The following is a 70,023-nucleotide window of genomic DNA, read 5'->3' on the forward strand; positions in this document are numbered from 1 at the left end:
AAATAAATAAAAAACAACTATGTTTGTCAGGTGGCATGGATGTAAACTGTTGTTTTTTTTTCCTTCCATAAATATAACTTTACATTAATGTGAAGCGGAAATAAACACAAATTTGAAACAATCAGGTATCCATGGTACTCATCTAAATTTCAAAGCATTGACAACAAATTTAATATTCTATAGTCCCAAATGATCACCAGACATTTAACCAACTAATTAATAAAGCATTTGAGGATCACATGATTGAAAACCTAAATCTCAAACTTTATATATCGATGTGCACGGAAGACAACTAACTTGGCAACAAACAATATTAATGCAAATCTATAGATAAAGAAAGAAATCCAAAACGTTTGAACACAATTGTAGAACAAAGCACATTGCATTGTGATATTGAATTGAACCCCTACTAACAATCTAATACTGTGAACTTATTTAAGTTCAAAAATAATATAAGATGTTAAACCTGAATTAACATTATTATCAAATAGGGAACGTTTGATAAAAGCAGCAAAGCAATGATTCAAAGGGGAAGACTCAAAAAGAAACCACATATTACAAAGAACAAACATCACTTACCAAAAGCGGAACAAAACGTCAAACACGTGTGCAGGCAGTAAACTGTAGAGTTAAGGAGATAATAAGAATTTTCCCACACTGCAAACAGACAAATTAAAAACATAAACACTTAGCAAATCATGTTTAATAAGCTGAAAAGGAGAAAAAAAGACTAATTTTCTTAGATGTCATAGTTAGAAACTACATTTTTAATGCAGAAACCAAACCCATCCATTAGGAATGGACAGCTAGCCTGTGCTAATTAAAAAGCTCAACAAAAAACAAAACCAAAGAGTTACCCATCAATGCAGAAGTAAAGGATTGACATAAAGAATAAAACAGTGAATCATAAAAAGCAAGACCGCAAGTCACAATTCTAGAAGAGGAAAACAGAATGCTCACAACTCAAGCAACAGTATCAATATTGTTCTACTAAATTATATGTTATATGATGAGCATTATTTTGATTGAGATATCTCACATGTCAAAAAGTGAAGAAGTTCCAACGAAGGTGACAACCGCATTATATAAAGAAGAAACCTAGACCTAGTTGAACATGTATAATTTGTGAAAAATCAGAGGTTGTATAAGGAAGATTTTGAAATATGCATTTGAAAATAGATACCATCTAATTATGTTGCTTCACAAACAATGCTACCGATGAACTTATCTTTCTCCCTTATGCTGGATTCGAATGATATAAACTAAGAAAACCCCATATTAAAAATCAATAGCCAAATACTAAACATACCATCTAATTCACCAATTGCATCCTCTGCATCTGTACCGTGATCCAAGTGAACAAAAGCATAACCCAGTGGTCTCCGAGCAACCCACACGTTGCGAAATTAACAATACAAAAAGATTAATAACCATCCTCCATAAAAATAACACCACTTTATGAATATGTGGGTAAATGACTACAAACATTACAAAAGTTGTTGTTCTCTTTGCCGATAAACTGCGGGATTCATCAACATCCGTCAAACTCCCACTTTAATTTTACAAAAGCAACACAGAAAAAATAAAAAAACAGAAAACAAAGTTTGACAAAGGGGCACAGGGACAGCAAAGTTGCAACAAATCGAGGAAAAATGTTGAATGAAACCATTGGATAACATCTTCTCACGCACCCAAAAAAAACCCACAAACTCAAAACCACAAAAATCCAGTCTAAAACATCGAATCATATACTCAGATGCACAAAAGATAAACTAACAAATTCAAAATGAAATAAAAATAATTAACAATAAGCAAGCACACTATCCTTCGAATTAAAAGCACATAATTTCAAAACTCGTCACCTTAAACACAGATGTCTTCGCAGGGTGTAAATAAAAACCTTATATTGATTTCGTATTTTCCGAGCAACCACAGGCAGCAAAATCTCACAAAACACCGACTGAAAGCAACAACACGAAAATTTGAGGGAAACAAAACGGGTGAAAGCGATAGTGAAGCAAAGTTGAAAATGAGAGGAAACAAAACGGAACAAAACAAAACCCAAACAAAGTACCATGCGATGACCAACACGTGGGCCTGACAAAACTGTGTTGCAGCTGTAGCAAATACAAACACAACCACAAAAAAAAAAAAGTGAAATGCAGTCCAATTCCGTCAAAGACAACCAACAAAGAGCACTGGTGTAATTTTATTGTGCAAAAAGCTAACAACATCAAAGCACCACGCGATGATCAACACGTGGGCTTGACAAAACTGTGCTGCAACTGCAGCAAAAACAAACATAGCCCATTAAAAAATAAATGAAATAAAGGCCAAACAAAGCATAAGCAGCAGATAGGACCAAATGAGGGCAAAGCTGTAAATTCACTGTTCTAAGCAGGGAAAAAAGCCTCAGACTGAGCAGCAACGAAGGGCAATTACGTCAAAACACTGTTATAGAACAGTACCACCCGGTTTGGGTTTTAGTATATATAAATTTTGAAGTGCAATAAATTAGAAAGGGATCCTCTCTGGATCCCTTCCACCAAGTCCACCCATCAAGGTTATTGAAATTTAATCAAACGGCTATAAATAGGAAGCTCCTTTAAATGTTATTATAATTTAGCCGTTGAATCAAATTTCAATGATTCGGATATGTGGACTTGGTGGAAGGGATCTGGAAGAGAGGATCCCTTTCCTAAGAAATTGTTAAATGTTGAAGTTTGAAGTTTGCTCACTGGTTAAATTTTAGGACGATTTACTAAACAAATGAAAATTGTAGAACACTACTAAAAAAAGTTTAAAAATGCAAAAGAAAAAAATTATTAGGTTGAAGGCAAACATCGCCTAAATCTAACTGTCTAACATATCTTCAGTTTGGTTCGATTTCTTCATTTTTTTTGTTAAACCTAAATCAAACGATTCTATTGTAATTGATACATCCTCAATTTTAGGGTGAAAATGATTCAACTGTACAACATTTCTTCAGTTTGGTTCTATTTCTTCAATTATTTGTTAAAACTAAACCAAACGATTCTATCGTAGTTGACATGTTCTCAATTTTAGGATGAAACCGATTCAATCCCGATCCGGAGTTTGGACAATGCAATCGACCAACAACTCCACTAATTATTCCTCTTTTTTTAATTGCATTTCCCAGGTGCCATATGCTTTTATTTAATTTCTTTAATGAGGGTCATTTTCTATAAAAGAAAATTCATAATTTGGATTTGAATTACGAGATTACTTGTAGGTAGGGATGGGTAAATACTCATTGGTTATAGGTAACCTTGGTTATAGGTAACCGCGGTTATCCGTTTATTTAAATTTGACGGTTACGGTTATGGGTAATCATTTAGATAAATAAACAGTTATGCGTATAACCATTTACCTATGAAATTTAAATGGACGGTTATGGGTATTACCTGCGGTTATAAACGGGTACCCATTTAACCGTTTATTTTAATATTTGTAAAACTAAAATTAAAAAAATAATAAAAAAATTAGTTTCTAACTAGGTTTAGTATCCTAAGATATAATTGGTTATAAAATGCCATATAGTATGTATGTGTGTGTGTGTATATATATGCCTCACTTGAGAGAAAAATATAGTTGATAGAACGGGCTAATATTTAATATATATGATTGAATGTGCCAAAGCATTAGAGTGTTCGACAGTTTTGTTTTGGAGTCTTTTGGAGCTTTAACCAATTCAACATAATGATTACCTTCAGCATTTAGAAACATGTTATTATCAGATGATGCGTACCTATATATATTATCATAGTTGTTAGAGATTGAAGTGAAATGAGAGCTATGTATTATTCTGTTTATTTTCTTCACTAGTATCAGATAAGAGAAATGAATGTAAAGAGTGACAAATGAGGAAAACATGATTATTACTTTCTGCTTTTCATCTTTTTGTATTACCCATACGATACAAACATACGTCTCTTTTAATGCATGTAAAAGGCTTACACACCAAAACAATAAAAACCAAACTTCTACTATTTAAGCAATATTATTTTGACTTATATTCTTCCACTTTCCACCTTTAGCCATATGTGGGCATTCAAACCAATTTCACAACAAAAATCATTACTTGAGTATTTATAGTCTCAACAACTACTAATGTTAGTGAGAAACAATTCAATAATTAATTACAAAAAAACAAAAAGGCATAACTTTGTATTACTTGTAAGGCAAGTAACCCTATTATTTTTCTTAAAAAAGGCACAAGGTAAGGAGAAATATCATCACAATAATTACCAAGCCTATATTTTCTCTTTATGCAACTGCACCCCTCTCTCTCTCCTTCAGTTAAATTTAGGCCACAACACATTGTTAAACACGCTCTTGACACTTAGGTAAGGAACTAAATGCTTGTTTACTACAAAGTTGTTCACAATATTCATCAAGCAATCCAAGTAATCTATAAAACATGGTTTCAATTTCAATATTTTTTTCAGCAATGATTGCATAAAACATTTATCATGAAGCATGAACTCTAATTTTACGTTTTTTTTTTCTTTTCAAATTATAGATTCAGCTTAATTTCGAGCCACCAAGTCATTCCTGCTCCAAAACTCTAAGGTCCAAAACAAAACCATTTTGCATCACCTTTCTTACAAACCTAGGTTGCCTGCAGTCGACTCGCAACTCAATTGGGCATGTGCACCAAACCGTCCCACTTGTTTTTTTTTTTTTGGGGCCTTATTTTATTTTTGGCTTGCATGAAATAACAAGCCCATGGGTTGGGCCTTGTTTTCCACTTTTCCTTCTTCGCCCAATAATTGGATATATAATCTGTTAATCCATTTACTTCTCATTTGTTGACTAGCCACCCAACAACCACTCTTTTGGGCATATAAGCCACGACAGCCTCATAATTTGGGTCATCACTCATTCTTTTCACACATAGGTCCCGAAGTTATTCCTGTTCACTACATATGTATATTGTATTTGTTTGTAGATATCATGAACATAAAGTTCGTACTTAAACTCGAACTTGAAATTTTGAAAATAAGTGTCATAGAAATTCGAAGTTTCATAAAACAATACACCCGTAAAAATCTGGAGTTCTTGTAGGTGATTTGTTAGGATTACATGTAGATGATGCTTTTAAAAACAACTGTAAAATTTAGTTTGTGCAAATTACTTTATTGTCCATAATTTTATTTTGTGATACAAGATAAAAATGTTTTTTCACCCTCTTATAGTTGACAAAAAGAGTTTCATTAATATGTGGTTTAAATTAACTTATTGCTTACAAATATGTTATGTGTAAATAAACTAACTTGCAATAGGTCCAATTTAATGGAAAGAGATCCCCTTCGGATTCCTTCCATCAAATCCACCCAATCAATCAATACAGGCCCTTGAAATTTGATCCAACGGCTACAAACAGGGGGGGCCCTTTAAAAGTTGTAATAACTTTAACTGTTGGACTAAATATCAAGGATCCGAATTAGGTGATTGGGTATTTAGTAGAAGAGATCCGGAAATGATCCATTTCCCAATTTTATGCCCTAACAATTAGATTAGTCCAATTTTTAGTTATTTTTTCATTTAGGTCCATGACTAGGACTCCATGTGTTAGCACTTTTTGTTGTTAATTTGATACATTGTATTGTGATTACTATTTTACTCTACTATAGCTATTCAATGGAAAAAAAAAAAAAAAAAAAAAAAAGAAGAAATGAAACGATCGATACTTAACTAGCGACTATATTGAATGTTAATCGCTAAAAAGCTAGTGACTGATTCCACTAAAAGTCGCTATATTCATACCGATCCATCCTTTTTCGATTTTTTTTTCCCGTGTGTTTGTTTGTTTTTGTTTTTTTGTTTTTTTTTTTTTAATATTTTGTTCATGTTTCCTTTATTTCTCTTACCATAACAACAAACTATCATCTTCGTGTTTTTCAAAATATATTTTTTATCTGCAAAATATATTATAATTCATTTTTAAACACTTGTAATCAATGATTTAAAACCCAAATTTAAGGATATTTTTCTATTTTCTCACTTTAAGAATCAATAAAAAATAGTTTTCGGACCTAATAATCGGTAGAATCACATCCAAAGGTTTTACAATATTTTCCTTAACTCCAACGCAAAATATTTCTTAAAGCTAAAAATTTCAAATTTTTTTGTTTCTCAAAAAAACTGTGTGCTATAACTTAAAGTTAGAGTCATCCGATTCGCACCACATATTTTCTAAAATTAATTTAGGACATTTCCAAAATTGTGAACACCTATAAATCTCTTTTTTTTTTGGGGGAGGGGGGGCAGCTCGCTATTAGTTATATTATTTTTCTATTTTTTTTTAACTCAGGTAGCCTGTTAGTCGGCATAAACCCAGATTTCAGCTGATCTTTTACAATCTAAACTACCTATCATATAAGTACTTTTACAGTCTAAAGTACATGTCATATAAGTACTTGTACAAGTTAAAGTACCTATCATATTACAATATTAGTCGGCATAAACTTAGATTTCAACTGATCGTTTATAATCTAAACTACCTATTATATAAGTACTTTTACAGTCTGAACTACCTGCCATACAAGTACTTGTACAAGCTAAACTACCTATCGTATTGTAACTACCTATCATGGTGGAATATGTAATTTTACATGATTCTAACAGTAAGGTGTAGTCCTCCATCTTGGTAATGTTAAAAGCCCCCGAAGCTAACACAATCAATGTCAAAAGCCTCTTGAGCAATTACTTACACAAGACAATAAATGTATAATGCTCGCGAATCATGTAGACTAGAATCCTCTAACAAATACTATAAAAAATGAAGCTTACTGTAAAATTTAGTTTGTGCAAATTACTTTATTGTCCATAATTTTATTTTGTGATACAAGACAAAAATGTTTTTTCACCCTCTTATAGTTGACAAAAAGAGTTTCATTAATATGTGGTTTAAATTAACTTATTCCTTACAAATATGTTATGTGTAAATAAACTAACTTTAAATAGGTCCAATTTTATGGAAAGAGATCCCCTGCGGATTCCTTCCATCAAATCCACCCAATCAATCAATCCAGGCCCTTGAAATTTGATCCAACGGCTACAAACAGGGGGCCCCTTTAAAAGTTGTAATAACTTTAACTGTTGGACTAAATATCAAGGATCCGAATTAGGTGATTGGGTATTTAGTAGAAGAGATCCGGAAATGATCAATTTCCCAATTCTATGCCCTAACAATTAGATTAGTCCAATTTTTAGTTATTTTTTTATTTAGGTCCATGACTAGGACTCCATGTGTTAGCACTTTTTGTTGTTAATTTGATACTTTGTATTGTGATTACTATTTTACTCTACTTTAGCTATTCAATGTGAAAAAAAAAAAAAAAAAAGAAGAAATGAAACGATCGGTACTTTTATAGCTACTACGTTTGAAGATAATCGCTAGAAAGATAGTGACTAATTCCTTCAAAAGTCGCTATCTGTCTACCGATCCATCCTTTTTCAATTTTTTTTTTCCAGTGTGTTTGTTTGTTTTTGTTTTGTTTTTTTTTTTTAATATTTTGTTAATGTTTCTTTTATTTCTCTTACCATAACAACAAACTATCATCTTCGTGTTTTTCAAAATATAATTTTTATCTGCAAAATATATTATAATTCATTTTTAAACACTTGTAATCAATGATTTAAAACCCAAATTTAAGGATATTTTTCTATTTTCTCACTTTAAGAATCAATAAAAAATAGTTTTAAGACCTAATAATCGGTAGAATCACATCCAAAGATTTTACAATATTTTCCTTAACTCCAACGCAAAATATTTCTTAAAGCTAAAAATTTCAAATTTTTTTGTTTCACAAAATAACTGTGTGCTATAACTTAAAGTTAGAGTCATTCGATTCGCACCACATATTTTCTAAAATTAATTTAGGACATTTCCAAAATTGTGAACACCTATAAATCTCTTTTTTTTTTTGGGGGGGGGGAGGAAGGGGGGCAGCTCGCCATTAGTTATATTATTTTTCTTTTTTTTTTTAACTCAGGTACCCTATTCGTCGGCATAAACCCAGATTTCAGCTGATCTTTTACAATCTAAACTACCTATCATATAAGTACTTTTACAGTCTAAAGTACATGTCATATAAGTACTTGTACAAGTTAAAGTACCTATCATATTACAATATTAGTCGGCATAAACTTAGATTTCAACTGATCGTTTATAATCTAAACTACCTATTATATAAGTACTTTTACAGTCTGAACTACCTGCCATACAAGTACTTGTACAAGCTAAACTACCTATCGTATTGTAACTACCTATCATGGTGGAATATGTAATTTTACATGATTCTAACAGTAAGGTGTAGTCCTCCATCTTGGTAATGTTAAAAGCCCCCGAAGCTAACACAATCAATGTCAAAAGCCTCTTGAGCAATTACTTACACAAGACAATAAATGTATAATGCTCGCGAATCATGTAGACTAGAATCCTCTAACAAATACTATAAAAAATGAAGCTTACTGTAAAATTTAGTTTGTGCAAATTACTTTATTGTCCATAATTTTATTTTGTGATACAAGACAAAAATGTTTTTTCACCCTCTTATAGTTGACAAAAAGAGTTTCATTAATATGTGGTTTAAATTAACTTATTCCTTACAAATATGTTATGTGTAAATAAACTAACTTTAAATAGGTCCAATTTTATGGAAAGAGATCCCCTGCGGATTCCTTCCATCAAATCCACCCAATCAATCAATCCAGGCCCTTGAAATTTGATCCAACGGCTACAAACAGGGGGCCCCTTTAAAAGTTGTAATAACTTTAACTGTTGGACTAAATATCAAGGATCCGAATTAGGTGATTGGGTATTTAGTAGAAGAGATCCGGAAATGATCCATTTCCCAATTCTATGCCCTAACAATTAGATTAGTCCAATTTTTAGTTATTTTTTTATTTAGGTCCATGACTAGAACTCCATGTGTTAGCACTTTTTGTTGTTAATTTGATATTTTGTATTGTGATTACTATTTTACTCTACTATAGCTATTCAATGTGAAAAAGAAAAAAAAAAAGAAGAAATGAAACGATCGGTACTTTTATAGCTACTACGTTTGAAGATAATCGATAGAAAGATAGTGACTAATTCCTTTACAAGTCGCTATCTGTCTACCGATCCATCCTTTTTCAATTTTTTTTTTCCAGTGTGTTTGTTTGTTTTTGTTTTGTTTTTTTTTTTAATATTTTGTTAATGTTTCTTTTATTTCTCTTACCATAACAACAAACTATCATCTTCGTGTTTTTCAAAATATAATTTTTATCTGCAAAATATATTATAATTCATTTTTAAACACTTGTAATCAATGATTTAAAACCCAAATTTAAGGATATTTTTCTATTTTCTCACTTTAAGAATCAATAAAAAATAGGTTTAAGACCTAATAATTGGTAGAATCACATCCAAAGATTTTACAATATTTTCCTTAACTCCAACGCAAAATATTTCTTAAAGCTAAAAATTTCAAATTTTTTTGTTTCACAAAATAACTGTGTGCTATAACTTAAAGTTAGAGTCATTCGATTCGCACCACATATTTTCTAAAATTAATTTAGGACATTTCCAAAATTGTGAACACCTATAAATCTCTTTTTTTTTTTTTGGGGGATGGGGGGGGGGGCAGCTCGCCATTAGTTATATTATTTTTTTTTTTTTTTTTTAACTCAGGTACCCTATTCGTCGGCATAAACCCAGATTTCAGCTGATCTTTTACAATCTAAACTACCTATCATATAAGTACTTTTACAGTTTAAAGTACATGTCATATAAGTACTTGTACAAGTTAAAGTACCTATCATATTATAATATTAGTCGGCATAAACTTAGATTTCAACTGATCGTTTATAATCTAAACTACCTATTATATAAGTACTTTTACAGTCTAAACTACCTGCCATACAAGTACTTGTACAAGCTAAACTACCTATCATGGTGGAATATGTAATTTTACATGATTCTAACAGTAAGGTGTAGTCCTCCATCTTGGTAATGTTAAAAGCCCCCGAAGCTAACACAATCAATGTCAAAAGCCTCTTAAGCAATTACTTACATAAGACAATCAATGTATAATGTTCACGAATCATGTAGACTAGAATCCTGTAACAAATACTATAAAAAATGAAGCTTACTGTAAAATTTAGTTTGTGCAAATTACTTTATTGTCCATAATTTTATTTTGTGATACAAGACAAAAATGTTTTTTCCCCCTCTTATAGTTGACAAAAAGAATTTCATTAATATGTGGTTTAAATTAACTTATTCCTTACAAATATGTCATGTGTAAATAAACTAACTTTAAATAGGTCCAATTTTATGGAAATAGATCCCCTTCGGATTCCTTCCATCAAATCCACCAAATCAATCAATCCAGACCCTTGAAATTTGATCCAACGGCTACAAACAGGGGGCCCCTTTAAAAGTTGTAATAACTTTAACTGTTGGACTACATTTCAAGGATCCGAATTAGTTGATTGGGTATTTAGTAGAAGAGATCAGGAAATGATCAATTTCCTAATTTTATGCCCTAACAATTAGATTAGTCCAATTTTTAGTTATTTTTTTATTTAGGTCCATGACTAGGACTCCATGTGTTAGCACTTTTTGTTGTTAATTTGATACTTTGTATTGTGATTACTATTTTACTCTACTATAGCTATTCAATGGGAAAAAAAAAAAATGAAACTAAACGATCGGTACTATGCTAGCTACTATGTTTGAGGATAATCGCTAAAAAGCTAGTGACTAATGCAGTCCAAAGTCGCTATCTTCATACCGATCCATCCTTTTTCAATTTTGTTTCCAGTGTGTTTGTTTGTTTTTGTTTTTGTTTTTGTTTTTTTTTTTAATATTTTGTTAATGTTTCTTTTATTTCTCTTACCATAACAATAAACTATTATCTTCGTGTTTTTCAAAATATATTTTTTATCTGCAAAATATATTATAATTCATTTTGAAACACTTGTAATCAATGATTTAAAACCAAAATTTAAGGATATTTTTCTATTTTCTCACTTTAAGAATCAATAAAAAATAGTTTTAGGACCTAATAATCGGTAGAATCACATCCAAAGGTTTTACAATATTTTCCTTCACTCCAACGCAAAATATTTCTTAAAGCTAAAAATTTCAAATTTTTTTGTTTCACAAAAAAACTGTGTGCTATAACTTAAAGTTAGAGTCATCCGATTCGCACCACATATTTTCTAAAATTAATTTAGGACATTTCCAAAATTGTGAACACCTATAAATCTCTTTTTTTTGGGGGGAGGGGGGGCAGCTCGCTATTAGTTATATTATTTTTCTATTTTTTTTTTAACTCTGGTACCCTATTAGTCGGAATAAATCCAGATTTCAGCTGATCTTTTACAATCTAAACTACCTATCATATAAGTACTTTTACAGTCTAAAGTACATGTCATATAAGTACTTGTACAAGTTAAAGTACCTATCATATTATAATATTAGTCGGCATAAACTTAGATTTCAACTGATCGTTTATAATCTAAACTACCTATTATATAAGTACTTTTACAGTCTGAACTACCTGCCATATAAGTACTTGTACAAGCTAAACTACCTATCTTATTGTAACTACCTATCATGGTGGAATATGTAATTTTACATGATTCTAACAGTAAGGTGTAGTTCTCCATCTTGGTAATGTTAAAAGCCCTCGAAGCTAACACAATCAATGTCAAAAGCCTCTTGAGCAATTACTTACACAAGACAATCAATGTATAATGCTCGCAAATCATGTAGACTAGAATCCTGTAACAAATACTATAAAAAATGAAGCTTACTGTAAAATTTAGTTTGTGCAAATTACTTTATTGTCCATAATTTTATTTTGTGATACAAGACAAAAATGTTTTTTCCCCCTCTTATAGTTGACAAAAAGAGTTTCATTAATATGTGGTTTAAATTAACTTATTCCTTAAAAATATGTTATGTGTAAATAAACTAACTTTAAATAGGTCCAATTTTATGGAAAGAGATCCCCTTCGGATTCCTTCCATCAAATCCACTCAATCAATCAATCCAGGCCATTGAAATTTGATCCAACGGCTACAAACAGGGGGCCCCTTTAAAAGTTGTAATAACTTTAACTATTGGACTAAATATCAAGGATCCGAATTAGGTGATTGGGTATTTAGTAGAAGAGATCCGGAAATGATCCATTTCCCAATTTTATGCCCTAACAATTAGATTAGTCCAATTTTTAGTTATTTTTTTATTTAGGTCCATGACTAGGACTCCATGTGTTAGCACTTTTTGTTGTTAATTTGATACTTTGTATTGTGATTAATATTTTACTCTACTATAGCTATTCAATGGAAAAAAAAATAAAAATGAAATGAAACGATCGGTACTTTGCTAGCTACTATCTTTGAGGATAATCGCTATTCCAATAAAAGTCGCTATCTTCATACCGATTCATCCTTTTTCAATTTTTTTTTCCCAGTGTGTTTGTTTGTTTTTGTTTTTGTTTTTGTTTTTGTTTTTAATATTTTGTTAATGTTTCTTTTATTTCTCTTACCATAACAACAAACTATCATCTTCGTGTTTTTCAAAATATATTTTTTATCTGCAAAATATATTATAATTCATTTTTAAACACTTGTAATCAATGATTTAAAACCAAAATTTAAGGATATTTTTCTATTTTCTCACTTTAAGAATCAATAACAAATAGTTTTAGGACATAATAATCGGTAGAATCACATCCAAAGGTTTTACAATATTTTCCTTCACTCCAACGCAAAATATTTCTTAAAGCTAAAAATTTCAAATTTTTTTGTTTCACAAAAAAACTGTGTGCTATAACTTAAAGTTAGAGTCATCCGATTCGCACCACATATTTTCTAAAATTAATTTAGGACATTTCCAAAATTGCGAACACCTATAAATCTCTTTTTTTTTTTGGGGGAGGGGGGGGGCAGCTCGCTATTAGTTATATTATTTTTCTATTTTTTTTTTAACTCAGGTACCCTATTAGTCGGCATAAACCCAGATTTCAGTTGATCTTTTATAATCTAAACTACCTATCATATAAATACTTTTACAGTCTAAAGTACATGTCATATAAGTACTTGTACAAGTTAAAGTACCTATCATATTATAATATTAGTCGGCATAAACTTAGATTTCAACTGATCGTTTATAATCTAAACTACCTATTATATAAGTACTTTTACAGTCTGAACTACCTGCCATATAAGTACTTGTACAAGCTAAACTACCTATCGTATTGTAACTACCTATCATGGTGGAATAAGTAATTTTACATGATTCTAACAGTAAGGTGTAGTCCTCCATCCTGGTAACGTTAAAAGCCCCCGAAGCTAACACAATCAATGTCAAAAGCCTCTTGAGCAATTACTTACATAAGACAATCAATGTATAATGCTCGCGAATCATGTAGACTACAATCCTGTAACAAATACTATAAAAAATGAAGCTTACTGTAAAATTTAGTTTGTGCAAATTACTTTATTGTCCATAATTTTATTTTGTGATACAAGACAAAAATGTTTTTTCCCCCTCTTATAGTTGACAAAAAGAATTTCATTAATATGTGGTTTAAATTAACTTATTCCTTACAAAGATGTCATGTGTAAATAAACTAACTTTAAATAGGTCCAATTTTATGGAAAGAGATCCCCTTCGGATTCCTTCCATCAAATCTACCAAATCAATCAATTCAGACCCTTGAAATTTGATCCAACGGCTACAAACAGGGGGCCCCTTTAAAAGTTGTAATAACTTTAACTGTTGGACTACATTTCAAGGATCCGAATTAGTTGATTGGGTATTTAGTAGAAGAGATCCGGAAATGATCCATTTCCTAATTTTATGCCCTAACAATTAGATTAGTCCAATTTTTAGTTATTTTTTTATTTAGGTCCATGACTAGGACTCCATGTGTTAGCACTTTTTGTTGTTAATTTGATACTTTGTATTGTGATTACTATTTTACTCTACTATAGCTATTCAATGGGAAAAAAAAAAAAAAAAAAAAAAAAGAAGAAATGAAACGATCGGTACTTTGATAGCGACTAATTGTAAAAAAAATTGCTAGAAAGATAGTGACTAATTCCTTAAAAAGTCGCTAGCTTCATACCGATCCATCCTTTTTCAATTTTTTTTTTCCAGTGTGTTTGTTTGTTTTTGTTTTTTTTTTTATTTTTATTTTTTAATATTTTGTTAATGTTTCTTTTATTTCTCTTACCATAACAACAAACTATCATCTTCGTGTTTTTCAAAATATATTTTTTATCTGCAAAATATATTATAATTCATTTTTAAACACTTGTAATCAATGATTTAAAACCCAAATTTAAGGATATTTTTCTATTTTCTCACTTTAAGAATCAATAAAAAATAGTTTTAGGACCTAATAATCGGTAGAATCACATCCAAAGGTTTTACAATATTTTCCTTAACTCCAACGCAAAATATTTCTTAAAGCTAAAAATTTCAAATTTTTTTGTTTCACAAAAAAACTGTGTGCTATAACTTAAAGTTAGAGTCATTCGATTCGCACCACATATTTTCTAAAATTAATTTAGGACATTTCCAAAATTGTGAACACCTATAAATCTCTTTTTTTTTGGGGGAGCGGGGGCGTCTCGCTATTAGTTATATTATTTTTCTATTTTTTTTAACTCATGTACCATATTAGTCGGCATAAACCCAGATTTCAGCTGATCTTTTACAATCTAAACTACCTATCATATAAGTACTTTTACAGTCTAAAGTACATGTCATATAAGTACTTGTACAAGTTAAAGTACCTATCATATTATAATATTAGTCGGCATAAACTTAGATTTCAACTGATCGTTTATAATCTAAACTACCTATTATATAAGTACTTTTACAGTCTGAACTACCTGCCATATAAGTACTTGTACAAGCTAAACTACCTATCGTATTGTAACTACCTATCATGGTGGAATAAGTAATTTTACATGATTCTAACAGTAAGGTGTAATCCTCCATCCTGGTAATGTTAAAAGCCCCCGAAGCTAACACAATTAATGTCAAAAGCCTCTTGAGCAATTACTTACATAAGACAATCAATGTATAATGCTCGCGAATCATGTAGACTACAATTCTGTAACAAATACTATAAAAAATGAAGCTTACTTTAAAATTTAGTTTGTGCAAATTACTTTATTGTCCATAATTTTATTTTGTGATACAAGATAAAAATGTTTTTTCCCCCTCTTATAGTTGACAAAAAGAGTTTCATTAATATGTGGTTTAAATTAACTTATTCCTTACAAAAATGTTATGTGTAAATAAACTAACTTTAAATAGGTCCAATTTTATGGAAAGAGATCCCCTCCGGATTCCTTCCATCAAATCCACCCAATCAATCAATACAGGCCCTTGAAATTTGATCCAACGACTACAAACAGGGGGCCCCTTTAAAAGTTGTAATAACTTTAACTGTTGGACTAAATATCAAGGATCCGAATTAGGTGATTGGGTATTTAGTAGAAGAGATCCGGAAATGATCCATTTCCCAATTTTATGCCCTAACAATTAGATTAGTCCAATTTTTAGTTATTTTTTTATTTAGGTCCATGACTAGGACTCCATGTGTTAGCACTTTTTGTTGTTAATTTGATACTTTGTATTGTGATTACTATTTTACTCTACTATAGCTATTCAATGGAAAAAAAAAAAAAAAATTGAAATGAAACGATCGGTACTATGGTAGCTACTATGTTTGAGGATAATCGCTAGAAAGCTAGTGACTATTTCCAAAAACAGTCGCTATGTATATACCGATCCATCATTTTTCAATTTTTTTTTCCAGTGTGTTTGTTTGTTTTTGTTTTTTTATGTTTTTATTTATTTTTTTAATATTTTGTTAATGTTTCTTTTATTTCTCTTACCATAACAACAAACTATCATCTTCGTGTTTTTCAAAATATATTTTTTATCTGCAAAATATATTATAATTCATTTTTAAACACTTGTAATCAATGATTTAAAACCCAATTTAAGGATATTTTTCTATTTTCTCACTTTAAGAATCAATAAAAATAGTTTTATGACCTAATAATCGGTAGAATCACATCCAAAGGTTTTACAATATTTTCTTTAACTCCAACGCAAAATATTTCTTAAAGCTAAAAATTTCAAATTTTTTTGTTTCACAAAAAAACTGTGTGCTATAACTTAAAGTTAGAGTCATCCGATTCACAACACATATTTTCTAAAATTAATTTAGGACATTTCCAAAATTGTGAACACCTATAAATCTCTTTTTTTTTGGGGGGAGGGGGGGGCAGCTCGCTATTAGTTTTATTATTTTTCTATTTTTTTTTTTTAACTCAGGTACCCTATTAGTCGGCATAAACCCAGATTTCAGCTAATCTTTTACAATCTAAACTACCTATCATATAAGTACTTTTACAGTCTAAAGTACATGTCATATAAGTACTTGTACAAGTTCAAGTACCTATCATATTATAATATTAGTTGGCATAAACTTAGATTTCAACTGATCATTTATAATCTAAACTACCTATTATATAAGTACTTTTACAGTTTGAACTACCTGCCATACAAGTACTTGTACAAGCTAAACTACCTATCGTATTGTAACTACCTATCATGGTGGAATAAGTAATTTTACATGATTCTAACAGTAAGGTGTAGTCCTCCATCTTGGTAATGTTAAAAGCCCCCGAAGCTAACACAATCAATGTCAAAAGCCTCTGGAGCAATTACTTACATAAGACAATCAATGTATAATGCTCGCAAATCATGTAGACTACAATCCTGTAACAAATACTATAAAAAATGAAGCTTACTGTAAAATTTAGTTTGTGCAAATTACTTTATTGTCCATAATTTTATTTTGTGATACAAGATAAAAATATTTTTTCCCCTTCTTATAGTTGACAAAAAGAGTTTCATTAATATGTGGTTTAAATTAACTTATTCTTTACAAATATTTTATGTGTAAATAAACTAACTTTAAATAGGTCCAATTTTATGGAAAGAGATCCCATCCGGATTCCTTCCATCAAATCCACCCAATCAATCAATCCAGACCCTTGAAATTTGATCCAACGACTACAAACAGGGGGCCCCTTGTAATAACTTTAACTGTTGGACTAAATTTCAAGGATCCGAATTAGGTGATTGGGTATTTAGTAGAAGAGATCCGGAAATGATCCATTTCCAAATTTTATGCCCTAACAATTAGATTAGTCCAATTTTTAGTTATTTTTTTATTTAGGTCCATGACTTGGACTCCATGTGTTAGCACTTTTTGTTGTTAATTTGATACTTTGTATTGTGATTACTATTTTACTCTACTATAGCTATTCAATGGGAAAAAAAAAAAAAAAAAAGAAATGAAACGATCGGTATTTTGCTAGCGACTATCTTTGGGAATAATCGCTAGAAAGATAGTGACTAGTTCCATTAAAAGTCGCTCTCGTCATACCGATCTATCCTTTTTCAATTTTTTTTTCCAGTGCGTTTGTTTGTTTTTGTTTTGTTTTTTTGTTTTTTTTTTTTTTTTAATATTTTGTTAATGTTTCTTTTATTTCTCTTACCATAACAACAAACTATCATCTTCGTGTTTTTCAAAATATATTTTTTATCTGCAAAATATATTATAATTCATTTTTAAACACTTGTAATCAATGATTTAAAACCCAAATTTAAGGATATTTTTCTATTTTCTCACTTTAAGAATCAATAAAAAATAGTTTTATGACCTAATAATCGGTAGAATCATATCCAAAGGTTTTACAATATTTTCCTTAACTCCAACGCAAAATATTTCTTAAAGCTAAAAATTTCAAAATTTTTTGTTTCACAAAAAAACTGTGTGCTATAACTTAAAGTTAGAGTCATTCGATTCGCACCACATATTTTCTAAAATTAATTTAGGACATTTCCAAAATTGTGAACACCTATAAATCTCTTTTTTTTTTGGGGGAGCGGGGGCGTCTCGCTATTAGTTATATTATTTTTCTATTTTTTTTTAACTCATGTACCCTATTAGTCGGCATAAACCCAGATTTCAGCTGATCTTTTACAATCTAAACTACCTATCATATAAGTACTTTTACAGTCTAAAGTACATGTCATATAAGTACTTGTACAAGTTAAAGTACCTATCATATTATAATATTAGTCGGCATAAACTTAGATTTCAACTGATCTTTTATAATCTAAACTACCTATTATATAAGTACTTTTATAGTCTGAACTACCTGCCATATAAGTACTTGTACAAGCTAAACTACCTATCGTATTGTAACTACCTATCATGGTGGAATAAGTAATTTTACATGATTTTAACAGTACGGTGTAGTCCTCCATCTTGGTAATGTTAAAAGCCCCCGAAGCTAACACAATCAATGTCGAAAGCCTCTTGAGCAATTACTTACATAAGACAATCAATGTATAATGCTCGCGAATCATGTAGACTAGAATCCTGTAACAAATACTATAAAAAATGAAGCTGATTGTTGTAAACGACTCAACGAAAACATGTAAAATTACATATAGTCCTCATAGCTTCATGCGAATTCAAATTCAAATTTGGATACTAATATGCATGAATCGCGAGGAAAATTCAAAACAAGAGCCGGATAGAGTTTTTGATGAAACGATGAGATTTGATGAGTAACTTTTATTTTTATTTTTAATACAACGATATATTTTACACTAAAAAAGATGAGAATTTTTTATGAAATGATGAGATTTGATGTGTAACTTAAAGTTCCATGTTAATTCTGGAAGAGTCATGATAAAACATTCAACGACAATCGGTGCAATTTTGTTTTCAAACTTTAATTGCTTTACTTATTAGACCCTACCTATGACTGTGCAATAAATTAGATCCATATCAAAACATGCGGATCAGGATCCTCTTCTAAGCAAAGGGTGAGGATCCTCTTGACCAAGCCCATCGGACGGTTGAAATTTTATCCAATGGCTACAAACAGGGGGCTCCTCTAAAAGTTATAATAATTGTAGCCGTTGAATAAAATTTCAACGGCCTGATGGGCTTGGTCAGGAGATCCTCACTAGGGATGGGTAACCGCAGTTATCCGCCCATTTAAATTTGACGGTTATGGTTATGGGTAACTGTTTAGATAAATAAATGATAAATAAATGGTTATGAGTATAACCATTTACCCGTGAAATTTAAATGAGGGATTATGGGTATTACCTGCGGTTATAAACGGGTACCTATTTAACCGTTTATTTTTAATACATGTAAAACTAAAAAAAAAAAAAAATTAGTTTCTAACTAGGTTTAGTATCCCGAGACATATTTGGTTATAAAGGGCCATATAATATACATATATATATATATATTTATGCTTCATTTAAGAGAAAAATATAGTTGATAATGTTTAATATATGTGATTGAATGTGCTTAAGTATTAGTGTTCGACAGTTTTGTTTTGGAGTCTTTTGAAGTTTTGACTAATTCAAGATAATGATTATCTTGAACATTTAAAAATATGTTATTATTAGATGATGTGTACCTCTCTCTCTCTCTCTCTCTCTCTCTCTCTCTCTCTCTCTCTATTTAATTGGCCTCGAGTTTTCAATAAATATTTGACCCCAAAATTAGAAATCGATTAAATGGCGTGGATCGATGAACATATGTTTCTAGATAAAAATCCAAATATTTATCAAATTAGCCTTTTAGCAGACTGATGCGTATTTACATACATATATACATATATATATATATGTATACAAAAATATTAATTAATCTATAACTATGCATGATTCTTGTAATAAATTGACGGTCAAATAATTGGGAGACATCGTATAAATTCATAAATAATATTGCCGTTAATATAAAAATACATGTTAACTGTACTTATAATGGTGTTTAATAGTTAGAAAAAAGTAAATTATGACAAATTTGTTTTTAATTTTCAAGTTGTTAAAAAAATAGGTAGACATGTAAAAATAAAAAAGTAAACGGGTACGCGGTTATAGGTAAATGGGTATGCAGTTACCTGCCCACCATAACCGTTGCCCATCCCTACTTGTCGGAGCAGAAAAGGCCCCACCAAGCTTTTCGAACAAATAATATTATCTACATCTCATAATGAACCGGTAATAATGTGTTTCAAACTCATTTTTAACGAGAAACAAACTGACCGTATTATTAAGTGACGCCACTAAGTTATATTTTAATAAAAAAAATTCAGAGAGACCAGAAATCAAACAATAATCAACTTACCTGCCCACTCTCATGGGGTAGGTTGGCCGAAACCAACAATAATAAAGCCACTAATTATACATCAAAAGGAAAGGAACCGTTTTAGGTGTCGACTGTCGACATATGTTTTACAGACATTCATGGTCCAACCAACAAGTAACAATAACAAAAGACATTGTCTTTACATATATAAGGTCCGATTTCTGTTGAAACGAAAAACCGAAAGAAAGATGACATGTACGGAGTGTCAATTAGCCCCTCCAATTGTCCTTCCGCTGCCTTATCTCCCGAAGAGCTTCAACGGCAGTTTTGCAACCGACCCTTTCCTGTAAAACAAGTAAATATTTCTTCATAAGGAAGCATTGTATGGCACAACTTGGCGATAAAATGCGTGCTGTTGGACAACACTTCGGGTTCAGTTACAAACTGTGATATCAGTTTCCATAAGATTTCATCTGTTATTTTATTCCAATTGCGAACCATGAAATGGTAGGAGAATAAGCAAACCTGAAGCTCTGGTAGATCGGCACGGATAAAAGGGTTTGTCTCCATCTCTTCCTCGATGGTTGAAGGAACTGTGGGAAGGCCTGCTTCACGCTGCTGCTGTGCCCATGATAGCTTCTGCTTTATCTTCGCATTGTCCGGTTCAACCGTTTGAGCAAATTGCAAGTTCTTCACAGTGTACTGGAAAAATACAAAACATATCATTAAGTTTCTGATCCGAATACAACTTCTAATAGTATTGACTATGTCACTATAACCAGAGTCTTCTTTTACCTCGTGGCCACAGTAAACTCGGGTTGGCTTTGGCAATGAAGCCAAAGTTACGCATAGTGACTGATGCATCTGCTCTGCGGTTCCTTCGAAAAATTTCCCGCAACCAGCAATGAACTACACACAGGACAGTCAGAACATGTCTAATGGTAAAGGCAAGGGCTAAAGATAAAATCTAGCCGCCCGCCCCCCACACAAAACTGACACCATTCATGAAATCTAGCTTTTAAAACTATTTGGAAATCCATGACAGATGAGATATTGACTTCATTATGCAAGGCAATAACTCATATATTTTGCACAGTGCATTCAGATAATAACTTAGACTAAGGAACTCAAGTATGCAAACTTACCAGTGTGTCTCCAGTAAAAACAGCTGGGTCCTCTCCCTCTTTGCTAGTCACATAATAACTTATGTGACCTTTAGTGTGGCTGGTGAAAGCAAGACCGAAATTATAAACATCGAAAAGGTTTTGGCACATACATTGAAAAGGTTAAATTATCCACTAAATAAACCATCAAGCTTAATGGGCAAATGTAGAATTACAATTTGCTAAGATAGCATGGAAGCAACAAATCAATTGATCAGCTGGTTCTACGACTCAAATATATTTTTAGATTGCTTCTTATTCTCTATCACAACTATATGCACCCATGCTTCGATCCCAAACAAATGCAGAACTTGAAAAAAATCGTGTACCCGTAAGGCACTGATACGCTGTTGCTACTTTCAAAGCACAGAGTCCAAAAATAGGAAAGGAATTAGTGCAGAGACTAATACATTGTCATCACATGGCAGATTTATGAAAATTAGATACTGATGAACGAAATATCTATATCTATAGGAAGGCGTATACCAAGGTGTGTGAAGACACAATATATGAACATCAGCCCCGAGCGAAATCTTATCACCATTTTCCACCTTATTGGTGCAGCCCTTCACATTATCAATAGAACCGCCATACACCTTAATCACCGGCACCAACAGCTTTATCTTTTCATTCCCACCAGCGTGGTCCCTATCACATACGTTCAGTATCAGCACAACAGCAAACACAATTAAACCATATCATTTACCCGGCTGCATTTTTGCTCACCACCATCAAGTTGTGGTAACGTTCACCACCATATTTATCACCGTTAGATGAGTTTAAATTTTGAGATTCATGTCTATCAATTGCACATATCTCAAAAATTAAACTCATCTAACAGTGATAAACATGATGTTGAGCTTCACCATCACTTGGAGAACTTTTTTAGTGTGCTGGTAACACGGCCCAATACAACAAGTGTCATAACACTAGTAGTTGAATTTTTTTTCCAGGCATCATGACGTGTACCCGGCCGTGTTTCCACACACTGAAAATTCTCTCCACTTGAGGGGTGGTGAGCAAAAATATTCAATCATCCACCCAACTAAGATATATATCCCCAAAATCCATTTCTGGAAAGTATTAAATACCCAAAACAAATATGGTATGAATATGAGGGATTGAATGGTAAACTGGATGATGAAGTCTAAACAAACCAGTGGTGGTGAGTGGTGAGGACGAGCTTGATATCGACGCCGTGTTCTTGGGCTGCTTTCAGAACCTTCTCAGGCTCAACTGGATCCACAACCGCCGCTTCTTTTGTACTCTCGTCAATAATTCTAATCACAAAGAACAATTGATTTTAGAACCGAGCAATAATTAAGCATAATTAATCGATAAAACCCTAATTAGGAAAATCAGAAATTGAGATGAAAAGGGGGGAATCGGGCTTACAGGTATGAGTAGTTGTCCTCCAAGCAAGCTACGTGATGGATTTTCATCGTCCCTTTTTTGGAGATTTTCTGGAATCCTCCGGGTCTGTGGTCAACGGTTCAGGCAGGAGCTAGCAGCTAAAGAAATGAAAAAAAAAAAGAAAAAAAAAGAAATACACAAGAAGTCAGCAGGGAGGGCCACGTCGGTACTAACTTACACGTGTCGCTAGGCTATGTAAGTCATGCGGCGAGAAGTGTAAGCTAATACCAACTACTAGGGCCGGATCCTTTTTCTAGGGATCATGTGATCTCATCTTATCATCGTATATTTTACGGTTAGTTTTTGTTAGGTATTATTCATATTTAATTTCTGACCGCACGGTGTGCGATGAATGAGTGAGATCACTGGATCCCTAAAATCCCTCGGATCCTTTTCCAACTACTAGTAGGTCTGGCAAACGGATGTGTTTGTCATGTTCATTTCTTTTTTGTATCATATCCGTATCTTAATGAATCGAGTCGTGTTAAATTGGTTATCGTAATAGGTTCTTTATAGTTGATTTTATAACGACAATATTCCTTAAAGGTCGTATCATTTTGTATCGAATTAGCAGATAAGAAATTGTCATTTCTATTGTCTACCTTTGATAAACGATGTGTTATCGAGTTCTTAACAGTGATCAGATAACGATTCAACATGTTTATAGATTTTTAACAAGTTATCCGAACAAATTGATCTAAAATCCTTTATTTTGTATCGAGTTAACGGATCATATAAGAAATTATCGGGCAGACAGGCGGACCAACCAGGGGGCTGAAGAATGAAATACATAACAGGCAGCAAGCAGGCAATCCGACGCACAACAGTTCAGAGCCCGGTTGACCCGAATTAAAAATATTTTGGGCCTCTAATTGGGCCTTTGTGATGAAAACACTTGGGCCGGAGTAGGGTTTTCGCGGGGAGCGGAGTATAAAATACCCGCGATAAGGTTTGTGAGGTGAGTTCCTCCCTGAAGCGTAAACAGGAGGAGGAGAATCGAAGAGCTCGCCATGGGGAGGAGTGAGTCCTTCTTTCTTGCTTTTATCTTATTTTTCCTATTATTATTTCTTCCTTCTTCGCACATCGATGTATTATACATGTATCTATCGAATTTTGTATGTTAAGATCCAATCGAGTTTACCATTTTGTTAGTGCTGGATGGATTTTGATGTCGATCTAACCTTATGTGCTTGTAATCGAACCGATTTTGGTAATTTTTCTCTGAATTTTGTGTTCTTAATCTGGAAGTTTATGTTTCTAAACGATTTTTACGTGGATTTCAGTTTTTTAACACAGAAATGGGATTATTTTGTACGTGATTAATTTGTTAATACTGAGATTATCTGTTATTAAGATGCTGTGATTTCGGTTTAGTATGATTAATTTCTGTGTAAACTTTGCAATTTCTTTGTTGCGTGAGAAGATCGTATGTTTGTTTAATTGGATTTGTATAAATGCGATTCGTTTAGATTGGATATTTGTAAAGTCTTTTGTGCGGTAATCATGTTTTGGTGATAATGTGGTTCTGGTTGGTAATGTTGTAGGGCCTGCGAGGTGCTATAGGCAGATTAAGAACAAGCCATACCCGAAATCGCGTTTCTGTCGCGGTGTCCCTGATCCCAAGATCAGAATTTATGATGTTGGAATGAAGAAGAGGGGTGTTGATGAGTTCCCCTTCTGTGTCCATCTTGTGAGTTGGGAGAAGGAGAATGTCTCGAGTGAGGCGCTTGAGGCAGCTCGCATCGCTTGCAACAAGTACATGACAAAGTATGCTGGGAAAGATACTTTCCATTTGAGAGTGAGGGTGCATCCGTTCCATGTTCTGCGCATCAACAAGATGCTTTCATGCGCTGGAGCTGATAGGCTCCAGACTGGAATGAGAGGTGCGTTTGGCAAGCCACTGGGAACATGTGCTCGAGTTGCTATCGGGCAAGTCCTCTTGTCTGTTCGCTGCAGGGATAGCAACAGTCAACATGCACAGGAGGCCCTCCGCCGCGCAAAGTTCAAGTTTCCTGGTCGCCAGAAGATTATTGTCAGCAGGAAGTGGTATGCTTTTGTTATTTTGCCTTTTTATGTTTCTGCCTTGCATGGTCAAGCCTTGATGCAATTTGATTTTTTCGAGATGGTATGCTTCTTACGGAATTTGGTATCAATGTGCCATAGGCTTTAAATTTTATTGGAAATAAGTAGATTTCTAGGTGGAACCTTAAAGTAATTATCTACCAGAACTCAGAGTTGCAATTAGTTGTTAGGGACATTGTTCACGAAAGAATCTTTCAGTTTTTATTGCTGATGCTTCTTGATATCCTTTCTCTCAGGGGTTTCACTAAGTTTAGCCGTGCTGATTATGTGAATTACAAGAAGGAAGGCCGAATCCAGCCAGATGGTGTTAACGCTAAGGTAACACACGATTTTTCATTATATTGTACATTCTATTATTTGTTATGCAAGTTATCAAGAATGGAAAGGTTGGATGCCGATTTCTGTGTTGTCATCTTACTTTAGTGTCCGAAAGGTTTACATGTATGAGCAGCCCTTCGTACCTAATGATTCTTAATATTTGATTGTGCAGCTTCTTGGATGCCATGGTCCTCTGGCCAATCGTCAACCCGGAAAAGCATTCCTCACTCAACCTTCCTCATCGACTGCTTGAAATATGATATTGTTTTTGTCGTAGCATCTATGTAGAACTCATGCTGAGTATTTCTTTTGGGGTTCGTCTGGTTCGAATCAAACGAATATGGTATTTGGTATTTGCGATTTGTGAACGCCGGTTAGACTTATCTAAAGATGCAGTATCATTTCACTGAATGTTTGGTTTATCATTTTGTTGTGCATTCTTTGGAGGTATTTTGCCACTCGTTGCATCCTGACCACTGTCGGTCTACTCTTCTGTGAACGATTTCGACTCCCGACCACCGTCGGACTGGCAACACGGTTGCTCGAGTTAACCTTGTATCAAGGGCTTGATTTTTTGGTACAAACAGTGTGCAATTTATCATGACTTGGGATCCAAGATTCATCTCCTCGTGCATTGATTCTCCTAAACAGTTCTAGTTACTTATGCCTTATTTTTTAAAGGAAGTTTTAACGAAATACTTCCTGTATTGTTTATTTTTAACGAAAAATCATATTTTTACCTTTTTCCTGGTATTATTTATTACATCTTTATTTGTTTTTTTTCATTAAAATTAAAGTTTTTTTGAACTTTTCGTTAGATTTCATTTTTGTAAAAGGAAGAATCATAATTTGATCCCGATTTGATTGAGCACGTAGATTGATTAGTATATAATTAGCAAGTAGTGAAGTCACATATACACTTAATTTCTGACCTTTTTGATTCATTGTTGACGAGCATGTCTGTTCTATGGAAATTGACAATAGTACAATTATCTAGCTCAAAATAGTTAGAAAAATTACAGTACCACAATGTATTTAATAAAGCATATAAATAAACGAATCGAAATCCTCTTCAAATCTTGTAGTTCGAAATTAAGAAACTGAATGAGTCGGACTACTCATCTCAAATTTTACGATCATCGTTAATTCACCTCACTGATCCACCTTATAAAAATTAAGAGTCGAAATTTCTCTCCCTTTCTTGATTACGCAGTCTGTCGGTTTTGGACGAGATTCGTAGGGTATCTGAATTCAAAATAAATGGGGTGAGAACTGTAGCCAAGTCCCGTATGTCGCAGCTTCTCACACTAATGCTAAGACTTTGACCAAACTCCCAATTGAGCTAAGGTCCATTTGCAGGGTTTTTCATTTTCCATTGGAAACAACGGTTACCTACCAGAATCCATGGCGGCTTCCCAAAAATGACCGCGCGCTTACGAGTCTTCACGCAAGAGTGCAAAGAAAATTACCAATTTTTAATGGTGGGAAATGCGGGCAGGGGAAAAAAGCCGTTGAATTTGGTAAATCGAAATCCGACTGGAGTCTCTGCATTTTGGTGAAGCTGAATCCGAATCCCTAATCGAATCCCCAAATCACACGCACACCCAAAATTCAAATGTCAAAACCCTCGTCTGGGATCATCCAAGGCCTGCTTAGATTCCACCGCAATCAAATCTCAAAACCCTCGTCTCCGTCTCCGCCTCCGTTCTCCACCGCCAGGAGGAGCTACCACTCCACCAATGGGCCTCCTCCCCAATTCCCCTCTCACCCAAAACCAGTTCCCGGCGGCGGTGGCGGAGGCTACTCCGGGCCGGGACTCGGTTACGGCCTGGGCATGAGGTTCTTCTCCGTCAAGCCATCGAATTTCAGCAAAATCGATGCAAAGAAGGTGTTTGATAAGCCGCTCTCCGCGGTGTCATCGGCTTTCTCGCGGTATCAGGGGGCCATTGGGTTGCAGATTGAGGCGTTCTGGAAGAGGAACAATCTGGTGCTGTTGGGAATTGGCGCAGTGTTGGTGTGTGCTCTGCTGTGGCGGCTCATGTTTGGGATTGCTAGCACCTTCATTGGACTCTCTGAAGGCATGGCCAAGTATGGCTTCCTCGCCCTTTCTACCGCCATTGTCGCATTCGCTGTAAGTTCCTCTGAATCCCTAGCTGATCTTGTAATGACATAGAAGTAGCTGAGAATGCACAAATTGCTAGTCAATTTAATGATTTATAAGTAGCTAAGAATGCACAAATTGCTACTCAAGTTAATGATTTAGAACTATAGTTTACAAGCTCTAGTGGTGGATTTGTAATGAAGTTATTCAGATTCTTTTCCAATGGGTTTAGTTTTACTGTTTTTCGGAGTCTATGTATGATCAAAAGTTGAAGCCTTTACACATAGGATAGCATGAACTGAAATCGTGATATTTTCTTATTCAGTGTCTTTGTTTTCCTGGTAGAGGACAATCTTGCTTTTCGTTATAGATTACTACTTGAGAGTTATGTGCTCTTTTTTACTACTCTTAGGGCCTTCACATCCGCTCGAGATTCACAATCAATCCTGATAAAGTTTATAGAATTGCCATGAGGAAGCTTAATACATCTGCTGGGATTCTCGAGGTTATGGGTGCTCCTCTCTCTGGATCAGATCTAAGAGCCTATGTAATGTCCGGAGGTGGGGTTACACTGAAGAAGTTCAAGCCAACTTTTAGGAGCAAGCGGTGTTTCCTCATTTTCCCTGTGCGAGGTTCTGAGAGGAAGGGTCTGGTTAGTGTAGAAGTAAAGAAGAAAAAGGGCCAGGTTTGTATTTGTGCTATGCTGGATGCTCCCAAATTTCTCTTCATAAACATGTGTTTTTATTTCAATTTTCTTCCTTGATCTCCTTGTGTGCTTGCAAGTAGAAGTTGAAACTAAACTAATTTCATGCACTGGTTGATGGTGTGTAAATGTACATTGTGAGAATGTATCTTGGTAAAATTATACTGCAGTGTGTGCTGTGATTCTTCTGGTAAAAAGTTTCCTCGTTAAACAACAGATTGAGTGCCTGTCAAACAGAGCAGATTGAGTGCATGCTCTGGGACATGACTAATCAAATGATGCTTTGCATTAGTTAGTTAGTTAGTAGATGGGGGTGTTGAAAAGCCGTATATTTTGATCTTATGACTTGAAGGGTACTTGGATGGCCAAGTTTTTCTCATTGAAGGGTGTCATCTTCTCATGCAGTATGATATGAAGCTACTGGCAGTTGACATTCCCATGGCATCAGGACCTGACCAGCGTTTGTTCCTGATTGGCGATGAAGAAGAGTACAAAGTTGGCGGTGGACTTATAGCTGAGCTTAGAGATCCGGTTGTGAAAGCAATGGCTGCATCCAAGGAATTCGATAATCTTGACCAGATTGAAGAAGAGGAGGATGCTGAAAAAGCACTTCAGGAGGCCGAAAGAAAGCACCATGAAGAAATTGAAAAGCTTGAAAAGACCCCGTCACGGTGATTGTTTTTCTAGATTGTGTTCATGCCCCTTCCAAATACAGGAGTTTGTAAATAATGCGCAAGTCTTCGGCCATCATATCAGATTGTTGGTGTCGGCTACCCTTGCATTGTTTTGCAGAGTTGAGTTTTACTGGTTGAAGTTACCTTGTACCACAAACAGCCAGCTTTGGAAATTTCGAAGTTAAGATGGCCCCAAAGAGGCAAATAAAAATGACAGACTAACAGCTGAAGCAAAAAGAATGGCTTTGATTCTTTGTTTCTCTGATTTGTAATATTCATCCTCTTTCGAAACTTTGTGATCTTACTTCCGATTGTTTTGACTGTTTTTTATGTGGATGAAGGGTGAAGGGTCTTGTAATTTTCCAGCACTTTCGATTCGAGCTCTTGCTTGGTCTCCAAACATAGTTAATTCGATTCTTCTTTTCAAGTGAGTGTCCCTTCCATTTGGGAAGGGCTTACATACACTGCTGTAGCGTCCGCTCCATGTAGGTTGCTCTCCCATTTGGGACTGCAGAAAACACCTAAAGCTGTTGGGAGAAGCCATAAATCACTTTTAGTTTTACGTTATAAGATGTAATATTTAAGCCATATTCTTCGGAGGTATGCGGGCATTTGTGATTGAAACTTTCAATTTCTCCATGAAATTAACAAACAATGAACCGGCCCATGATCTTATAAAGTTCACTCTTAAATCTGCTTCAGTTCTCAAAGCTCCTATGGTGTTGAACCATAATCCATGAAACTGCAAAGACTAATATGCGAAGTCGGAGAAAAACTTCAGTATGGGCTTCCAAACCACATAGCCCATGTGCCGGAACACACAAACCAGTAGGGGTGGGCACGGTTTTGTTTGGTGTAGTTTTGAGTGAAACCGAAATCGAAACCGAATTTTTTTGCGGTTCGGTTTGGTGTGATTTTGAAGCCAAAACTGAAATGAAACCAAACCGTTTGGTTCAGTTTGGTGCGATTTCAAACGGTTTCGGTTTGATTTTTAAGAAAAAATGTACAATTTGCAATTTAACATACTAATAAGCATTTCCCAATAGCAATAGGAAAAAGACATTTGTTATGTAAACAATTAGCATGTTGCATGCAGTTGTGATGTTAAAACATGTTTGTGCAACAAAAGGATGTCCCTAACAATGTTTATCATAAAACAAGTTGAATAAATTTGAATTCATTAAATGTGAGCGAAACTTTCATATTAGAATATGTGATATCATGCTTCAAATGGGTGGACTTCATTAGATCATTGTTCGACTGTTGATAACAAGATTAGTCCACCCTTATACATATATGTGTGTGTGATGGTATAAAATAACAAAGGTCCTTCAAGTTAATGAATGAAAGAAAGTGATGAATGATGATATTCTAGTGTGGTTGAGTCCGTACTAAGTGTATAGATTCTAATAAACAACCAATTAAAACATGAAATCTAATATGGACATTTAATTAAATATTTATTAATATTTGCGGTGCGGTTCGGTTTCGGTGCGGTTTTCAAAAGCCAAAACCGAAATCAAACCGTTTTCTATGTTGCGGTTAGGTTTCAAAATCGCAAAATCAAACCGTTCGATGCGGTTCGATTTGGTTCGTGTTTCGGTTTCGGTTTTCGGTTCTAAGTGCCTACCCCTACAAACCAGCCCTCTTCTTCTTGAGAGCAATTTACATATAACAGGTTCATCGTCATGTAATGTCTGATTCAATAATATAAGTGTTAAAAACTCTTACACCGAATTCCGTATTATTAGAATGAAAACCCTAATTCTATCTCACTCACTGTTGTCCGTAGTGTACAACCCTACAAAATAGTCCCTTGCAACTGCAAGTGAAAGAACTGTCACGCGGTGTGAGTTTGTCCGTCCATCGCACTGCAGTGGTTGTCTAAATAACATTAGCTTGATAACATCACCAGAGAAAGGATATCAAATACAGACGGATCCCTTTCCACCAAATCTACCTAATCAATAAATTTGAACTCTTGAAATTTGATCTAACGGCTAAAGTTATTATAACTTTTAAAGGGGCCTCCTCTTTTTAGCCTTTGGATAGGGCTCATATTTATTGATTTGGTGGAAGAGATCTGGAGATGATCTCTTTCCATCAAATACGAGAATAGCAACAACTAACTACTCATACAATAAGGTTAGTCTTAATCACTGACATCAATTTCAGATCAAATCTCTTTCCTCGTTTTTAGTTCATATACTATATTTTCTTGTCACTCAATGTGGCTCAATTAAATGTCAAATTCAATACTTGATTATGGATGACGCATTTGATATAATTCATATGATGTCTTCTCTTCATTGATGAGTGAAATGTATACAATTTGACTTACTTAACTGACAAGCTTAATACTTAATTATGAATGACAAGTTTAATATTATTCTTTTGCTTTTTTTTTTTTCACTGATAAATTAAACGTATAAAGTTGAAAGCACTTTTAATAAAAAGTTAATACTTGATCATGAATCACGAGTTCGGTATTCCAGTTTTCCTGGCAGTACTAGTACTGAAGTTGTTGGGAATTACCAACTCTCGGAAGAGACAAATTACCGTGATATGGTTCTGTTGCGGGACCATGTTTCCCATCAGAAAAGTTTCAGAAATTAGACCCTTTTACTTTATAGAGGACCCTACCATGTGAGAGTTGACGACTTCTTTTTATTTAATTAGGGTTCTGAACTCCGAGGCAGATTCTCTGCTCTCTTACTTTTCATATTCTTTTATTTTATGTGATCACAGTTAAGTTTCGTTAACATTTTATATTAGTTTTTTTATAGAGATAATAAGATAAAAATGAATAGTAATATAAAATGTTGACGTAATTTAATCGTGACCATACAAATAAAAAAACACGGAAAGTGGGAGGGCACAGAATCTGCCTCCTTTGAACTCCATGGTGTAAAGTGTTGGGTTTGAAGTCAAATCAAGGATAATTATAATGGAAATGTATCCTCTACGTATCATTTTCATCAAATCCACCTCATCAATTAATTTGAATTCTTAAAATTTAATTAAACATTAAAGTTATTATAACTTTGATTTGAGATGGTAACTAAAGGTGTGTAACTCTTAAAAAAAAGTTACAAAGGTTTTTGTTTCTGGACAAGCCCTTATACTAGAGAAAGAATTGGTCTCATAGCATCATATATATAACACGTCTCAAAATCGTATACAAGGCACCTCCCAAAAAGCATGAGAAATCATGTATTCTGGTCACATTTAAGTTAACCCTCCCACCAATCCACTTGGGACGCCCCAAATTTCAAATCTGGTTTCAATACTACAGAGAAAGTAGGGTAGAATTGGAATTTTGAAAAATTCATTTTAAATGTTATTGTTCACCCGTGTCATGAGATGAAAAAACTGATTTAAGATATTTACCAAACAATTAAAAGGCATCAACTTTTTTTAAAAATTTCAGCAATACCAAATTAATACTTAATGTGAAAATTACTCTAATCCACAGTCCTACCAAAATTTATCTCTTCATACAGTATGCGAGTTTTGTGGCAAGAATTGTGCAATAATGATTTGTCCCAACTCCTAACCAATACCAAATAAAATGACAAGTAAGAGGCAGGATAATGACATGGGAGCAGTTTGCTCTCCAGTTCCTGTTGCAACTCTCCGGAGGTAGATTGTTTGCCCTACTGTTTGTGTGATTAGGGTTAAGCCACGTTCACATTTTATATTCTTATTATTTTTTATTTTATTATTTTTATAAAAAATTAATATAAAATATTAACGTAATTTAACCGTGATCTACATCACATCACAGGAGGACAATCCACCTCCCGCCTCATTCATTACTTTGACTGAAGCATGCCTTCATGGATTCTGTTCCCTATCGCACTATATTTATTCATTTTATATTAAAGCAGCTTTTAGCTTTTCTGGCTGAGAAATGTTCTGTTGCAATTTCTGTATATATAAGGGAGATTATATTCACATTTCAAATTACTTTTTCTACATTTGTTTTAATTTTTTAATATTTTTTTATCAAATGTTAGTGGTGTGTAGAAAATATTAAAATATTAAAAAATTAAAAAAATGTGGAAGAAGTAATTTGAGGTTTATGAATATAATCTCTTTATGTATAATTGCCGACGTTACTGTTGAAGAATAAGTTGAACGCTCTATTTAATTATATCAATTATACTCCACAACTGACATTTTTACCTCATAACTCCTCAAATCCAATCATCAATACGTTAACCACGACCCTAGAATGATTCAGTGGTTGAAACGAATTTTAGGTCCGTGTTTCACATGTCTCGTTCTAAGTTCTATTTCTAACGATAGTGAATCATAAGATGATGATTAGGAACTGAAAAGCCATTGCGAATCATTCCGACTCTCAAAAAAAAAGAGATTGTCTTAGCTTCATCATCAGCTGATCCTCTTTTTATAATGAAAAAACAACCACCAATTCATCAAATAATTTCGTTTCTCTATCAGTTATGGTATATTTATTTTATTTTCGTACGAGAAAATAAAAATTATATTCCCGTTTTATTCAAATAATTAGTTCATTTTCCTTTGGTTTTAGTCCTCAAAGTAGGTGCAAGAAGCTGGTCTCTCACTCACTCTCACCGTCTTCAGCCTCTTATACTATGCTTATTTTCACACACCTTGATTTCCAAGTAGCACAGAAATCTGTGACAAATTGATCAGATTTTCAGGTAGATTCTTTCTGAGCCTCATGGGATTAAATTTTAGATATAAGTTCTTCTTTTCCACAGTTGTATAGCGCATCAGTGTATTTGTATATTTCTGAGTTCATATTTCTGGCATTGTTACTTTTATTTTGTAAGATCTGCAGCAACACTTTGGCTCAAAATGCATGAATGATCATCGCAAGTCAAATTACGTCGTGGAAATTACTTGGCTCCTTACATGTAAGAATTCGGGATTGTTCAATTTACAGTTTCGCAGCAGTAACTTTTCTTTTCGTGCTTCTTCAATTGTGTATATGTATCAGCAAGTGATTGACAATTTAAAATGAATGACTCGTAACAGGTAAAGAGTCAAGTAACCTCCTTTTTTTTTTAGCAAACCTGCAACAAAAGGCAAACAAATCATGTGAAATTCTGCACAATACCAAGGGAAACCTGTAGCACACAACAAACCTTCCATCTTTCACAGAATATTGAGCTTTTCCCTTTTTCTTTAGGAAGATTATCTTCTTGGATTCCATCTTAGTCACCACTTTGCTTTGTATATTTGATTGCTTTTCTCACTTGTTTTAAACTTTGAAGTGCATAATTTTTTTCTTTTAGGGGAAAAGGTTCACTGTAGCTTATATTTTGGTGATGATCAAGCTCTCTTTTCTTTTGTTCTTTTTCTTTTGGCTAAAGATGGTGCACTTTGCTTTTTCCGAATTTACAAAAGTTGGTAGAGAGATGCCATTCCTTTTTCCTCTATATGTTTGAACCATGAAATTTTGCAGTTAATTTAAACCCATGATTAATCCGTCTAAATATGAGATTACTTATCACTAATCCATGTTTTTGTTTTTAATCTTCTGTGCTTTCCTAGTAGGTAAAAATCGATGCAACGCGTCAACAACCACTGTAATTTTTTGAAAGAAATTCAATAAATTTCTTATGTTAATCATAAGAATTAAGACAGGCTAGCTAGCATGTTTATTTTTCGGAGAACTTTTTTTTTATTTTTTTTTGGAGAAAGTAGCTAGCTTGTTTATTTGTCCCTAATGGAATCTGTCTCAAGTTATGTGACCTTTGATGCTGAGTTGAGTGGGTTTTCTTTTATCACCTTTTTGTTTGGGTTGTGTTTGATTTGATCCGAAGTTTGAAATCACTAAGGCATAAAGCGAGGCGTTTTATCTAGCACAACGCTTTTCAAACACAGTTGTGATCAATCCTCTGGGATTTTCCCAAGTCATTGAGTGGTTCTTTGCCACTCTTTGCCATCCTAACCCCGAAATGTAGACGAATTTTCGCTGCTATCTGTATCCCTTTTGCATGATTCGTTAACTTTGTTTTCGAAGTTTTCTAATTGTATCATTTTCTTTCTGAGCAGAAAATCATGAAGCTTCAGGTCTCCTTTTGCACGCTTATCTTCCTTTTCCTTATTCCGCCTTTCCCTTCCTCGGTTTTTTCTGACCTGAACTCCGACAGACAAGCCCTCCTCAACTTTGCTGCCACCGTTGTCCACATCAAAAAGCTCAACTGGAATGCTTCCACACCAGTTTGCACGTCTTGGGTTGGAATCACTTGCAGTCTAAACAAAACGAGTGTGACTGCCATCCATCTTCCGGCGATTGGACTTTTCGGTTCCATCCCTTCCAACAGTATAGGGAAGCTTCATGCCCTTCAAGTCCTCAGCCTCCGCTCCAACTTCCTCTATGGAAGTCTGCCTTCTGATATCCTATCCATTCCTTCCTTGGAGTACCTTTACCTCCAACACAATAATTTCTCCGGCGTGCTTCCTGCCTCTTTGCCTCCTAACCTCGTTGTCTTGGACTTCTCCTTCAACTCCTTTTCCGGAAGCATTCCAACCAAAATCCAGAATCTTACACGCCTCACTACGTTGTACCTCCAAAACAATTTCATCTCTGGAGCCATCCCCAATCTGAACCTCCCCGCACTTAAGCTTTTGAATTTGAGCTACAATAACTTGAATGGCTCGGTTCCATATTCCCTCGAAAAATATTCGAACTCTTCATTTGTTGGGAATCCTCAGTTATGTGGAGACCCTCTCAACAATTGTTCTAAAACCACCTCCTCTACCCCATCTGCATACCCTGCTTTCTTGCCACCCTCGCCAACCATTCTGAAAAATCACCATGCTACACTCATAAAAAAACTCAGTCCGGGATCCATTATTGCCATGGCATTTGGGTGCTCTGCAGTGTTTATTCTTCTAGTCCTGGTGGTTGGCATATGCTGCTGGAAACGGACTAACAAAGTAGGTGGCGGGATGTTGAAGGGGAAGGCTGCGGGTGACGGAAAGGGTGAGATGCCTAAGGATTTCGGGAGTGGAGTGCAAGAAGCTGAGAAGAACAAGCTGTTCTTCTTTGAAGGTTGCTATTACAATTTTGATCTTGAGGATCTACTGAGAGCGTCAGCTGAAGTTCTCGGCAAAGGAAGTTTCGGAACAACTTACAAAGCTGTGTTGGATGAGGAAACAACGGTTGTGGTGAAGCGGTTGAGGGAAGTTGTGGTGGGGAAGAGGGAGTTTGAGCAGCATATGGAGCTGGTGGAGAAGGTCGGGAAGCACCCGAATGTCCTGCCTCCTCACGCTTATTATTTTTCCAAAGATGAGAAGCTTTTGGTGTACAACTACATTCCAACAGGAAGCTTGTTTGCACACTTGCATGGTATGATGCCTAATCCAAATCCTAATGTCTAATTATAGTTACTTTAATTTATTTCGTTGTTTCGATGGATAAGGCTTTGTTGTTGTTGTTGTCGTTGTTGTTGTTCCAATGGATTTGTAGGAAGCAGTGATGCTGGGAGGTCTCCACTAGACTGGGATTCAAGAGTAAAGATTTCGCTCGGGATTGCCAAGGGACTTGCCCACATTCATTCCGAGGGTGCAAAATCTAGCCATGGCAATATAAAGTCCACAAACGTCCTCCTCACCCAAGAACTCGAGGCTTGCATCTCGGACGTAGGGTTGAGTCCTCTAATGAACTTCCCTCCAGCCATGTCCCGGGCCATGGGATATCGCGCTCCAGAGGCAATTGACATGCGGAAAATCACTCACAAATCTGATGTCTATAGCTTTGGTGTGCTCCTCTTAGAAATGCTGACAGGCAAAATCACGCTTCAATATCCGAGTTATGATTGCGTGGTTGACCTCCCGCGTTGGGTTAAGTCTGTTGTGCGTGAGGAGTGGACAGCTGAGGTTTTTGATTTGGAACTTCTAAAACAGCAACACAGTGAAGAAGAGATGGTGCAGATGCTGCAGATTGCTCTGGCATGCGTAACAAAAGTGCCCGAAACACGCCCCAACATGGAGGAAGTAGTCAGAATGATAGAGGAACTCCGGCAATCCGACACGAAAACTAGGCAATCCTCCGCGTCGGAATTTAATGTGCAAACCCCATGAAAAAACTCTAGTACTCTTTCTTTTCTTTTTTTTTTTTTTTCTTTTTCTGTTTAAGCATTGTCATCTTGTTTTTGGAATGCAATTGGAAATTTGGAAATAATGTTCAATGCTATTGTGTTTTCAGCATCACAATCTCCAATATTACTTCTATAAAACTAATCACGCTTGTAATACCGTTTGAAGAAGGGGCTCTTTAAAGCACTTAAATTTTTATGAAAAATTTGACGTGTTTCTAATAAAAGATAAGCACTTGTGCTTCTTAAAAAAACATTTGAAATGGTAACTAAAGGTGTGTGAATCTTAAAATTTTTTAAAGGTTTTGTCTTGGACAAGCCCTTCTACTAGAGAAAAAAATTGGTCTGATCACGTCATATGTAGGATGCCTCTCAAAATCATATATAAGGGACCTCCCAAAAATAAATAAGAAATAATGTATTTTGGTCACACTTGACCCTCTCACTAATCCACTTAGGATGCTCCAAATTTCTGATCTGGTTCGAGATTGATAGCGTATAGAGAAAGGAGGGCAGAATTGTAATCTTGAAAAATTCATTTCAAATGTTACTGTTCATCCGTTTATGAGATGAAAATGACTGTTTTCTAAAACTGTCTTTACAGTTTCAGCTTTTTGGTTTTTTTTTTTTTTACCTAAATTTGTGAAGAAAAAAAACGATTTAAAATGTTTACAAAACACATAAACGCATGCTAGTTTTGTTTAAAATTTCAACAATACAAAGCTGGTACTTAATGTGAGAACTACCCCAATCCTACAGTCCTAACAAAATTTATCTATTCGCACATTATGCGAGTTTTGTGGCAAGAATTGTGCAACAATGATTTGTCCCAACTCCTAACCAATACCAAATAAAATGACGAGTAAGAGGCAGGACAATGACATGGGAGCAGTTTGCTCTCCAGTCCCTATTCCAACTCTCCTCGGTCCTTACTCTGAGTAAAGCATGCTTCCATGGATTCTGTTCCCCATTGCACTATATTTATTTATTTATTTTATATTAAAGCTGCATTTAGCTTTTCTGTTTGTTATTCCTATATATAATTGCCGACGTTACTGTTGAAGAATAAATTGATCCCTCTATTTAATAATATTTTAATTATTTCCTTTATACTCCATACCTCACATTCTTACCCTCCAATCACCAATTCATTAATTACTACGTAGTGGTTCAGTGGTTGGAGCGAATTCTATGCCTGATTTTATACAACTTGTTCTGAGTTCGATTTTTGACGTTAATGATCTACAAGATGGTGGTCAAGAGAGGTTAAAATGTTTTGTGAGTCTTCACAACTCCTAAAATAATAGACTGTTATAACTTTAGCACCTGCTTATCCCCTTTTTTAAATGAAAAAAAAAAATCACCAATTTATCAAAAAATTCCGTTTCTCTATCAATTATGGTATATTTATTATTATTATTTTCATTAAACTAAGGGGGAAAAAAAATTATATTCCCGTTTTATTTAAATAATAAGTTCATTTTCCATTGGTTTTCGTCCTGAGAAAAGCAAGTGCAAGAACCTGGTGTCTCACTCACTCTCAGCCTCTTCAAATATTTTCACACCCCTTGACTTTCAAGTAGCACAGAAATCTGTGACAGATTGATGAGATTTTCAGGTAGAATTTTTTTCTGAGCCTCATATGATTAAATTTTAGATATAAGTTCTTCTTTTCCACGGTTGTATAAAGCATCAGTATATTTGTATATTTCTGAGTTGATATTTCTGGCATTGTTCTTTACTGAGTTTACTTTTGTTTTGTAAGATCTGCAGGAACACTTTGGCTTAAAATGCATGAATGATCATCCCAAGTCAAATTACGTCATGGAAATTACTTGGCTTCTTACCTGTAAGAATTCGGGATTGTTCGATTTACAGTTTAGCAGCAGTAACTTTTCTTTTCGTGCTTCTCCAATTGTGTGTATGTATCAGCAAATGATTGACAGTTTAAAATGAATGACTCATTATAGGTAAAGAGCCAAGTAATGTTCTTTTTTTAGCAAACCTGCAACAAAAGGCAACTAAATCATGTGAAATTCGGGAGTTTTAACGAAACACTTCTGGTACTGTTCACGTTTAATGAAAATGACATTTTTACTCTAAAAGTCACTCATGATATTATTTACTTACATCTTTTTGTCCTTTTGATTAAAATTCAAAGTTTCCAAATATTTTTCATTAGTTTTTCTTTTCCTTTTTCTTTAGGAAGATTATCTTCTTGGATTCCATCTTTGTCACCACTTTGCTTTGTATATTTGATTGCCTTTCCCACTTGTTTTAAACTTTGAAGTGCATAATTTTTTTCTTTTAGGGGAAAAGGTGCACTGTAGCTTATATTTTGGTGATGATCAAGCTCTCTTTTCTTTTCTTTTCTTTTCTTTTTTTCTTTTTCTTTTGGCTAAAGATGGTGCACTTTGCTTTTTCCCAATTTACAAAAGTCGGTAGAGATGCCATTCCTTTTTCCTCTATATGTTTGAACCTTGAAATTTTCCAGTTAATTAAAACCCATGATTAATGAGGAGGAACACCGTTAGTGTTCTACCTGTAAAGTTTTGTATCTTGTTGAGAATTTTATTTATTGGTCAAGAAAGATGTCGACTGCCGAAGACGAAAGCGCTGCAGCACAAGTCCTAAAGGAAATGATGGAGAAGCTGGACGCAGTCAAGCAAGGCCAGGTTTCGTATCCTCAGATAACTCTAGCGCCTGATGTATCAAGTCCTTTATTCAACTGGCAAGATCAAGACCCGGTTCCTCCTAATACAACAGCCCCTGGCAGTGCTCCGCCCCTGCCACCAACCACTCCTCCGGTGGTAACCACTCCTCAGATTGGGCAGCCCACTTCAAGCTCTGCAACTGCGGATCGCCCTGTCTCGTCAACCAGCCAGTTTCCAGCCAACATGTATGGGATACCTGTCAACAATCCTATAGAGGGTCAAGTCACACTGACACCTCCTGCGGCCTTTCCATACCAGTCAGACTTACCTCCTACCGACCCAAAGGGAATTGCTTTTGACATCTTTGGACAACCGCGAGATCCAGATCCCACCTACAACTACAAGAAGACCCCATCAAAGTGGAATAAAGGAGAATTTGAGACAATGGTTCTCAACATGTCCACTGAGAAAGGAGTCATGCTGGACCATCTGCATATCCAGAACATGTGGACTCTCAACTGTGCAAGTCCTACAGATTGGGGTCAATCCGAGGTATCGATATACCTGTCAGCTGTCCTTCTCGCAAACCAATTGTCTGCTGCAAACAAACTTGAGGGAATTGTTAACACCCTCACCCAGACAGTCAAGCGCCTTAATGTTCAAATTACATCAGAGCGAGAAATCTCAAAACAACTGCTGGACAGATTCAACAATCTCAGCGTGCTAGTTCCTAGAGAGATAGCAGCACTAAGATCTTTGATCTCCAAGGAGTCCGCAGAGACACGCAAATCTATCAATGCGCATGTAGAGAGTCTTGGGAAAGCCTTAATGGTAGCACCGATCCACCATGGGGCAAGCACATCTCAATCTGCCCCACAGAAGGCTCCGGAGCAAGAAGCTCCCAATCCTCAAGGAAGCGATGGGATCAGAAGGATGAGCTTGCGGTGCAACTGGCACACAAGTATGCTAATAGTCCAATGGCGGACTACAATGCAGCTTGCTCGGTGACAAGCAAAGATGGGCTGAAGTTGGTGTTGGCAGAATGGAAGAAGAAATTTGGTTGAAATCATGTTTGTGGTTTGTGGAGGTTTGATATCATGGTTTTTTTTTTCTTTTTTTTTTTCTTTCTTAAATCTAATTATTACACACATAATTAAGCTAATGACATTATAGAGGACACACCAATATGAACTTTATTTGTTCATTAATTAATACCAAAGCCATTAATACTTATAAAGTCAATACACTAGAATTTTCTTTGAAAGAAAATTCTAGTGTAATGACTTTATAAGTATTAATGAACAAATAAAGTTGATATTGGTGTGTCCTATATAATGTCATTAGCTTAATTATGTGTGTAATAATTAGATTTGAGAAAGAAAAAAAAAGAAAAAAAAATCCATGATTAATCCGTCTAAATATAGAGATTACTTTTCACTAGTCCATGTTTTTGTTTTTAATCTTCTGTGCTTTCCTAGTAGGTAAAAATTGATGCAACGCGTTGAATTTGTATTTGAACAGCCAATTGAAAGAAATTCAATCAATTTCTTATGTTAATCATAAGAATTAAGACAGGCTAGCTAGCATATTTATTTGTCCCTAATGTAATCTGTCTCAAGTTATGTGACCTTTGATGCTGAGTGGAGTGGGTTTTCTTTTATCACCTTTTTGTTTGAGTTGTGTTTGATCCGAAGTTTGAAATCGTTGAGGCATAAAGCGAGGCGTTTTATCTAGCACAACACTTTTCAAACACAGTTGTGATCAATCCTCTGGGATTTTCCCAAGTCATTGAGTGGTTCTTTGCCACTCTTTGTCATCCTAAACCTGAAATGTAGACGAATTTTCGCTGCTATCTGTATCCCTTCTGCATGATTCGTTAACTTTGTTTTCGGAGTTTTCTAATTGTATCATTTTCTTTTCAAGCAAAAAATCATGAAGCTTCAGGTCTCCGTTTGCACGCCTATCTTCCTTATCCTTATTCCGCCTTTCCCTTTATTGCTTTTTTCTTACCTGAACTCGGATAGACAAGCCCTCCTCAACTTTGCTGCCACCGTTGTCCACATCTGAAAACTCAACTGGAATGCTTCCACACCAGTTTGCACGTCTTGGGTTGGAATCACTTGCAATCTGAACAAAACGAGCGTGACTGCCATCCATCTTCCGGGGATTGGACTTTTCGGTTCCATCCCTTCCAACGGTATAGGGAAGATTCATGCTCTTCGAGTCCTCAGCCTCCGCTCCAACTTCCTCTATGGAAGTCTGCCTTCTGATATCCCATCCATTCCTTCCTTGGAGTACCTTTACCTCCAACACAATAATTTCTCCGGCGTGCTTCCTGCCTCTCTGCCTCCCAACCTCGTTGTCTTGGACTTCTCCTTCAACTCCTTTTCCGGAAGCATTCCAACAGAAGTCCAGAACCTTACACGCCTCACTACGCTACACCTCCAAAACAATTTCATCACTGGAGACATCCCCAATCTGAACCTCCCCGCACTTAAGTTTTTGAATTTGAGCTACAACAACTTGAATGGCTCGGTTCCATATTCCCTCGAAAAATATTCGAACTCTTCATTTGTTGAGAATCCTCAGTTATGATGGAGTGCAAGGGTGAGATGCCTAAGGATTTCGGGGGTGGAGTGCAAGAGGCTGAGAAGAACAAGCTGTTCTTCTTTGAAGGTTGCTATTACAATTTTGATCTTGAGGATCTGCTTAGAGCGTCGGCTGAAGTTCTCGGCAAAGGAAGTTTCGGAACAACTTACAAAGCTGTATTGGATGCGGAAACAACGGTTGTGGTGAAGTGGTTGAGGGAAGTTGTGGTGGGGAAGAGGGAGTTTGAGCAGCATATGGAGGTGGTGGAGAGGGTAGGGAAGCACCCGAATGTCCTGCCTCCTCGCGCTTATTATTTCTCCAAAGATGGGAAGCTTTTGGTGTACAACTACGTGCCAACAGGAAGCTTGTTTGCACCCTTGAATGGTATGATGCCTAATCTAAATCCTAATGTCTAATTATAGTTACTTTAATTTATTTTTGTTGTTTCAATGGACAAGGCTTTGATGTTGTTGTTTTTCCGATGGATTTGTAGGAAGCAGTGATGCTGGGAGGTCTCCACTAGACTGGGATTCAAGAGTAAAGATTTCGCTCGGGATTGCCAAGGGATTTGCCCACATTCATTCCGAGGGTGCAAAATCTAGCCATGGCAATATAAAGTCCACAAACGTCCTCCTCACCCAAGAACTCGAGGCTTGCATCTCGGACGTAGGGTTGAGTCCTCTAATGAACTTCCCTCCAGCCATGTGCCGGGCCATGGAATATCGTGCTCCAGAGGCATTTGACACGCGGAAAATCACTCACAAATCTGATGTCTATAGCTTTGGTGTGCTCCTCTTAGAAATGCTGACAGGCAAAACCACGCTTCAATATCCGGGTTATGATTGCATGGTTGACCTCCCGCGTTGGGTTAAGTCTGTTGTGCGTGAGGAGTGGACAGCTGAGGTTTTTGATTTGGAACTCGTAAAACAGCAACACAGTGAAGAAGAGATGGTGCAGATGCTGCAGATTGCTTTGGCATGCGTAACAAAATTGCCCGAAACACGCCCCAACATGGATGCAGTAGTCAGAATGATAGAGGAACTCCAGCAATCCGACATGAAAACTAGGCAATCCTCCGAGTCTGAATTTGATGTGCAAACCCCATAAAAAAAACTCTAGTACTCTTCTTTTTTTTTTTTTTTCAGTTTAAGCATTGTCATCTTGTTTTTGGAATGCAATTGGAAATTTGGAAATGATGTTCAATGCTATTGTGTTTTCAGCATTACAATCTCCAACATTATTTTAGAACTTGCATTGAGCAAGAATATCAGTTACAACTCCGTAAGTCTACAGTAGGTTTTTCTCGTTGATACAAGCGATATTAAGGATGAGAGTACCGAATACAGAATTTCGGTGCAAGGTCTAACTCAATCCCCTAAAAATGGTATAGTCATAGTTAGGTATGTAAAGTCAAACGATTCAATTTGAAATTACTTCCAAATAATATGACAACTAATTTTCCGTAACAAACATTAACAATTTATTTTTGCAAACAATTGGACGTACTAGGTTTTTTCCACCATTTATCAATCAAAGACAAAATCAAAACATTTTCCCTCATTATATTTCAGTTCGGATTTTTACAACTCATAACTTCTGTTTAGAAACTTGAAGGCGTTAATAAAAATGCAAGTAATTATGGAAAAACACTTAAAGTATTTCCTATAAGGCTACAAGAAGGGCATAACTAGTGTTTCTTGCAAGAAGCATTTCGAGTGCCTTTATAACTCATTAACTTTTCTCTAAAAACGCTTTTAGTCATTTAGAAACACCTTTCAAACGAACCCTTAATATTACTTCATATTGTCATATTATTTGTGTTTAGTCCAAAAAAAAACTCCAAATATCTGATGATTTGTGTTAATTACACCTTATATGGCAAGCCAGCTCTGCTGTCGTTTGAGCAATATATAATTTTCCCATTTTTCTTGAATCGACGTCCACAAATTCAACTTTCCTATCATAATCCCTTTCTTCCATCTTCTTAATCCCAATTTCTGGGGTTTTTTTCCTTTATCCTTGGTTGCGGATTAAGCTTTAATCACCATGAAGATTAAAGCTTGTCAAGGGTAAATCTTCTAATTAATCCAAACCCATCTCTTTGTTTACATAATGCCATTGTTTTGATCAAACATTTCCCTTCATCCTCCATAATTTGGATTTTTTTTCATGTAATTAATAAAATTTCACATGAGCATTCCACCATTGAAATTATTGTTTCATGAAATTAACATCAATTAGCCTTGCATTGTCTATCTTTTTTACTTGGCATTGAAATTCGAAAGCTCAAATTAATACGAAAAATGAGGGTGTTCATGTTTGTTTGCTCTTCATTTCAAATGTAACACTGCCTGTAAATTTCCATGGAGAAAAGTTGGAGGAATGAAGAACGGGACCCTTTTTCGGAGGGTTTTTTCTTCATTTTATGCTAAGCGAATGTCTCTAGACCAAATTGACACGATAAGTCACAATAGCATGTATTGGTTGCCTGACAAGGTTTTCATTTTTACTTTGATAGATGTTTCTGGTAAATATATTCCTAGTTCATCTGTGCACACTCAATGGGAATTTGCTGCTCTATGGTAAGTTTCTTTGTATGCAAATAGAAGCCTCTCAGGTAAATGACATTTTTCTGCATATCTTCTGACAAAATGCTTCAATTCTTGCAGTGTTCCGGACACAATATCGATGAGGTTCATCAAGAGGGTCATCATCTTGCCGGCGGAAATGTGCACCTTATAAAGACCATGGAAAGTTGGGAGGAAAAGTTATCAGAAGCAATCAAGGATGGAAAAATTGTAAGTTTGCAGCACTCTTAACTTCCTGATTTTGTGAATTCGCTTAATTTACCTTTTCTTATTGTGAGTTTGCGTAATGTGACTTTTCTTACCGTCATTTCACATAATGTAATGACCTGTTCACATCATGATAAACAAGCAAACCTTCGTGCACCAAATGTAACCAAAATCGGGCTCATAAGAGATGATGTGTAACGCTAAACCCGAATTTTCTCTCTCATAAGATCTTCTCTACTGAAAACTGTCCAACAGGTTGTTGCAAATTTCAGTGCATCTTGGTGTAGGCCCTGTATTATGATTGCACCAGCCTACTGTGAGCTTGCAGATAAATATCCTTCTCTCTTATTTCTAACCTTGGATGTTGATGTTCTCGCTGTAAGTGCGAATGATTTCTTATTTTATTGCATGATTTGAGTAGACCAGATTTATAGAATTGCAGCTGCCAATGAAATGTTCCTTCCATTTAATCTGGGGTTGCAGGAGTTGAGTACTTCATGGGATATAAAGGCCACTCCGACATTCGTTTTTCTCAAAGATGGAAGATAAGTGGACAAACTCGTTGGAGGAAACAAGCCTGAGCTCCAGAAGAAGACAGCAGCCGTCGTGGCTCAATTAGCAACCCAGTCTCCAAGATACCTCTTGTGATGAATTTTTTCGTTTTTCATTTCTTCTGGATATTCTCATGAAAATCAATCCGGCCTCAGCGTGTAGAATGATGTCCATATGAACTAGTTACATAATCAAATCAGAGATTTTTTAGATCTTCTCTTCCATAAATATATCTTTGTTGCTTGCAGCACAAGGTTTCTGGAGCTGAAGGAAACTGAATGCTATTTTAGTAACCCTACATAGACAAGGTAACTGCAGTACAAGGTTCTGTTAAAGCCCTACATAGACAAACTCTTGACACCGATACTCCCACACTCACAAACAGCTCATATAAAAGTTGATATTAAATTCAATTTGCATCCGAATGAAAAATGATAAGAAGACCACATTTGGACAAAATTCAGAATTATTTGAGAGGAAATCTCTATGAAAATGAAGAAAAAAACCAATTTTACATACATCCGAATACGTTTCTTGTATGTCAAGCTTTCTCAAACTATGTGCTGGTTCAGCATTGGCAATTTGTATACCAGACAAGAAGGGACAGAGAGAGACAGACATATATATAGAAAATTGTCCCAGACATTAGTGTCCTTTTGGTACTAACGGCTTTTCAAACAAATTAATCGTTAATCACAGTGCAAATTTCTCGAAATATAGTAGAGGAAAATCAAAATCTGTCAAAGTTCCAAAATCAAAAACAAAACAGAGGAATCTCCGCCCCATTGATCTTCTTAAATCATCACTTATATCTTTAGCAAACCCTTTCCGGATCCGTCACTCAGTCGCCGAAAAATACAACTTTCTGCCATGGCAGGTGGAAAAAAAACCATATTTTCGTCTCTCAACAATGCCAAGACTCAACTCTACCATTACAAGGCGATTGTCATTGCCGGCATGGGATTTTTCACCGATGCTTATGACCTCTTCTGCATCACTGCCATCACAAAACTCATTGGCCGCCTTTACCACTACGACCCTTCAAAGAACAAGCCCCGCGCTCTGCCTAACCACATCAACAATGCCATAACAGGGGTTGCTTTGTTCGGGACTAGCAGGGAAACTCTTCTTTGGCTGGCTTGGAGACAAACTCGGTAGAAAAAAAGTTTATGGAATCACAATAGTCACAATAGTGTGATGTGCTCTGGCCTCCGGCCTTTCCTTTGGCCACAGCACTCAAGGCGTAGTCACAACTCTCTGTTTCTTCCGATTTTGGCTCGGATTTGGAATTAGAGGGGACTACCTCCTCTCGGCTGTGATCTTGTCCGAATACACCAACCCAAAAACCCAAGGTGGGTTCGTTGCAGCTGTGTCTGCAATGCAAGGAATCGGCATTTTGGTTGCAGGAGCCGTGGCCATGTTCTTGTCCAAGCTATACTTGCTAGCCTATCGGGCTGATGATTTTTGGACTAATCCTGTCCTCTCCACTCGGCCAGAAGACGATTTTGTGTGGCGAATCGATGCAGTCCCCGCAGTTCTGACCTTCTATTGGAGACTAAAAATGCCCGAGACTGCAAGGTACACTGCCTTGGTTGCGGGAGATCATGACAAGGCCAATGCAGACATGGCCAAAGTCCTCGAAAGGGACATACCTGTCGGAGAATCTGGTACCAAACCCCTAGTTGATCCAAATTCCACATATGAATTGTTTACTAGGGAGTTTCTTATAGACATTGCATTTTACAGCCTCCAGCTCACTCAGAAAGATATTTACCCTTCAAGTGGACTTTTATCTAGGCCTTCGACAATGAATGCAACTGAAGAAGTCTACAAGCTCTCCAGAGCAATGCTGCTAGTAGCACTTTTTGCCACGGTTCCCCGGTTACTGGTTTACTGTGTTCACAATTGACAAGCTTGGAAGAAAACCGATCCCGCTCGGCGGGTTTGTACTGATGTCAATTTTCATGGGAGTTCTAGGGTTCCAGTACGGAAATCTTAGGGGAGAGGAGTGTGAGGATAAAAAATCCACCTTTGAGTTCTGCAAGGGTCACACCAAATTGTTCACTTTGTTATATGGGCTGACATTTTTTTCGCAAACTTTGGACCCAACAGCACGACTTTCATCGTGCCGGCCAAGCTTTTCCCGGCTAGATTTCGGTCCACATGCCATGAGGTGTCAGCGGCCGCGGGCAAAGCGGGGGCTATACTCGCTGCATTTGTGCTGCAGAGTTACACTCATGAGGTTGAAGGGGTGCAAAAGGCGATCCAGGCGCTTGCTGTGATTAATTTGGTCGGATTCTTCTTTAATTTCTTGGTGCCAGAGACGAAGGGCCGGTCGCTTGAGGAGGTTTCGGGGGAGGACAATGATTTTGGAGGCAATGGTATGACAGCCGTTAGTGCAGATGAGAAGGCAGTAGAAACTAGTGCTGCCATTGTTAGAAAAGATAAAGTTCCAGAAGCTGAAATAGTAATGGTTTAGAGATATATTTCGTGCGATTTGTGTATCCTAAAAAGGTCTCCTTTTCAATAAGGTTTATAGTTTGCATGTTAGATCACATTTTTCTCACTGTCTTTCTGATTTATCGAAAAAGAAGATGTCAAAGTGACGTTATTTCAAATTATTTCCTTAAAATTTTAGATGAACAATTTTGGTTGTGGATGATTTTTAATAGAGATAAATCTTCAAGAATTTCCCAAATTATATACAATTTTCATCGTTTAACTGCATCATAGGATGCGTGCATTTTTTTTAGTACAACCTAAAGCCACCAAAAACTAAAACAACTAATCAAATTTTGATCTAGTACCCCATAAATCTCCCTGAACCAAACCACCAACACCATCGGGAAGAGCCTCAAAAATATGACAACCATACTCCAAAGAAGGATCAATTCCTGCTAATTAATTTATCCTCAACATAGTTCCTTTCCCAAGTGTGTTGAATCCTACCACCATGAATTAAAGATTTACAAGAAGCCACCAAGTTAAAGAGATGATGCAAAGGATCACAAGCACCAAACATATCTCCTGTAATTTTAAAATCATACTCAATAAAAAGAGGAAATCAATTATGTAGAGAAGCCACTCTTAATCCATGTAAAATCGTTCCTAACTCAGCTTGCAACATAGAACCACGACCAAGATAGAACAACTCGATGATATTAATTAGCAGATAGTTTACTCATACTCATTTCTCAACTTTAAATGACCAACAAAAACAAAAGCAATTATATGAAAATGTCTCACACTCCAAAGATGTAACCAAACAATTCATATACTAATTGTACCCAAAATAAAAAACATAAATTCATGTTTACCATGCACAATCATTTTATTACAACTATGTTCCCACACATCCAATTGGTGAAATTTAAATGTTCTTATTCCCCAATGTTATTTTAAAAAAAAAAAAAGGAAAAAAAAAGCCAATTAAATATGAAAAATCCAGGCTCCTAGTCCTAGCTACTATTTAAGTCCACCAAAAGAAGCCGCTGCTTTTACAAGGAAGCCAAACAGCAAAAATGGGGTGGAGAACATGGGGCTGTGATCACTATCCAAAACATAGACCTCCGACGGTGGCCACCTCTTTACCATCGCTTCTTGTTGCCCTGGTTTTACGACATGGTCATGCAGCGTTCTAAGGTAAACTCGCGGCACTTTGTCAACGACGCTGTCCTCTGCGAAACGGGCTGACGTTATTGCCAAGAGCGGTCCTGGCCTCAAAAGCATAGCAGCTAGCGTCGAATCCTGTGTGAAAATCGGGATGATATTATTATTAACATGCGTGCATGAGCTGCATATGCTACCGACAGTCCATGCTTTGACGGTTAATCGTAGTAGGACTCTCGTTTTATCAACAACAAGAAATCAACACGAGTGCATGGACGATTGATAGGAAAATCCTAACATGTTTGTGTTATACTAATTAAGATGAACTAAAACTTGAATGCAAGTACATCAATCATGTGAAGGGCGGTTTTGTGCATGACGTATTATCTCTTAGGAATGTGGAATAAACTAAAAACTAACCTAGCTAAACCCAAAAGAATTAACCATACTAGAAACCTAAAGTAATCTAAGCTCTTCATGATGATTCTACATGTTAAGAATTTACCATGTCAATAAATTAGACAAAATTAACAACAACAAAAGATCGAATAAAAGAAATTTTCTCAACACGTCAGTCTATAAAAAAATAATTAAAAAAAAAAAGTAATTCATGCACATATTGGAATTCATCATGTGAAGGATGCTGATGCACAAGTTCAAGACCATCCAATTTGCTTCAAAAGCAAAGCAAAGGACTAACACAAATTGCCAAGAGCCCACCACTAAAAGAAGAAAGAAGAAAGAAAAGGCTGGCACAACCTATTATTCAATCCACTTGTGATAGAATTATTGGTTTATATTATTTATACCTCTTGAGGACTCAATTGGTATGAGATTTTGCGTTGGAATTCTTTCTTGACAATGGCGCTTGTTGGAGGTTTATCAGATCCCAATCCAAACCCTAACTCATACACATCACCAAACTCAGATAAATCTGGCACCCCCTGTTTCACACAAACATTATAATCAATAAATAAATTAATTAATTATAAAGACTTGGAACTTAGTTAACTAATTAAGAGTATTCATCGTTGAAATTGAACTTCAGAATTCGATTTTTCTACCTCTGCTATTGCTTGTAAAAATAAAATAAAATAAAATAAAGAGAGAGGTAATTGGCCCCATCTCATTCATTTGGGCTCGATTGGAAACATGATGCCTTAATTTGAATATATGATTGCTATGCATTGTGATAGAATAAAATTTTTTGAAAAGCTACTAATGACTTTGTAATCAAAATTTAATCAGTTTCCACAATACCAACTTTGGGTTTGTTTCTTCACCAAATGTGCTTCAAAGACTAATGGTGTAATTAATTATTTAATTATTTCTTAGGAGATAATTAAGGCCGAACAACCATTTTGTTTTTTATTGCAGTTGGCAGCCATTACCAACATTGGGATCTTACAAACTACAGCAGACCTGACTAATTAGTAATTTCCAATCAAAATTGTATTCAACCTGTCATGCATGACTGCCTACTCACAGTTTAATTCCCATGTTAAATTCAAATTAAATCATAATAAAAATATAGTTTAATTAAAAAAGGAATTAAGTAGGAATTAAAAAAATATATTACATCTTTAAAATCTTGATCACTGGAGAACCCAAGTTTGAGCATTGTGGCTGCAACATAGACTGCTAAGAGAATTTTCTTTGGGAACTTGAGAGTGGCCTGAGTTACATTCAGCCCTCCAGCACTGTGTCCCACCAGAATTACCTGCACAGAAAATATTAATCAAGTAGACAAAACAATCCCCCAATCATGTTTCCAATAATTAAACATGGAAAAAAAAATCATGATTAGTGAACCAAATAAAAGACCTTTTCATTCTCAGCGAGAGCAGACAACAAGTCCAGGAGTGGCTTGTTGTAATCATCAAAAGATAGGACTGAATTTGCATCGGATTGATCGACGCCGGCGCTCTTCAGATCGACACACGAAACTTTGTAGCCGGAACTCTCCATGAGACACCGGATTTTGTACCAACACCATGCCCCGTGACTTATGCCATGGACCAGCACAAAGTGAGTAGTAGCCCCCAAGGGTTCTTCTGATAGTTCCTTGTCCTCATCTACCACGGTTTCTTCCGTAGCCTTCTCCTCTACCATGCTTTCTGCTTCCCAAAAGCCACTGCTCTCCAAAGCTCTTTTATTTTCCTCTTTCCCGGAGCCCGTCTCTCTATATATACATGCAGTTGAAATAGTTTAATTTTCTGCACTTGTCATGAGTTTTGCTTTTATTCTAATCATGCGCATAGTCAAATATTAATTAAGGTAAAGGATATACAGCTTGATGATGTAGAATGTGAATCATTTATTACCAGGGATAATGAGTTACCTAAGATAATAAGATAATGATTTACATAAAACGAAAACACCAAGATAACAATGCCCCAAACTAATCATACGATGCCAAATGAAACATAGTGTTCCTTATCTCCATTCTCAACTCTTACTTTATGCAGGTCAACTACATTGCCAAGCAACAAGCATCACCAATGAATCAAATTGGATCAAAGTCGTATGCCACTTGGCACCATGTGGAGTCACTTCAACGCAGCTTTTCGTATGCTGCACTCATATGCTAGACATGTTAGAAATAAACAATATGGCAGTCCTAACAAAACGATATCTTTGAAATGGAGGCTCTGTCATCGCATACAGCCTCCTTCTACGGTTTATAAAAATAAAAATAAAATAGTCGGTTATTAAATATCATTTCCTTGTTGTATTATCCATATATTGCAGGCCAACAATATGCTGGGACTTTTCTATTTGTCAATGATTATCTGACTCAAATTAATAAGCCAGTTGTTTGCCCTTAATTATTATTCTTTTTCCTTCTTTCCGAATTGACTTGGATACACTTGGCAAAAAAAAATTTCTCAACCGTGTAATGAGGAAAATTAAAGTACGTGGAATTTGAATCCTCTTTGGATGTTTATTTTTAAAGCCGGACAATAAAGAAATTTAACCTTTAGTTTATATATGAAAGAGAGATTAGGGCTCTTAATTTGTGTCAAGTGAGCTACTGTAATAAATTAACGGTGATCGTCAAATTCAATTGAGTAATTCAGATTGCTTGTCTTTAGAGTCTGGATGGTAAAATTCGGAGAGAATCTTGATCCGAAATTTACTGTTTACCTCATTTATCTATATATTCTTGCATCCTCGATTGCACTCAAAATTTTACCGAATTTTACCAAAAGCATAATTGGTGTGAAAAAACTATACCCATGGGAAATAATCATAGTGAATAGTGAATGACCCAGTTGACTGTTTGAGCCTCCAGAAAGTTAGGAATTTTTAGGGAAAGAAAAAGATTGCCTAAAAAAAGTCTAAAAGATGGATCATGATTGGGCAATTACAATAGTGTCTTTCCAGTTTTCATCCTTTTTTTTTTTTCTGAAAAGTTGAGACGGTGAGCAGAGCATCTACCTCTCTCTTTCTTCTGATCTTTTATCTTTGGAAAAGGGAGCCTTGGTGACGGGAGCATATAACTGCCAGCCGAGCGATGTCAACTACAAGTTGATCAGAAAAATTGAGTCCCATTTGAGCAATTTAAGTAGTAAAAAGACAGTCTCTTTACAATGCAATGCATAGAAAATAATGCTAAATACAAGTGGAAGGGACATGAAAAAAAGTCATGGAAGCAAGGGAGAGATATTTTAATTAAGTGTAGCTGTCAGATATACATATTGTACACAAAAGACTTTTATTGTGACAATTTAGGGTTTAAGTCGTTCAACTCTTTTCCAATTGCACTAATATCGATCTCCAACTTTACCGTTCATGTCTATATGTGACTAGCTCCATGCACGGACGCATTAGGTCAAAAGGTACTGGTGCAATTGGACACTACTAGAATCAATTTTTTGAATGAGTCATTTTACTTTGATATTAATTTATGGACAATCTCATCTCTAACGTGCGACAATTATATCTGATTCACAATACCTAAGTAACAATTGCTTCTTAATGATAGTCTTTGAATATCAGAATTGGTGGCGGTTTAAGTTGATATGGGACTGGCAATATAGGTGTACTTGGAAGACATTAATCATATCACAGGACCAACAGGATCCTCTTCGGATCCTTTTGGTGAGGATCCTGAAGATCCATGAATCGTGTCGACCCGTTCATCGTACATCGTGCAATAAGTTTTTGTTAAGTACTGTTTGTGTTTAATTTTAAATAAAAATATTTAAAATAATTTGTGATCATACGATGTACGATAAACGAATAAGATTGACGGATCCTTGGAATCCTCGCAAAGAGGATCCGGATTCATCACAAGAAGTGAAGTTTTGTTGGGCAGTTTTTATCTTTGATTTGATATGCCTCCTAATTGTCCCTTCTAAATTAGAAACTGACAAGAAGTATCAGCTAAAGTCCATTGGCATTTTTATTATTTCCACTTACTTGTTTGTTGAGAAGACCACTTCCACTTTGAAGAATATTGAGACAATGAAAACGTCTAAATTAGTGCCATTATTTTATCTTTGATTTTAATTTAAGTACTGGAAACACGGTTTCTGTATTATATATCACAGACAACATTGTTTTTGCTTCTCCATTTTCTGAAGCAAACATTTACATCGTTTGTATTGGCCTCTTGCAAATCCAGGTTGTGATTATTTGTTGAAGCAAGAGTTTTGCGTTTTTGTGACAGCCCGTTCCGGGAATATTGAAACGTACGCGTGAAAAGACTATTTTACCCCCAGTTTGTTTCCTTTACATTTTGTGTTACGTTTTTGTGTTTTGTTGGCATGTTTGGAGCCACACACACCTTCCCACACTCCACCACCTTTCCTCCTGTTTCCTGCATCTGTCCCGAGTCCCCATTCCCTTCCCATTTCCTTTGAAACGTACGGACACACCCACACACCCATCAAACCTTCACAGATCGTGGAATCCAAGCACATATTCGAGCTCGTGAGGCTTGTAGGAGTCCAACCATACCTTTTTCAGGTAAGAACATCTTCGTTTTCACGTCGAATCCACGATGCCCGATTTCGAGTACTGTTCATGCACACGTGATTTCTCACGTTTTAGGAATTTTCAAGCTTGTAGGAAGCTTGGTGAGGTCCCTAAGAGGCTCGGGGTGGTTCGTTTGAAGGTTTTGGACGTCGGGATCACGAGTTTCGAGGTTGGGCGGAGTTGGGGTGATTTTCCAGGTGAGATTTCGTGGTTTTTAGCACTTGAAAGTGGTATGATTGTGTTCCTCTCGTTGTAAGCTTCATTTTGGTACCAATTTTGTGAAATTTGGATGAAAAACGAAGAAGATATTGAAGTTTGAATTTTTCCCGATTTTCCGGCGTCGACGACGGCGCCGGAGAAGACGACGGAATATTCCGTCAAGTCTGACGGAATATTCCTGACGCCGTTGATAGAAACCGTTAGGGATAACAGAATATTCCCTTACGGCGTCAGTTGACGCCGTCAGCGTGCCAGGCACGTGCCTGCGCGTGGCCAGCGCGTGTGGCCGTGCCTTGGCCGGCACGTGAGGGCGCGTGCGGTGGTGAAAAATTATTTTAAAAATATGGGGATATTCCTGAGCTTGAGTAGATCACGTTGGTGTATTCATACACCCCATTTGAGCATTGTATGAGAAGTTATTTCAAAAGGTTGGTTATGTGCTTTAAAATTAACGTTTTTGTAGTTGTTTCGCATATAGGTGATACCTATCCCGAGGACGAGCGTGGTCACTCGAGGCAGGGGGGCTACGACCCTTCCACATACCAGTGAGTGGGCTTTTCGTTTTCCGTATATACCTATATACTTATATTTTCCCAGAAATTGATTTGAATTGTCATTTGCCATATGCCATGCATTATATTATCGTTGTTTGTGCATCATTAGTCGCATTATTAGTTGCATATATATACATATGCATATTGGGTGCTGTGGACGCACAGGTAAGTGCCAGGTAAGTGTTATTCATGTTTACATTCAGTAGCGATTCGAGATGCTTAGAGAGCTCATAACCTGCACCCCCGGTGTTAGTGCTCCCGCCCAGAGTAGGGCACAGTCCTTCACGTGATGTTCACCTCCCGCACCACACGCTCAGCTTGGATCCAAGTTAGGTGCACAGTCCTGTCGTACAGACCACTTTAGGTGGTTCCGACTCGTAGGTGACCCGCGATTATTCGCCCAGCCTTCACGTGATCGTAGCACTCGAGCATATATACATGTTACACCCAGGTCTGTCGTACAGACCACTTTAGGTGGTTCCGACTCGTGGGCAGGTTTAGTTATTGAGATTGAGATTTGAGCTCTAGATTCAGCTGTACAGGTCACGTTAGGTGACTCCGGCTGCCAGATTATATGTTATTGATATGATTTATACCTGAGCACTTGCATTTCATTCTGAGGTTCCGACATGGCATATTCTTGAGCATGATTGGTATATCTATATATATGTACATATGTTTATTTTCTGGGAAGTATACAGGTTTTACGGCGAGGGGTTAGAACTTATTTGTTAAATGGTTTTCAAAAAAGCTTTGTTTTTGCCCACTCACGCTTTTGTTTTGCGCCCCTCCAGGTTCTAGTTGTCTAGCAGGTTCGGTGGTTTCCTAGAGGGCTTTCCCGGCATTTCTGACAGACGATCACCAGCGTAGGGCCACCTTCGGGTGTACTGTTGTTGCGTCATTTTCGTTTGGACTGCTTTAGACGTTATGCTCTGAACTTGTGTCACACTTACGTTTGCACCTATTATCATTTCATGTAAACCAGTTTTTATTTATTCGTATTACTATTTCCATTATTGTTTTATTAGCTTCCGCACTGTGCACATGGTTACGTCACCTCCGCGTGACGGCTAGCACGCCCTGATCTAGGTCGGGGTGTGTCAGTTTTCATAGTAAAACAGTTTTTCGAGTAGGAAATGATTTCCGCATTTATTTTTCTTCTTCTAGCCTGCACTCTTTTCTTTTATTCTAAACTATTGGATTGAACAAATTAGAGAAGAACCAATGAACAAAATGAAAGAATAAATAAATGGAAGTGCAAAAAACATCTCCTATTATCATCTTTAATTTGAAATTTCACCATTTAAAATTAGAGAAATGTTCAGGAGACTCTCTTAAAAGTGGAATTCTCTATAAACTTTGTACCACGTCATGTTTTTGGCATACTATTTTATAGGGTAAATTACACTTTACCATCTTAGGTTTGGGGTTGATTTCAATTCCTTACAACATCTTTAAAACATTTCAATTTCATACCTCAACTACTATTTTATTTCAATATAATACATCCGTTACATTTTCCATCCATTAATCCGTTAAGAACTGACGTGGCTGCCACATTTATGCCATGTGGCAAATTTTTTTTTTAATTTAAAAAAAAACTGAATCTTCTAAAAAAAGAAAAAAAAAACCAAGAAACCCAGAATCCCATCCCTTCCCCGCAAACACCCCTCCCCCCCGACGCATCTCCTCCACTCTCTTCACCTCCCCCGACCCCAAAACCCAACCCATTTGAGCTACTCCACATCATCTCTTCCCTTCTCTCTCTGCTTTTCAATTCCAGAAAATCCATTCCATAAATCAAAAACAAAAACCCACAAAAGTGCAAGAAACCTAGAAGAAAGAATGGTCCTTGCAGGACTTCGAGATCGGAAAACCCATCTCCTCCACTCTCTTCTTCTTCCGCTTCTTCTTCCCTCTCAACCCACCTAGCGATGCCGCGAAGAGGCCCGTCTTGAATATGACTTTCCACGACAAAGTCGACAGCGAGGAAGAAGGTTTTGTCGATGGGGATCTAGGTCGAAGATCCGAGACCAAAATGTGGCGGCGGCAAGGCGGTGGGTTTGTGGGGATGGAGACGTCAGTGGGCGAGGATGGAAAAGTAAAGGGTTGGTGGGTTGGAGAAGAAGGAGAGAGATGGGGGAGGTGGGGGTTGGGTTCTGCGTTTTTCGTTTGTTTTTTTTTTTTTAAAGAAGATTTAGGTTTTTTTAAAAAAAAAATTAAAAAATTATTTTTTCGCCACATGGCACAGCCGCGTAAGCTCTTAACGGATCAATTGATGAAAAATGTAACGGATGTATTATATTGAAATAAAATAGTACTTGAGGTATGAAATTGAAATGTTTTAAAGATATTGTAAGAAATTGAAATCGATCCCAAACATGAGGTGGTAAAGTGTAATTTACCCTATTTTATAATATTGGCACAATATTGACAATAAATTGTGAAATGACAAAAAATCTGTGAAAAGTCATCTTTTTAATAATCTTCTTGACATTTCTCTTAAATTATCCAAAGTCACATTATTTTATATATTTTATAAGATTCGATATGCGCAACTTTGATCTTCCACAACACCATTTGTTTGAAACCAATGATTTGTATATTGCCATTACCAAAGCTAATTATTAGCAGAAGCTGAAGAGGACGACGAAGTAAAGGCTAATACTCTATTACTAATAGGATTCTTCCTTGACTACACCCACTACTACAAGTCAAGAACTGCAATTTGCAAAAAGTGGATTAATAATTTAATCTGCTTCTTTTGCTACAGACAGTGCTACGTGACGTTGTGACAGCTTCCAAAGTTAGTGATCTTATTCAAAAGACATCTAGTCCCACACTGGAGAAGTAAATTGACTCATCAAATTCCAAGATCACAAAAGCCATTTCGAAAAAGAAAGGATGTGTATCTGTTAATTATTAAGGAACAGAAAAGAACGAGATAAAAAATTGCAACATGACAAATACAAAAAATTGCAGAGAACTGCAGCCTGACAGCTGAATTTTGTAATAATTAAACCAAGACTCGGGTAATTTTTAGGAAAATAGTTGTTTGGTTCATGGATGGGTTATATACGTACATGCATGTATTGAAGCAGCTGCATCCTGCATGGATGCATATACAAAAAGCCTGTCGTTCTTTTGGGCACGCAAAGTTCTCGATTAAAAAGTAAATAGTGCTGCAGAGTCCCCGGTACGTCCAATGTGGTTCTGGTGCTGTACTGGTCGCTATGGATGGATGAGAATATGCATCTATATATATGTTATATATATAGGGTTAAGTCCACGTTTGGTTGTCTCTCCACAACGAATTGAGATTGTCTTCGGATCTCTGTATTCGGAGTAGACGAATCCAGAGATTCAGATTACTCATTTTAAATCTTACGCCCTATTAGCCTATCCACTAACTCACTTTACACAAACTAAGGGTTTTGATCTCTCTTCCTCCCTTAAATGATTCGAATTTCTGAATCCGCTAACTACAAACTTCGAGATTTGAAGAGGATATCGATTCCTTCACCACACGTTTGGTAGTCTCCACCAAACAATACACACACACACACACAAGTTTCTTCCAAATAAGATATCAAAGTGGTAAGTCCACGTTTGGTTGTCTCCCCCACGAGTGCCGGACTGCATTTTCCATCTCTTCCATTTGCGTTGAGGGAAATGACATATGCAAATTCTTGTTTTATTCTACTAAATTACAATTAGATTAGACTGTGTTTGGTGTGCTTAATTGCTATCAATACTTATTACGGATCCAAAATAAAGAAAAACTCAGGTTACCCAAACATAACGTAAACCTAAACCTAACCCTAAATTTTGCAAGGTCTCGTAAAACTGAGAAAACCCAGCAGGAATGAAAATCAGAAAAGTCAATACTGTCCTTATTGTTTCTGTAACCTATCAGGGTAAAAGAGATTATATATTTCCTAGATTCACAAATTAACCCTGGAGTTCTTTGTCGTACTTGGCTGTATTTATACAATGATTAGTGATTTTTATTCCTTTTTTCCTGCACTCGTCACCTTGCAAGTGATGAAATGTCCTAATGGTTAGAATTTTTTTTTTTTTTTTTTTCAATCTTTGCATCTTGAGTTCGAACTCTACTTATCACTTATAAATTATAACAAAAAAAACTAGATAGAAAGCGTTTGACAAATAAATAAATAAATAAACAAAGGCTAAATAAAAAAGAAGAAACTAGTCCGAAAGCAAAGGATGACAAGGTTGCTAGGGCGGTAAGGCCCTTGAAGAAAGCAAAGCATGGCTGCATCCCACTTCATTTTTTTATTCTGTTTTTGGGTCAAGAACTAAAAGCCCATATCTTCAACAAGTTTAATGAGTTAAAACTATTTACATGAAAAAATAAATGAAATCAAATTTGGGTGCGTAAAAGGGAGCACATTTATTCTATACGATGTTCCTACGATCAATGTAGATTAAGAATCGAAAACTCTAAGTAATACGAGCTTCAAATATGAGTGTATATTGAGAAAAAAAAAGGTTGGTTAAAGATGAAAACTTAAAATAACAAATAATTAGCACAAGTAACATGCATTTTGAACGTCAATCGAAAATAAATTATAGAGATAGACAACAAGTCTAACAAGAAAAAGACTAAAATTATAAAGTTAGAATATGCAGTTAGATAAAATATGGGGTCGTATGTTTATAATAAAGAATGTGATAAAATTCTAAAAGAAATAACTTTGTTTAGCCTATGTGTTGTGGGTTCCCACCTTGATGAAAATAATGGAAAACAAAAGGAGATAATCTTATAAATTTGAAATATCAAAATTAGAGAAAATTGCCAAAATTATTTAAATAATTTCGGTGTACCACAAATTCAACTCTAGTTATTTCGTTGAATAATCAAAGTTGCTTAGACTTGTGACATTCTTACGTAATTTTTATTTTTTCGAGTTTTGTGTTTGAAAAAAATATGAGATTTCACTATAAAATTAATTAGCAATATAGAAAGTAGTCAAACTTAATTATAAATCTATGCAAGACCCTCCTCCCATCAATGTGAAATTTATTCTTAACACACTCTTTCACGTACGATGAATTTTCAATCCTATCATGTGTACAACACAAATGAGGTGATGTGAAGTGTGTGTACCCGTTAGACTTCACACGTGAGACAATTTGACTCTGATACCATAACGCGAGATTCATTTTCAACAATGTTAACAAAAAAATTTATTTACTCACATCCCCTAGTAAGAGTAGATAAGATATGTTTTGCAAATAGAAATAAAATAAAATCAGATTTTTTTATCAAGTTTGGAATGTTTTCCCGCCACAAATCTTTGGCTGTTCCGCTGGCAGTGACGGGACGCCGCTGGTCCATCATGCGTTACGGCCCTACTTCTGAGGGTTTAATTATTGGAGTAGTTGGTTAAGTTACGAAAATACCCATCGACACAAATTACGACACTGAAAAGAAATGGTGGGTGGGAGGGCATTTTGGGCACATAGAAATCCGCGACAGAATGCGCGGGCAACAAATTTTTCTCGTTGTCCCCAACCGAATGTATCCATTTTGAATTTTGAAAAAAGCCGCTTTTAGCTCAAAACGCAAAAGCACCGATTAATCGCTTCGTTTATCCTTCTGATTCGGGCAGGTATTGGATCTGGAGCTCTCTCTCTCTCTGAGTCGCTTCACCTCTGTTGCAGCAAAAGGTGAGTGATATTTCGCTCAGTCTTCTAGTTGATCTGTCAATTCACCTTTTCGGCTTTTGAGTTTATAGAATCGATTGCGTACAGATTATGCTTTTTTTAGAATCGCTTTTTGTTTTAATTCTTGCATGTGGTTTGGTGACTTGTCAGCTGCAATGGCTTATTCGATGTTTTCGTTTAAATTACTAATTAGAAATGTATAGGAATTCTTATCTCGGATCTGATTCGAGATTTGATTTGATTTGATTTAATTTTGCATCTTTCTCATGTTAATATGTGTTTAAAAGAGTACTTAATTGCCTAATAGAGAGTTAAACTAGCAACTCTTGGTCGCTCTGAGTGATTAAGAGCGTCTATCCTTTCACCCGAGGTTCTGTGTTTGAATCCCTTCCCAAATATCGCTCATATATAAATAAGGAGAATGCTAGCTACCTTTCCCGATCACCTCTTCCGCAGAACTTCCTGTTGTCATCCGAATCGGAGTCAAAATTTAGATATCTACTAATTTTTCCTGTTTTTTCTGAGGATTTATGTGGTGTGTTTTTCATCATTTGACGCCAACAGATGGTTGATATGGAGAGAACAGAACTGAAGGAGTCAGATTCAATAGAACTGGACAATGGTATCACCCCAGATCGTTCTAATTCTATGTGGCTGGTAGAAAATCTTGACGGTAAGTGGCTATTTTCGAGCCCGTCTGGTTTGTTGTTCTCTGTCTTGCTGATTATATATTGTTCCTTACCGTAATGTTTCTGTGCTGATTTGTCCCATTAAGTGTTTAAAATGTTGGTTCTTACAGAGATGGGCCAAAGGATTAAGCAAATGTTGAAGCTGATCAAAGAAAATGGCGATTCTTTGCCAATAAATGACGAAACATTTTCTCAGAAGAAGCCTGAATTGGTTGAGGAATTTCACAGAATGCATCGATCGCTGGCTGGATGCTATGAACACTTGACCAAAGAAGCGCATAAGGGGTTTGGGGATTCTGAATATGGTTTCGACCAACGCTCTCCTCTGCTGACTCCGGATGCTAAACCTGGTCTGCAGAAATCCGGCCATCAAGTTGTTGGGTTAGATATATCACCAAGCTCAGATGGTTCTAGCCCAGCTCTTTCTTTAAAGAATGGCAGTGAATCATCTTCCTCATCATCATCGGGATCCGAGTCAGAATCTCTTAACTCCTTCGTCAGCAATTACTTGGTTCCACCTCCGAACGATGATTTTAACAGCCAGGGATGGCAGCAGAAGATTACTGAGCTTGAAACCGAACTTTCTAGCTTGAGAGAGAAGCTCCAAATGAGGGAGGCTGATCTTAAAATGGACAAAATGCGGGTGTTTGAGCTGCAAAATCAGATAGTTGAGTTGGAGAGTCTGGCATCAGACAGAGAAAATGAGATTGGGAGATTGGTGGGAGACTTGGAAGTGACTAAGGAAAGGCTTAAGGGGTTGGACGAAGAGATTGTAAAGTTGAAGGATGAACATGCCCATAGAATTTCCGAAGGCGCTCATCAAATGCAAGGTCTGGAAGCCCAACTTGACTTGGAGAGAAAGCATGTTTCGGAGCTGGAGGAGAGGATAGTGAGGTACAATGCTGATATACACAGCCGTGATCTTGAGGTGATGCAGCTGAAGAGTGCATTGCATGATGCACAGGAACAATTCTCTCTTGAGAAAGCAAACCTGCAGGCTGACATTTCAAGTTTTTCAGAGAAACAAATCCTTTTGGATACAAGAGTCGAAGAATTGAGCTTCAGAAGCAAGAGTTTAGAAGACGAAATAAGGCAATGTGAAACGGATAAGATGGAAATGGAAAGGCTGCACGTTGTCCGCGAGATGGCATTGCAAGATGAAATAAGCCGCTTGAAAGTAGAAGTTGCGGAAAGAAATGGACATGTGGAAGCTGTAAATAAAGACTTCGACAGGTTTAAACTGAAATATGATATGCTGATGGCGGAGAAAGATGAGCTCAATGCTAGGACTCAAACTCTTATGGCGAATGTGAGTTCCCGCGACAATCAGATTCAGGAAATGGCGGGACATCTTAGTCTGTTACGAACAGAACACGAGGGTGTGATTGTTGGATCCGAATGTGCACATAGACTAGTAGATGAGTTGAAATCGAGAGTGGAGGAGTTGCAGCAAGAGGTGAAAAGGCAGAGTGTTGTGATCTCGGATGGGGCTGAGGAGAAAAGAGAGGTGATCCGGCAGCTTTGCTTCTCGCTGGAGCACTACAGGAGCGGATACCAAGAGCTTCGTCAAGCATTTACCGGGCACAGGCGGCGGGCGGTTGCAGCTGCGTAAACTCGGTTTCTTCTATGGAATGCTCTAGTATGTTTCTGAGGCTCACTTGATGTCTCTTGCATGATGTGTTGTGTTTTTGTTTAGGGTCAAAAGGTCAATTCAGGTGGGATGTTATATCAATGTTTAGTTAATTATGATAATAAATGCTCTAGATTTTGAATGTTAAAGAACAAAAATGGCATGAAAAAGCTTTGCTAATTGTTGATTAAGGTGTTAAACTCAGTATTCTCATTTTTTTAGGGGATAAAATGGTCAAAACATTACCATTGAAAGAGGTTTAATAACCTATTGTCTGTGCCAGTGAACATACAAGGCAAAAATAATACTAATAATAATGTACTCGATTACGCATTAAGGGTGTCTTTGATGTGGTCAGGCTGCCAAAGGGGAGATTTTATCATGCCAGCATTGCTCAATTTTGTGAGCTCCTACAAAACTTATTTCACCTCACATGGCCTCCATATGCACAAGTGACTTCAAAGTTCAATCTGTTTGTTTGGTCGGTGTCAGAAACTAAACAAAAGGTAAACACATGCGGACATTTCAATGATTATGTCGAGTGTAAGCTGTTGTTAAAAAAAAAAAAAAAAAAAAAAAAAAAAAAAAAAGATTTTTCAGTGTGTTCGGAATACGGAAGGATACAAGTGGAGGAAACTTTTTTTTTCAAATGTTTTTTCAGTTGTATAAAGACAGAGTATTCTTCCGTGTTCTGAGCATATTGAAAAATCTATTCTAAAAAAGGAGGTAAAAGTTAGAGAGATCTCATAGGCCAATCCATTATCTAATAGGTCTTAATTGGATTCATTACACAATTTGATCTCATGATAAAAGTCGTTCATTCTTGAAGTACTTATTATAAATCTTCCTTACCCATTGAACAATTGATCAAATATTTTATTAATAACATTGTTGGTCTATTTGTGGTCATAATTAGATTGTTAATATTTTTTAATTTGAGGTCTCCAATATGTTTTGTTCAAATCATAATAATTATTGTGGACGTGCTTATGTTAGTAAAAAATATTACATTAACTTACTAACTAGTTAGCATTTTTGCTACTAATGACATATCTATGATATCGGCTATATATTCAATAATATGTAACCTAGATTTCGCTTACTATTGTAATTGTAATTACCTTAATAATTTTCTTTTCTTATTTTTTTAAAAAGAAAAGACTAGCTAGTGATCGAGTCACGATAATCTATATTTTTTGGGTTGTAAAGATTTACAGAGGTATCTTAGTCACTATCGTGTGATTCGACAGTGTCATGAATCAAATCTTGAACAAGTCATGTGAAATACAAATTTGAAATTTGTCTCAACCATGATGCCAACCCCTTGGTGGTTAATTAACCTAATAATTTAATTTGACTTGTTTTATGTGTTAATCCCCTAAAGTCAAAATTTGGACCCACACAGAAAACATACCCACTCCCCTCTTCCAAAGGGGAGATAATCCTCTCCGGATCCACTTTGTAAGACTTTTAGAAATTCTCATATCTTAGTTATTTATTATACATCGTACGATCAGTTTTCATCAAGTACTGTTTATGTTTAATTTTAAATAAAAAAATAAAATAAATTTTTTATCGCACGATAAATATTAAATAATTAAGATGCGAGAGAGTCTTTGGATTTCCACACTTTGAAATCCAAATCCCTCCTAAAGTGCCAGACCTACGAATGCCACGTATGAGAGACAGCTCGTACACTTCTAGAAGTTTGACTTTGCAAGCCAATGGGAATTTTTTTAAGAGAGTTTTAACGAAAAACTTACGATACTGTTTACTTTAATGAAAAATCATATTTTTATACTAAAAAGTTAATTATGGTACTATTTACTTTACCCTTTATTTTTTCCTTATTATTAAAACTCAAAATTTTCAAATCATTTTTATTAGTTTTCCTTTTTTTAAGAGTGAAAACTGTTCTGGGATTTTCCAGCAAAAACCCAGAAACAGGGTTGGGAGGAGGCTGAGTGGCTGAGGCAGTTGACTTTCACTTGGAGACTTGGAGTTTAGTAAAATACCAAAAATACCCTACTTATATAACGGTCATGCCAGCCAGGCAAAGAGTGGTTCGTTATTATCTCTACTAATTAATAAAATCTTTTTTTATCAATTAAAAGATGGTGAAAAGACAAATTAATCTTTTATCACACAAAAAAAAATGATGGGCAATAATGTAATTTCACATGTTCAAATTTTACTGTTTTTTATTGAAACCTCACCTACAAATGATGTTAAAATACCTCCAATATTAAAAAAAAGAAATTAAAAAATAAAACCAAAAACAAAAAACAAAAACCTCTCACTCCCCCACCAAAAGGGAAAGGACCCAAATTAAAAGGCTAGAGTGGAGGGGAGTTGGTATGGAAGGGTCTACCACCACTCTATAACGTTACCATAACATCTTAAATTAATAACATAAATTATTTTTCTCATAAAAACGCTTCATGATTAATTCGATGTATCATCACTTTATGTCGATCTAAAAACAATGTTATCCATGCTTCCACTCACAACCAAACACATGGCTTTGTGTTTCGTTGCTGAAAGTAAGATGGTGGTAGACCTTATTACACATGAGATGTTCTCAGGTAATCAAAGACACCACTTATGAACAATATTAAATAGTTGCTTTACTTTTGAAAATATGTGACAAATATTTATCGGTCAGATGACGCTACTTGGACTATGTTTTAGTTGTAAGAAATAATCTTTGGTAAATTATAGGGGTTTCACTATTTTTTTGTGTGGGCATAGGGATAACATAGTTTCCGTCTGAACACAAGAATTTCTCGTAACCTAATCACAAAGTTATTTCTCTCTCTTCTCTGTGAGTCTTTGAGCTTGGGCGTGTCTCTGACGGTCAGCAGTGGTCCGACCTGATAGAAGCTTCTTCACCACGGAAAATAAGGCCAATTCCAAATCCTCTATCGTCAATTCCTCTGTTTGGAAATCAAAGACTTACCCCTTTCCACACTCCCAAAGACTTTGAGGAGCTTTTCCATTATTTTATTTTTATTTTTATTTTTCAACATTTTTGCCAACACCTTCCTTTGCCTTCTTCACCCATTTCATGAAAACCAAACACACCAACAAATCCATTGCCTTTTTCTGTCTCTCTCTCTCTCTCTCTCTCTCTGATCTCTCTGAGGTTTCACTTCTGTTTTGTTCAGGTACCGCTTCCTTAATTTCTTCAAATTCTGGCTCAGAATTTCCTGTTTTTATATCTTTTTGTTGTTCTTGTTGTTATTTCATGGATGTAATTTTTTTTTTTTTTGGGAGAATCAGCTTTTGTTCTGATGCCATAAACATGTTGTGATTGCATTGCAGATGGTGTTTGGAGTTCAATAAGTTCAAAGTTTGAGACTTTTTTGTTGGAACTGGAAACCTGTTGTTTGTGTTGGACAAAGATGTCTTCTGAATTGACAACAAAAGCTCGACTGGTTCGATGTCCGAAATGCCGGCTGCTTCTTGCGGAGTTGCCCGAAATTCCGGTCTACAAGTGTGGCGGATGTGGCGTCACTCTCCAAGGTATTCAAAATCAAATCATCCCACTAATTTAATCTGCTATCCACTTTCTTGTCTAATTCATTTCTCACTCTAAACAATGGCATATACTATTGAGATTTTCTACGATATTTTTTTTGATAACGCGATATTCTGTTCCAAACTACTACAATTTATGAGGCCGGAGATTCAAACTCAGGTGCAGGGGAACTGGCCAACTGGCCTAACCCCCGTCAGCGACAGCGAGATTTTCCGCAAGATTAAGATAAAAAGAATTCTTAAGTGCTAATAGATTAAACGACTAAATTATCTTCTTGGATTGCTTGATCTGTTTAATATACGAAATTGCATGTTGGACCGATTTCATTTCTGTCTATTGATTCAACGTTCTGAGTAATTGAGCCCCGTCTTTTTTCATCTGCGCCGTTTTATGGATAATAACTTCCGCATGTTGCTACTCGGTTTTTTAGTTTATGGTTCGGATTAGTTTCCTAAACCATCTTTCTGAATGCAGCGAAAAGTCGAATAAATGGACTAAGAAGCAAGAGCGCTAGCGTAAACGACACTGAGGCAGCTCAGAGGATTGGTTTGGATCGCGCTTCTGAGGATGGAAAATCCAGAAGCTCAGGTCGTAATGCAGCTCTTCCCGAATCCGGAGAATGCTTTTCAGACCAAGACAATGAGCGGGATCAGATTATGTCTTCCGAAGTCAATGAGTCTGGAAATTGGTTTTATGATGTGTTGTGTTTGTATGGTAGAAGTTTTTGTTTAGGGTCATATGGTCAAATCAGTACTTATTAGAGTCTGTCAGTTAACAACGGAAAATAATAGACACTTAGTATTATGGTCTGGTGGTATTTTTCTTCATTTCGAAGTGAGAGGTCTTAAGTTCGAATTTTGTGGATGGTGAATTCGATACCAAATTAGGTTGCATTGTGTGGCTTAGCCGAACTTTCTTTCTCTTAGAGTAAAAATATCAATGTACTAAAAAAAAAAACAAAGGAAAATAATAACAATAATGTACTCAATTAGGCATAAAGGGTGTCTTTGTAAATGTATACAATTTATTTTATATTATACATGCCTTTGTAGGATTAAGTAGCACAAGTCATAAATTCTCACATGAGTGATTGTATGCAGTTGATGAATTGTGATTATAAACACACTGACTCGCTATAGTAACATCATGAACAACTATGATGGCATTGCTCGATTTTGTGAACTCTACCCATCAATGATCTACAATATAGATGATCATGCTAGCATGAGAAAATCAAGAGATTTTTTAATGTGACTGGAACACGGAATGGTACATCACGTATCATCATATCAATGGTAGAATATGTGTGCTAAAAAGTTAATAACTTAAAAAATACAATTTCTCACCACTTATAAAAAAACACTCGGTGTATCACCCATATTCCTATCACAATAAAAAATTTCTCAAAAAAATCCCAAATAGGACAGCCTGACCAAGTCTTCGGTGAGATAACTCTCACAAACAAGCAGGACTGCTTGCATTCTTCCACCAAACCCCACAATTCCCCCACCCCACCCAACACCTACACCCGCTTCGTACACTTAATAGAGCTACAATGCATATGACGCGGTCACAAATTAGAGTTTTTCATGCTAGCATTGCTCAATTTAGTGAGCCCCTATAAAACTTAGGAAAACTTATTTCACCTCACATGGCCTCCAATTGCACAGGAGACTTCAAGTTCAATCTGTTTGTTTGGTGGATGTAGAAACTAAAAAAGGTAAAACATGCGGACATTTCAATAATTATGTCGAGTGTTGAGATGCTATAAAAAGAGGTAAAAGCTAATGAGTTCTCATAGGCCAATCCATTATCCCATACGTTTTGTTTATTGGCATTCGAGTGTAAACTTATGAGTGTGTCGGAAAAACGGTCTAATACATCAAATGTACTAATACAATTAGTTAGAACCTGAAAAATAAAAAAATTCCAACCAATTGTATCAAAAGAAATATTAAGAAGATTCTCTAATCTGTGTGACTTTGTATAGACTATGGACTATCTGTCACATCATGTTTTGTGTACAATATTTTATAATATTAGTACAAAAATTGACGTTAAATAGTAAGGTAGCAGAGAGTTCATAGAGAGTCTCACTTTAAGAAAATCTTCTTAGCATTTATCTTATATTAATTACACTTAGTGTACCTAATTATGTTCCCGTACATTAAAATATCTTTCCAAATTGTTTTTTGGGTTACCAAGAAGGACAACAAGGCATGCAAATGCAAAGCAAAATACTTGGGAACACAAACAAGAATAAAACAGTAAGGTAGCAGAGAGTTCATAGAGTCTCACTTTAAGAAAATCTTCTTAGCATTTATCTTATATTAATTACACTTAGTGTACCTAATTATGTTCCCGTACATTAAAATATCTTTCCAAATTGTTTTTTGGGTTACCAAGAAGGACAACAAGGCATGCAAATGCAAAGCAAAATACTTGGGAACACAAACAAGAATAAAACAGGAATAAAGAGAACAACGGAGAAATGTTTGATAAAAAAATGACTTATGTAGGGGTTGAAATGTCAGTCAAGTCCCCGCATGGAAACATTCATGCGCGTCAGGACGTCGAAATCAAGTCGTCACATGGAGAAATGCTGAAACCTTCTTTCCCTTGTGAATGCGAAGCCATGTTTCGAAGCACGAGCGGCCGCGTCTTTTTCCAAGAAGCACCCTTGCTTAGAGGAAATCTTTCGTTTTATGCTTGAGATTTATCAACTCACTTGTAATTGCGCTCAAACGCTAACTAATTAATAAGTTAATACGACATTAACTACTTAATTGGTTTCGTTCCACAATTTAATATCAAGATCAAAATCGTTCATCATTTAGGTATTCACCAGAAAAATCTTTCTTGCAAAATTTCACTCAAATAAAACATCGTTAAGTCATTGAAAATTTGACAAACGTTTCATTGATTATTTAGTACTTTGTGTTTGTCTATTTGTGGTCATAATTAGATTGTTAAACACTTTTTAATTTAAGGTCACCAATATGATTGGTTTAAATCGTCATATATATTGTGAAATGTGCTTATACCTGTAAAAAAAAAATATTGCATTAACTTACTAACTAGTCAGCATTTTTCCTACTAATCACATATCTATTATATCGTTTATACATTCAACAATATATAATCCAACTTCCACTTACTATTGTAATTGTAATTAACCTAATCATTTTTATTTTTTTCATTTTGCATAAAAATGGATTAGCTGGTGGCATAGTTCGAGGCATTTCAATCACCCCATAAGCACTATCATGTGATTCACTAACGCTAAAAATCATACTCAGAACAAACCGTGTAAAATACAAGCCTAAAATTCGCACCAATCATTGAATCACCTCGTAGTGGTTAATTAACCTAATATTTTGATTTGACTTGTTTTATGTGTTGATCCCCTATTGTCAAAATTTGGACCCAACCAAAAATCATACCCACTCTCCTCTCCTATAGTGCCAGACTTACGAATGCATGTATGAGAGACAGCTCATACACTTCCAGAAGTTTTGACTTTGCAACCCTTTCTCTGTTTTTTCCGGGATTCTTAGTAGCCAATGCGGATTTTAGAAAACTGAAAACTCCCCTGGCATTTCCCATCAAAAACCCAGAAACAGGATTTGGAGGAGGCTGAGTGGCCGAGGAAGTTGACTTTGACCTAGAGACATTGGAGTTTAGGAAAATAACAAAAATACCTACTTATAACGGTCGT

At 35.8% G+C, this 70,023-nt stretch overlaps 8 protein-coding genes and 2 pseudogenes across 9 annotated transcripts; 8 read left to right on the top strand and 2 right to left on the bottom strand.

Annotated features, from left to right (window-relative positions):
- Window positions 1-20,265: 20,265 nt before the first annotated feature.
- LOC137720332 (hydroxyacylglutathione hydrolase cytoplasmic) lies at window positions 20,266-22,952 on the bottom strand. Its single transcript, XM_068459384.1, has 7 exons — window positions 22,805-22,952; window positions 22,567-22,689; window positions 21,896-22,057; window positions 21,392-21,470; window positions 21,042-21,155; window positions 20,772-20,948; window positions 20,266-20,590 (listed from the first exon to the last, which is right to left on the bottom strand). The coding sequence occupies exons 1-7, from the start codon at window positions 22,849-22,851 to the stop codon at window positions 20,516-20,518; spliced, it is 777 nt and encodes a 258-aa protein (XP_068315485.1). The 5' UTR covers window positions 22,852-22,952; the 3' UTR covers window positions 20,266-20,515.
- An 845-nt stretch (window positions 22,953-23,797) lies between these two features.
- LOC137720589 (large ribosomal subunit protein uL16-like) lies at window positions 23,798-25,633 on the top strand. Its single transcript, XM_068459680.1, has 4 exons — window positions 23,798-23,842; window positions 24,367-24,868; window positions 25,141-25,222; window positions 25,395-25,633. The coding sequence occupies exons 1-4, from the start codon at window positions 23,833-23,835 to the stop codon at window positions 25,473-25,475; spliced, it is 675 nt and encodes a 224-aa protein (XP_068315781.1). The 5' UTR covers window positions 23,798-23,832; the 3' UTR covers window positions 25,476-25,633.
- Window positions 25,634-26,429: 796 nt separating this feature from the next.
- On the top strand, window positions 26,430-29,114 carry LOC137720588 (uncharacterized). The gene is made up of 3 exons (XM_068459679.1): window positions 26,430-27,353; window positions 27,736-28,008; window positions 28,432-29,114. The coding sequence occupies exons 1-3, from the start codon at window positions 26,838-26,840 to the stop codon at window positions 28,699-28,701; spliced, it is 1,059 nt and encodes a 352-aa protein (XP_068315780.1). The 5' UTR covers window positions 26,430-26,837; the 3' UTR covers window positions 28,702-29,114.
- Window positions 29,115-33,049: 3,935 nt separating this feature from the next.
- LOC137720345 (probable inactive receptor kinase At5g58300) lies at window positions 33,050-36,911 on the top strand. 2 transcript variants are annotated; one of them, XM_068459405.1, is made up of 4 exons: window positions 33,050-33,391; window positions 33,524-33,607; window positions 34,752-36,051; window positions 36,172-36,911. In XM_068459405.1, exons 2-4 carry the CDS (start codon window positions 33,557-33,559, stop codon window positions 36,783-36,785), a joined length of 1,965 nt encoding a protein of 654 aa, XP_068315506.1. In that variant the 5' UTR covers window positions 33,050-33,391; window positions 33,524-33,556; the 3' UTR covers window positions 36,786-36,911. The 2 variants fall into 2 exon arrangements, with proteins under 2 accessions (XP_068315506.1, XP_068315505.1); XM_068459404.1 differs by having other exon boundaries at window positions 33,050-33,607.
- Window positions 36,912-41,250: 4,339 nt separating this feature from the next.
- LOC137721072 (probable inactive receptor kinase At5g58300) lies at window positions 41,251-43,149 on the top strand (annotated as a pseudogene).
- An 834-nt stretch (window positions 43,150-43,983) lies between these two features.
- LOC137719511 (thioredoxin H-type-like) lies at window positions 43,984-45,580 on the top strand. Its single transcript, XM_068458556.1, has 5 exons — window positions 43,984-44,111; window positions 44,561-44,624; window positions 44,712-44,840; window positions 45,093-45,215; window positions 45,321-45,580. The coding sequence occupies exons 2-5, from the start codon at window positions 44,604-44,606 to the stop codon at window positions 45,384-45,386; spliced, it is 339 nt and encodes a 112-aa protein (XP_068314657.1). The 5' UTR covers window positions 43,984-44,111; window positions 44,561-44,603; the 3' UTR covers window positions 45,387-45,580.
- A 679-nt stretch (window positions 45,581-46,259) lies between these two features.
- Window positions 46,260-47,868, top strand: LOC137719594 (low affinity inorganic phosphate transporter 8-like; annotated as a pseudogene).
- A 779-nt stretch (window positions 47,869-48,647) lies between these two features.
- LOC137721450 (methylesterase 17-like) lies at window positions 48,648-51,325 on the bottom strand. The gene is made up of 4 exons (XM_068460547.1): window positions 50,823-51,325; window positions 50,578-50,718; window positions 49,808-49,942; window positions 48,648-49,136 (listed from the first exon to the last, which is right to left on the bottom strand). The coding sequence occupies exons 1-4, from the start codon at window positions 51,108-51,110 to the stop codon at window positions 48,855-48,857; spliced, it is 846 nt and encodes a 281-aa protein (XP_068316648.1). The 5' UTR covers window positions 51,111-51,325; the 3' UTR covers window positions 48,648-48,854.
- A 9,017-nt stretch (window positions 51,326-60,342) lies between these two features.
- Window positions 60,343-62,984, top strand: LOC137721401 (protein NETWORKED 4A-like). The gene is made up of 3 exons (XM_068460495.1): window positions 60,343-60,448; window positions 61,010-61,118; window positions 61,245-62,984. Exons 2-3 carry the CDS (start codon window positions 61,010-61,012, stop codon window positions 62,744-62,746), a joined length of 1,611 nt encoding a protein of 536 aa, XP_068316596.1. The 5' UTR covers window positions 60,343-60,448; the 3' UTR covers window positions 62,747-62,984.
- Window positions 62,985-65,411: 2,427 nt separating this feature from the next.
- On the top strand, window positions 65,412-67,512 carry LOC137719408 (protein ENHANCED DISEASE RESISTANCE 4-like). Its single transcript, XM_068458448.1, has 3 exons — window positions 65,412-65,931; window positions 66,089-66,289; window positions 66,780-67,512. The coding sequence occupies exons 1-3, from the start codon at window positions 65,832-65,834 to the stop codon at window positions 67,064-67,066; spliced, it is 588 nt and encodes a 195-aa protein (XP_068314549.1). The 5' UTR covers window positions 65,412-65,831; the 3' UTR covers window positions 67,067-67,512.
- Window positions 67,513-70,023: the final 2,511 nt, after the last annotated feature.

This window comes from Pyrus communis, chromosome 16 (assembly GCF_963583255.1).
Source record: "Pyrus communis chromosome 16, drPyrComm1.1, whole genome shotgun sequence".
Taxonomy (NCBI): domain Eukaryota; kingdom Viridiplantae; phylum Streptophyta; class Magnoliopsida; order Rosales; family Rosaceae; genus Pyrus; species Pyrus communis.

Coding starts and splice junctions, on each gene's coding strand:
- LOC137720345 (XM_068459404.1), top strand. CDS start 33,557: ATGATCATCGCAAGTCAAATTACGTCGTGGAAATTACTTGGCTCCTTA. Junction 33,608..34,751: donor AATTACTTGGCTCCTTACAT/GTAAGAATTCGG, acceptor CTTTCTGAGCAG/AAAATCATGAAGCTTCAGGT. Junction 36,052..36,171: donor CTTGTTTGCACACTTGCATG/GTATGATGCCTA, acceptor ATGGATTTGTAG/GAAGCAGTGATGCTGGGAGG.
- LOC137720332 (XM_068459384.1), bottom strand. CDS start 22,851: ATGAAAATCCATCACGTAGCTTGCTTGGAGGACAACTACTCATACCT. Junction 21,471..21,895: donor TTGTGTCTTCACACACCTTG/GTATACGCCTTC, acceptor TGCTTTCACCAG/CCACACTAAAGGTCACATAA. Junction 20,949..21,041: donor GAGTTTACTGTGGCCACGAG/GTAAAAGAAGAC, acceptor GTATTTTTCCAG/TACACTGTGAAGAACTTGCA.
- LOC137719408 (XM_068458448.1), top strand. CDS start 65,832: ATGAAAACCAAACACACCAACAAATCCATTGCCTTTTTCTGTCTCTCT. Junction 65,932..66,088: donor TTCACTTCTGTTTTGTTCAG/GTACCGCTTCCT, acceptor ATTGCATTGCAG/ATGGTGTTTGGAGTTCAATA. Junction 66,290..66,779: donor ATGTGGCGTCACTCTCCAAG/GTATTCAAAATC, acceptor TTCTGAATGCAG/CGAAAAGTCGAATAAATGGA.
- LOC137721450 (XM_068460547.1), bottom strand. CDS start 51,110: ATGGTAGAGGAGAAGGCTACGGAAGAAACCGTGGTAGATGAGGACAAG. Junction 50,719..50,822: donor CTCTCGCTGAGAATGAAAAG/GTCTTTTATTTG, acceptor TTTTCTGTGCAG/GTAATTCTGGTGGGACACAG. Junction 49,943..50,577: donor GTGATCAAGATTTTAAAGAT/GTAATATATTTT, acceptor TGTGTGAAACAG/GGGGTGCCAGATTTATCTGA.
- LOC137721401 (XM_068460495.1), top strand. CDS start 61,010: ATGGTTGATATGGAGAGAACAGAACTGAAGGAGTCAGATTCAATAGAA. Junction 61,119..61,244: donor GCTGGTAGAAAATCTTGACG/GTAAGTGGCTAT, acceptor TGGTTCTTACAG/AGATGGGCCAAAGGATTAAG.
- LOC137720589 (XM_068459680.1), top strand. Junction 24,869..25,140: donor ATTATTGTCAGCAGGAAGTG/GTATGCTTTTGT, acceptor CCTTTCTCTCAG/GGGTTTCACTAAGTTTAGCC. Junction 25,223..25,394: donor CAGATGGTGTTAACGCTAAG/GTAACACACGAT, acceptor TTGATTGTGCAG/CTTCTTGGATGCCATGGTCC.
- LOC137719511 (XM_068458556.1), top strand. CDS start 44,604: ATGGGAATTTGCTGCTCTATG. Junction 44,625..44,711: donor TGGGAATTTGCTGCTCTATG/GTAAGTTTCTTT, acceptor CAATTCTTGCAG/TGTTCCGGACACAATATCGA. Junction 44,841..45,092: donor CAATCAAGGATGGAAAAATT/GTAAGTTTGCAG, acceptor ACTGTCCAACAG/GTTGTTGCAAATTTCAGTGC.
- LOC137720588 (XM_068459679.1), top strand. CDS start 26,838: ATGTCAAAACCCTCGTCTGGGATCATCCAAGGCCTGCTTAGATTCCAC. Junction 27,354..27,735: donor CCGCCATTGTCGCATTCGCT/GTAAGTTCCTCT, acceptor TACTACTCTTAG/GGCCTTCACATCCGCTCGAG. Junction 28,009..28,431: donor TAAAGAAGAAAAAGGGCCAG/GTTTGTATTTGT, acceptor CTTCTCATGCAG/TATGATATGAAGCTACTGGC.